At 38.6% G+C, this 72,089-nt stretch overlaps 1 long non-coding RNA gene and 1 pseudogene across 1 annotated transcript; both read left to right on the forward strand.

Annotated features, from left to right (window-relative positions):
• The first annotated feature begins 32,731 nt into the window (after positions 1-32,731).
• LOC149204425 (uncharacterized) lies at positions 32,732-33,964 on the forward strand. Its single transcript, XR_016252370.1, has 2 exons — positions 32,732-33,349; positions 33,488-33,964. It is a non-coding gene; the product is annotated as an uncharacterized LOC149204425 (long non-coding RNA).
• Positions 33,965-66,413: 32,449 nt separating this feature from the next.
• Positions 66,414-72,089, forward strand: part of LOC149204426 (SUMO-activating enzyme subunit 2 pseudogene) — a 9,071-nt pseudogene continuing 3,395 nt past the window's right edge.

Consider the following 72,089-nt stretch of genomic DNA (forward strand, 5'->3'; position numbering starts at 1 on the left):
CATTCTGGTGTAATAATACTTGTACATACCATAGAGTACATAACTCCATATCAATAACTAACCTTGTGTATCTATGTGGATGATATTTTGGTTATGGATGACATAGTATCTTGGTGGAAATATGTTTGGATCCATATGACCATGGTGATAATATTTAAAAAAATCCTCATGTATATTCATCAATTTCATGTGTGATTAGTTGGGACCCAACATGCACACTTGTACCTAGGATATAAGATTATGTAATCCTTTCTTGGATGACTTCATTATCAACATTGAAGGAAACATTTATACCCCGAGCGACGAACAGGGTGCATGGATGGCTTTTGCAGATCCACTAGAATGAACAAAAGACCACCCTCCTGATACTTCTCGAACTTCCCGCACAGAAGGAGACACCACCAGCCCCGGCTGAACCTCCATTCCCCACGGTGCCGAGTACATGCAATACAGAAAAACAACCACCTACCATGAGCTAGAAATATGCACCTCACCTAAAGTGGCCACTCGCGAGCCGCATTAACCAGAGCTTGAGATTTTCACTCCAATGACTCCACCCAGAAACAAAGAAGCCTATAAATGGACTAAAGAGGACCACTAATACTCATTTTTTCTAGAAAAAACTAGTTCCCACCCGACCCAGACTGAAACTACACAACATGAAATAGAAATGGCATAATACCACCCCAAATATACAACCATACCCTGCTTTCCTTGCATAATCACAGTGGTGAAGCCCAATTAAGAAATTAACAACAACACACACCTGAAAGAAGGGGAGGAAATAGTGATGTCGATGTTGTCCCCTCACTCAGACAGGGGAACCTCTGCAAATCCTGCTTTTTCGCACAATTTCCACACCATAGACACCAGTACTCACGCATACGCAAAATGCCCCACAAACACCCCTGCCACCCTCCATAATATTCAGACACTCTCGAGCACCCTCGAGACCCAAGGTGACATGAAACCTCACATTCCATAATTTACTCTCGCCCATACTCAAGGTGTTATGGGAGGGAAGGGAGGCTAGCCCATCCACTTGAGGCCACGTGCCTAAAATGAATGTCGAGTTGTTCCCTCGGAAACTCCATCCTCTTCGCCTTTCACCCCCATCGGGGAGGTTTATTCGAAGGCCACAATCCTACTGAGATCCTAAACAGTTTAGTCATGCAAGGGTGGTGCCAATCCCTAATGAGTTCGTGGTCCTAATGATTACTACCCCAGTTTTCTAACTTTTCTATCACTTTGTTTCCCTCCTAGTCAACATGCTCGGTGATTAAATATTCAAAATAATATAGCCTCAAGAGAATATGTTTACCGATAAGTTCCAACCTCCAACTCTTAATCACCCGATTTTTGGGGGACCCATTTATCAATTTTTGCAGCATGATGATCGTTATTTGAGAATCTCCCATGACCTACAACTTGTAACCCTTTTTCCAACATCAGAAACTCGACCACGTTGTTCATGGTGCTACGCCATGAGGCTGCATAAACTTTCATCGCTTTCCCCTTGTCATTCTGGAGTAATCCCCTGAGGACAGTCAGACCCGAGTTCCCCTTGGAGGATCCCTCGAAGTTTAATTTGAGGAAGCCCCATGGCAGGCAACTGAAAGAATTGGGAGAGAAGAATTTCATTGAACTTGGGCCTGTAGGCCCAGAGGTGGAAGAGTTTGAGTTAAGATCTAGTACAAGCAATATTTCCCTTTCCCTGTCCATCACCTTCCAATCCTCATCCGACCAACGGGAGATTAAAATAGTTTCCTTGACATTGCTCATCAACATTTTCCAGACCTGGTCAGTCTAGATGCTCTCTGAGTGGAATACTTCTCTATTTCTAGTTTTTGAAATATTCCAGAGGAAAAATCCCTATGAGATGCACCATGCTATATTAACAATGGGGTTCCTAAAGAGTGTCCATTGTCATTGTTCTAATGATTCCTTCAAACTATTGTCCGACTGGTCACTTACCCTTAACAGTTAAACAGGTCGGTCCGAAATCTCACGAGATTTGGAATAAATGTTCAGTAAGTGGTCAGTCAATTCCTCCTCTCTTGTGCACAAGAGGCTCCAAGAGGGGCCGCAAAATCCCTTTTTCCTAATTTTATCCCACGTAAGGATCTTTCCATGCTCGATGAGACAAAGAAAAGATGAAATCTTGGGCCACAACTTTGAGTACTAGATTTGTTTCCATAATGGATCAAGAACTTGGTTATATGAGGTAGAAAGTGTTGAATAAGATTCTTTAAGAGAGAACATACGTTTTGAAAGGTGCCCCAATTGAAGCTTTTCTGGTTTTCCTTTTTTCGGAATAGGACGCTTACGCAGAATCAGGGTGAGGTCTTCCCAATCTAGGGGTGTGTCCCACACTAGCCAATGATTCAGAGACATCCAAAATCTCCACTTTGTCAATGCATTGGAGTCTTACCAAAAGTATATAACTTTCCTTACACCTAGATGGGTGGTAAAGGTTTGAATATCGCATAGAATTTCCTCTAGATTAAGTCTGGGGTGTTGCATCGAGGCCTCCTCCCAAAATCTAGGTTTACTATCATTTCTGATCTCCCAAAAACCATGGTCCTCATTTAGTGCCCAGTTGTCTTTAGCCCTATTCCAGATGGAGGATCCACTCGGCATGTTGATATGAGCTTTTAGGGGGTCTCTCCAAGCATCTATGCCATATTTAAAGGACCACACTGCCTTCAATATCTCCTATCCTCCTTGCAACCACCGCCACCAAAATTTCCAGATCCTTTAGTCCAAGGACACCATAGACCTTCAGTTTGCCTAATTTGTCCCATGCTACAAGGATCCATTTTATACTGATCTGTGGACCAGACCACAAGAAATTCCAAAATTTTGCTGAGATCTCTGTATATACTATGGGGAGATGGAAGGGCTAACAGCTGATAAATTGGGATAGCTTGGAGAACAACTTTCAGAAGAACTAATTGCCATAGAGAATTTAAGACTCGAAAGGTCCACCTAGATAGATTCTATTTGTTATGGCTTAATAGTCCTTCCAATGTGAGACTTTCAAGGAGTTAGCCACCAAAGGGACACTGAGATAAGTGCTTGGAAGAGGGCCAATTCTAAAACCAAGAGATCAAGTGAGGTGACTCTGCACACAAGGGTGAGTTTTGAAAAATAAAATATCAGATTTGTCACCATTGATCAATGTTTGAGATGCTTGTTGGAAGTCCTCAAGAATAGATCCAAATTTTCTTGCTTCCCTTAGGGCTTCCTTCCCTTAGGGTTGGATTTTCAAACATCATGTTGTCATCAAAAAATTGTTGGTGAGTGATTGGAGGTGCTGCCCGGGAAAGTTTTAGCCCTTGAAGGGATTGAGACTCCACCGCTTCCTTTATAGTATTTCTTAAACCTTCTTCTACGATGATGAAAAGGAAAGGGGAGATAGGGACCCCCTATCTTAGACCACGAGATCCTCTAAATGGGCATGAAGGAGCCCCGTTGACGATAATGGAGTAGAAAGGGGTTTCAATCATGGACTTAACCTAGTTAATATATGAGGAGGAGAATCCAAAAGCTTCCAGGATTGACAAAATATAGCTCCAATTCAGGCAATCATAAGCTTCTGATATATCTAATTTAATCAACATGCTTAGGGATTTTGAGGTGGATAAGGAGTGAACAGCTTTGTGTGTGACTAGGATGTCATCCATTATCTGATGACCCTCCACAAAACCTAATTTCTCTAGCCCAATGATCTATTTCAAGAGAGGATTTAGCCACCAGACCTAAATACCTCAAATACTTTTTTATATCACATTGCATAGGGCGATAGGATGGAACCTGCTGGGATCCAGGGTCATGCCTTTCTTTGGGATCAGTGTGAGAAATGTAGCATTCAACCCCGACTAGAGCTCTTGAGAGCGGCACAAGTCATCTACCAATGCATGGATTTCCGGACCAAGGATGTGCCAACCTGCTTTGAAGAACTCAAAAGTGAACCCATCTAGGCCTGGAGCCTTATTTGAGGGGACAAATCGAACTACTTCCTCCACTTCAGCATAGGAAACCTCTCACATTAGGGTGTCATTTTGATCATCCAAGATTAATTTTTGGATGTATTGCTTGATGCGATCAATGGAATTTCTTTTGTCTATGACCGACTCCATAAAAAAGTTTTGAAAATACCCAATCAACTCATCCGTCATCTCTTCATGTTGCACAAGTCTCCTTCCATCAGATCCATTTAGAGAAAAGATCTTGTTGAAATGTCTATGTTTTATCATAGTTCTAAGAATTATAATTTTGTATTGCGCTCCCCCACCTTGAGGCATTGAAACGTGGATTTTTTCCTCCACAGGATTTTCTTTTTCTTTCATCATTGTTCAAGGTCATTTACAACCTCCCCCTCTTGTGTAACTAGGTCCTCCAAGCACCCTTCCTGAATGATTCATTGTTCTATTTACTGCATGGAATTTTTTAACCTTGTTTTTTCCTAATGTATATTACCAGAATACAAGTGATTCCATTCCTTGATTTTCCCTTTTAGTTCCTTCAATTTGAGCTGGAAAGTTTCCATTAAATTCCTACCCCTCACTCTAATTTATTTCCACCATGCTTTCATTTTAGCCATGAAATCCAGCCTATCCAACCAAAAGCACTCAAATCAGAAAGGACGATTATGAGGGGCCATTCGTAAATTGATCTCCAGACAAATAGGCCAGTGATCCGATCTAATATAGGGGAGGATCGAGGCTTGGAAAAAGAGATCCTATTGAAGAATATCATCATAAATGAGAAAACGATCGAGTCGCGAAGCAATCTACTGCTTACCTCCCCGCTGACTGTTCCATGTGTAGGTTCAATTCACAAACTATGTGTCCTCAACGCCCAGATCATGAATTGTCTCTTGGAAAGATAAGGAGATTTGGTCCAACCTTTTTTCTCGTCTCTTCTTTTCTCCCAGGTCCCTGATCACAATTTGCATACCTCAAGTTTCTTAAGAAACCCATGTTTTCCCCTAGCAACAAGGGGCCATAAACACGAGTAAGCCATATTTTTTCAGCAGAGTCGATGCATTCAAACTAACCCGAAAGGGCGTCGTGGGAGACCATAGAGTTATGGAAGGATATAAATATGGAATCCTAGAGGATTCCCAACCCACTGGCATAGCCCCTGGCATCTAATGCCATACATTCCACCGTGGGTCAGCTTTTTCTTGTGATTTCGCTAAGCTTTTCCCATGTTACTTTCATTTCATGAAGTATGATGATATATGATTTCTCTTTCTCGATCCGATCTTCCAAGTACCTCAACTTACCCTTGGAGTTGAGGACTCTTATGTTCCAAGAGACTAGATTCTTTTAGGAAGAGATGGGATAGAGCACTGGTAGTACTTTGTGAGGACGTTCACCTATCTTGAGTTGACAAGATCGCTCCTGCTTTCCGGATCACCTCGCTAGTGGGTCGCCTCCCTTTCTTCCTAGTGTTAGAGTTAGTATTTGCATACTGCCATCAGTGATCAAAACTCCTCTTTTATATCATATTAGGGTCCCATTTTTAAACTTTTTTCATTCCAGCTATGTCCTCATTTAAAAATTTACTCACTAATGGTATCCGTATGTCAAAATCCCTTCTCTCTCTCAAAAATCAATACCTTTTAGCCCACCTTCATGTGTCTTATTGAGCATACATTGACTATAAAGGGTCATTTCATCATGTTTTGTGTCATTCACGTCCACCTGGAGTCTGCTCATTCAAGGTCCCATTAGGTTGTCATTGTAGTATAGTGGTGAGTATTCCCGCCTGTCATGCGGGTGACCCGAGTTTGATCCCTAGAAACGATGCCATTTAGGTTTTATTTTTTTCAAGGTCCAATAAAACATAATTTCACCGCATAAGGTCAGAAAAAAGTATGAGAGTGAACAAAATATAATCCCTTTTTAGTTAAAAAGGACTTGCAAGCATGTAACCATGGTTGCCAAAGCTCTAATCTTGATTTCAAGTAAGAATTTCATTTCAGTTTGTAATTTTATTTCAAAAGAAGAGATGTAATCCTATTCTTTATTTTTATGTAATTTTATGTCATTATATGTAATAAGTAACTTTTCCCAAGCTTTCAACTCAGTTCCAAACTGCCAAAGGACCAAGAGTCAAAGGTCAAAGTATTCCCAATGTATATCAAGTGATCAATTTGTCAAAGAAAAGTCAAGTGTAAAGGTATAGGTTCCAAGAGTAAAGTGAATGATAAAAGGAAGAAAGTGGGTCCCAAGGCCCAAAACATCAATTTCATGAAGTATAAAAGCCACCAGGACATCAAAAGCAAATCCATTTTCACTCTCAAAGGTCGAGCTCACACTCTCTTGGCTCAAAAAGTCAATTTTGCAGGTTCAAAGGCAAAAAATTTCTTGGCGCTACACTTAGGAAGAAGGCGTTGCACTTAGAGATTTTGGCGTTGCGTTCTGTAACACGAGAGTTGCGCTTCTGGGTAAGGCATTGCGCGTTTGCCCAGTGCATTGCGCTTTTTCCCAGTGAAGCCTTCAAAGCACCAAAACACCTCCAAATCCTCTCAAAAGCTTAACAAGGCTTTATTTCCTACTCTAAAAAGTATGTAACCCTATTTTCCACCCATTTGCACTTCCAAACAACATTTCTTTATAGTGTAACAATGTAAACTTTGAAACGGGAACTATAAACTCAAAACGGGAACTCTGGCCCAAAAACCCCAAAAAAACCACAAAAACAGTGCTCAAAACGAAAAGTGTGTATACTGGAACGATGTTTTTTTTTTTTAGGTGTCAATTTTGCGGCTGTTTTAAAAATGGCAGTGACTACGAAATTTTCTACGAAATTTTCTTGCAAAATATAGCTTCAGAACGAAAGTGTTGATACTGGAATAATGATTTATTTTTATAGGTGTCAATTTTGTGGCTGTTTTAAAAATGGCAGTGACTACGAAATTTTCCTGCAAAATATAGCTTCAGAACGAAAGTGTTGATACTGGAATCGACCCGCCGCTAGTCCGGCGGGGCGGGGCGGCCCGGGGATGCCGCTGCGTGGAATTGGTAATGTGGATCGTCATTTGATGCGTGGAATTGGTAAAACCCAAGCTGCCCATCAATGGAGAATGTCTGCGTCTTTTCACTTTGCCGAGTCTCTCTGTCGCGTACTGTCTCTCTGTCCGTTGTATCGCACATACAAGCTGACGTCCACCCTCGAAGCCTGTAGTCGGGGATGCGAAGGCAACCTAACGTCACCTTAAAATTTTCATCAAAACTATAATGCTAACTATATATAATTGGAGTACAGACAAAATAATAGAGCTCGACCAAATATAGATATCGTTGCTCAAACATTCACATAATAAATAACAAATTTAATATATACAATTAATTTTTCAAAAACATGCTACTTGGACCATTGCTGACCTAAGGGGCATCCTTCACAGTATCATATAATAAAATACAATATATTACAATAGTCTTTAAGAGTCCATGAAGTGTAATATGGTCTTGAAATACACTATAAATGTGAGGACTTCCAACCAAAGGGCGTATGCATCACTAAAGAACTTATCCAATCCTAATATTTGTATTGTTCCAAAGCATAAGGGTTCAATGAATATGCACGGTTGTTTTTTAACTAAGCGCAATCATATCTATGAGAATCCTCCTATTTGAATTCTCTCATGCATCCCCCTAGCAACTTCCCCTGAATCCTTCTTATTATTCCAAGAATGGAGGTGAGACACCTCTTTAGTCTTCCTAGTCAGAATTTGCCTCCAAAATTTCTTAGGAGCTAGCTTAGAGAGGTGTAAGAGATTCCCTTGTCTTTGACGAATGTATTGCCTCTTTTTCCTTTTAGTTAGGGCTTTATATATTTTTATCTTGTCCATTTTAAGAGATTCATCAACAGCTTCCTTAATTGCTCTCCTCGCACTTTTACACTCTTTGTCATACCATGGATTGGTTTTGCTATTTCTTTTATTATTTGATATAGGAAAAATAATTTGCAAAATTTGATAACTAATTCTCTAAATCCCTTTCCAAGACTAACACTTGAAAAATCAATTAGGTAACAAACATGCTATTAGATAGAACTATTTGTTTCTTTATTTCACCAAACCAAATTGAAAAAATAATTTTATAAATTAAAAATCAATAATACAATCTTAGAAACAGTTTAAACCTATTATTATAATCATTATGTGAAATTGAATAGCTAGATTCTTAGCACATCTAATATTCTCTTTTATTCTGCTATCAATGATATCATATTTTCCAACGTATTTCCAACGTTTGATACATTGTGCAAGGCCTATCATATTCATATTAATACTAATAAAATTATTATTCACTAATATTAATAATATAAACACTAATAATATTAATATTAAATCCTATTATTAATATTAAACCAACCTAATATTAATATTAACAAATTCAAAAAAACATATGCAAGGTTTAAATTGATGCGAATGATAAAATGTTTGAATTATCCAATTAAATTCCTGATCCAATTTCCTTTGGTAAAGGTCAAATCTTCTGTCCCCATTATGGGAATGATAAAATATCTGAAGTCATATATTTCCGTAACGGTGTCTGAACTCATGCTAGAAGGACAGTCAATCGGGTAGGGGAAAGCCTGTAGCGTGATTTTAATTCAGAAGAAAATACCTATTCTCTGAGTATGTTTCTTGGCCAAGTGATTTCTGTGCGTTCGATTCATTGATTGATTCTTTGAAAGCTAAATGGATAAAAGCCGGCAAAAAATCATTGGCTAGCTCATTTATTTACTAATAGTTGACTTCGATAATGTGTTCTAAATTCTTACTAGTTGAATTCGTAAACCTTGTGATTGATTTATGCCGACGACATTTCAGAGAAGACTGTGAAAATCTTTTCGATAGATCTTCTGTTATTCATCCATTCCAGTAGAAGTGACGAATTTAGAATTCACAACAGGTTCTAAAAATTTTCTGAGGATTGACAACTTGATATCGTCAAATCTTCTCTGTAGTTCTCATGTAGTAAATTGCCCATACAAACAGCGCAATCAATGTTGAAACCCTAACCAGATTCATATATCATTTCGTTCCCTGCAATCAAATTCAAAAGTCGAATTAAAGAGCTAAGAAGATTTACACACCATGATCATAACCTGACCGTTAATGCGGTGGTGGCGCCTGCGAGTACTATGGCAAAGCAAACAAACACGGCCAGTGCTCACTGGGTATCCTTGGGCGTACCCTGCAATGGCTAGATATATCTTAGTTCTGCTTCATATCAAAACATAAAAATTTTATTTACTGCACTAAAATGTGGGATGAACTAGAGCTCACAAGCTCCGAAGCCGGTACGGGTCGATTCTGGGAATCGACCCGCAGCCGGTCGGGCAGGGCGGAGCGGCGCCATGCGCCACCCCCGCGCCGCTTCGCCCCGCCCGACCGGCGGCGGGTCGATTCCGGAATCGACCCGTACAGGCTTCGGAGCTTGTGAGCTCTAGTTCATCCCACATTTTATATTAATTGGTTGGTACAAGGTCACCGGCGGTTGGATTCGTAGCTTCATCACAAGAAACATTCATAAATAACACTGGGATTCGAAGTTTAGGAACAACCGCAAGTGCTTTGGAAGAACCTATAGCACCACCTGTCCAAGTAAAGTATACACACCTTATTATCGATGGAAAATTTGTTAATGCGACTTCTTATTGATTGGATCCCAGAACAGGGGATTTGATTGTCAATGTGGATAGGACTGTAAAGGCTGCACGAAAAGCCTTTGACGAGGGCCCATGGCCGAAAATGAGAGATCGTTGACGTGCAGCCTTGGAAACACATGGTCAAGCAAGAAACCTTGGTTGAAGTGCCAATGACAGTGCGGCTATTTCGTTATTATGCAGCGTGGGCAGATAAAATACATGGGAACCAAGGTTTATCAAAACCAAGGTTTTTGATATCCCATCCACTAGTTATGGATTCATAATTTCAATATCCTTTTACTTTATTACTTGTGACTTTTCTTAAGAATTAACTGAATCTAATTTAGTTTGGTAACCCGCTAATGACTGCCATTTAAGATAACAAACAAACGTGAACAAGATTTACCGAGATGAAGGAGATGACTTATGGTAGTGGGAAGTTTAATGTATAGGTTGCGTCGCTACCATTGACTGTTATTTTTTTATTTAAGGAAAACGAGGGAAAAGTGGATTCAATCCTCGAGGAAAGCAAAGCAAAAAAAAAAAAAAAACCAAAGTATGGGTGCTTTGTAAAATAAATAATACCAATCTTAATAGGCATCAAGTAATTCCTACTCAAAATTTAAAAGGAAACGATAGGGTATATCAAGGGACTATATCTTTGTAGATATGTTAGTAACAATGTTATAAAATCATGCACTCAGAAGAGATATATCAATGAAATGATGTAGATAACTTATTATCGGGATAGAGAATATAACCTCCTCGTAACTATTAATCAAATATAACCAATTGATGTGAATATCCTAATCCATGATATCTGAATAAAAATCTACATTATAAAATAATAAACATCTTGTCTTCTGAGTTATGTTACATTAAACGACCTATAATTTTTTGTGAGTATTCATTTTTTTAGCATCATCAAATGATTAAACGTTTCATTATCCATATGCAAAAAATCTAAATGTAACCTCCCAATTAAACCAATAATATAACTAAGATTGGTGGCTTCTCATATATGGAATCATTCATGAGTTTAAAAGGGTTAAATAGGAGACGGTGGTTATTTCGTTTATCTGCCCACGCTGCATAATAACGAAATAGCCGCTCTGTCATTGGCACTTCAACCAAGGTTTCTTGCTTGACCATGTGTTTCCAAGGCTGCAAGTCAATGATCTCTCATTTTCGGCCATGGGCCCTCGTCAAAGGCTTTTCGTGCAGCCTTTACAGTCCTATCCACATTGACAATCAAATCCCCTGTTCTGGGATCCAATCAATAAGAAGTCGCATTAACAAATTTTCCATCGATAATAAGGTGTGTATACTTTACTTGGACAGGTGGTGCTATAGGTTCTTCCAAAGCACTTGCGGTTGTTCCTAAACTTCGAATCCCAGTATTATTTATGAATGTTTCTTGTGATGAAGCTACGAATCCAACCGCGGGTGACCTTGTACCAACCAATTAATATAAAATGTGGGATGAACTAGAGCTCACAAGCTCCGAAGCCTGTACGGGTCGATTCCCGGAATCGACCCGCCGCCGGTCGGGCGGGGCGGAGCGGCGCGGGGTGGCGCATGGCGCCGCTCCGCCCCGCCCGACCTGCGGCGGGTCGATTCCCGGAATCGACCCATACCGGCTTCGGAGCTTGTGAGCTCTAGTTCATCCCACATAAATAAAATTTTTATGTTTTGATATGAAGCAGAACTAAGATATATCTGGCCATTGCAGGGTACGCCCAAGGATACCAGTGAGCACTGGCCGTGTTTGTTTGCTTTGCCATAGTACTCGCAGGCGCCACCACCGCATTAACGGTCAGGTTATGATCATGGTGTGTAAATCTTCTTAGCTCTTTAATTCGCCTTTTGAATTTGATTGCAGGGAACGAAATGATATATGAATCTGGTTAGGGTTTCAACATTGATTGGGCTGTTTGTATGGGCAATTTACTACATGAGAACTACAGAGAAGATTTGACGATATCAAGTTGTCAATCCTCAGAAAATTTTTAGAACCTGTTGTGAATTCTAAATTCGTCACTTCTACTGGAATGGATGAATAACGGAAGATCTATCGAAAAGATTTTCACAATCTTCTCCGAAATGTCGTCGGCATAAATCAATCACAAGGTTTACGAATTCAACTAGTAGAAATTTAGAACACATTATCGAAGTCAACTATTAGTAAATAAATGAGCTAGCCAATGATTTTTTGCCGGCTTTTATCCATTTAGCTTTCAAAGAATCAATCAATGAATCGAACGCACAGAAATCACTTGGCCAAGAAACATACTCGGAGAATAGGTATTTTCTTCTGAATTAAAATCACGCTACAGGCTTTCCCCTACCCGATTGACTGTCCTTCTAGCATGAGTTCAGACACCGTTACGGAAATATATGACTTCAGATATTTTATCATTCCCATAATGGGGACAGAAGATTTGACCTTTACCAAAGGAAATTGGATCAGGAATTTAATTGGATAATTCAAACATTTTATCATTCGCATCAATTTAAACCTTGCATATGTTTTTTGAATTTGTTAATATTAATATTAGGTTGGTTTAATATTAATAATAGGATTTAATATTAATATTATTAGTGTTTATATTATTAATATTAATATTAGTGAATAATAATTTTATTAGTATTAATATGAATATGATAGGCCTTGCACAAGAATTTAATTGGATAATTCAAACATTTTATCATTCGCATCAATTTAAACCTTGCATATGTTTTTTGAATTTGTTAATATTAATATTAGGTTGGTTTAATATTAATAATAGGATTTAATATTAATATTATTAGTGTTTATATTATTAATATTAGTGAATAATAATTTTATTAGTATTAATATGAATATGATAGGCCTTGCACAATGTATCAAACGTTGGAAATACGTTGGAAAATATGATATCATTGATAGCAGAATAAAAGAGAATATTAGATGTGCTAAGAATCTAGCTATTCAATTTCACATCATGATTATAATAATAGGTTTAAACTGTTTCTAAGATTGTATTATTGATTTTTAATTTATAAAATTATTTTTTCAATTTGGTTTGGTGAAATAAAGAAACAAATAGTTCTATCTAATAGCATGTTTGTTACCTAATTGATTTTTCAAGTGTTAGTCTTGGAAAGGGATTTAGAAAATTAGTTATCAAATTTTGCAAATTATTTTTCCTATATCAAATAATAAAAGAAATAGCAAAACCAATCCATGGTATGACAAAGAGTGTAAAAGTGCGAGGAGAGCAATTAAGGAAGCTGTTGATGAATCTCTTAAAATGGACAAGATAAAAATATATAAAGCCCTAACTAAAAGGAAAAAGAGGCAATACATTCGTCAAAGACAAGGGAATCTCTTACACCTCTCTAAGCTAGCTCCTAAGAAATTTTGGAGGCAAATTCTGACTAGGAAGACTAAAGAGGTGTCTCACCTCCATTCTTGGAATAATAAGAAGGATTCAGGGGAAGTTGCTAGGGGGATGCATGAGAGAATTCAAATAGGAGGAAACAAACTAGAAAAAAAGGAATGAAAAGAGAAGTTTAAGAGAAGAAAATGGGATAAAATGAAGTGCGACGAGTATATAGACTAGATCAGCTCTTAAAAAAGGTGGATCCATTTTCAACATTGTCCCTCCTAACGTGCGTCTAGAAATAAAACAATTGCATGTGAAGGTGGGAGAATAAAGTATTCATTGTTTGATTCGAAATTACTTGAAGATTTGGGTAGATGTGTTCTAGATCCGCGCAGCGCCACCCTCGGGCCGCCCTACCGGCGGCGGGTCGATTCCCGGAATCGACCCGCCATCGGTCGGGCGGGGCGAGGCGGCCCGGGGGTGCCGCTGCCGCGGAGGGGGCGGGGGAGGGGGACGAGGAGGGGTGGCCGGAGAGGGGGTGGTGGCGGTGGAGGGGTGGGCAGGGGGGCTGGGAGGGGGCGGTGGTGGGGGATGGGTGGGCGGGGGGGCCGGGGAGGGGGCGGTGGCGGGGGATGGGTGGGCGGGGTGGGCGGGCAGGGGGCGGTGGCGGTGGGCGGGGAGGGGGCGGTGTGGGTGGAGGGGTGGGCGAGGGGACCGGGGAGGGGGCGGTGGCGGGGGAGGGGTGGGCGGGGTGGCGGTGGAGGGGGGGCGAGGAGGGTGTGGGCAGGGTGGGCGGGGGGGCAGTGGCGGTGGCGGGGGATGGGTGGGCGGGGTCGGCGGGGAGGGGGCGGTGGCGGTGGAGGGGTGGGCGGGGGCGGTGGCGGTGGAGGGGTGGGCGGGGGAGAGCACAACTGTGATTTTCGCATTGATTTTTTAGTTAATTATTATTTTTTGAAAAAGAAAAGTTGTTATTATTATTTTTTTGACATGAAATTCATAAAAAAAACTATTATTTGACCATTTTTAGTTAATATTTTTGTATAAAAATTGTGATTTTGACATGTTAATTCTAGCAAAAAATTATCAAAACGTTTAGTTTTTTTGTTATATTTATGTTAAAAATGGTTATTTTTATGTCCATTGTTAAAAAATGTTGTTTTTTAGAAACAATTATTTCATGTGGATTGAAAAATTAATTAAGGATGTATAAATATGTAGATTATCTAAAATTCAAACTATCGACTTTCTAATTTAAAAACGCAAAACAATAAAAACCCCACTAAAAAAAAAAAAAATTAAGATAGAGAACAAGAAAATATGAATAAAATGACCACTTCAAAAACTATCAAATTTAGAAAATAATTTTTTACATTTGACACACCAGAAAATTTAAAGTCAAAAAATAGGTCTTTTAAAAAAAGGGTGTGATGCAGAATACTCACTTTTTAAAATCAGGGTGAAAATCACTACCATTCACTACCATTCTAAAACTTAATGCACATGAAAAAATTAAAGTTTCAAAAACCATGTTCTAAAAAAAACATGTGTATTCTGCATCACCACTTTTGAAAATCGGGTCATTTGTTTGCCACCTCTACAAAACGGGTAACAGTATCAGTTCCCGTTTCAAAGTTTACATTGTTGTGTTTTGATTCCTAAGAAAAATTGGCCCTTGGGCAAGGGACAAAACCCTAAATTCATCCCTATCCTAAAATTTGTTGCCCATAGACCCTACAATACCTCCCTACATCACTATTAAACCCATCCCTACTCTTACATTATCATTTCCTAGTCCCTAAACACTTTTCCCATAAAACCCTAAGACCTAGGTTTCTAAAATCCCTAGGCAGCATCTACCATAAACCTGTAAATTAATTTTCATTCCCAACTCCCTTCACATTTTCACCTCCTATCACCTCCCACAATTCCATAATCCACCACCTCATCTCCCTAAAATTTTGTAGCCCTAACCCTATTCCCTAGACCTATTTCCACCTCCCATTCCCACCTACCTTATCACTAGGATCTCTTGAACAAACACTATGGAGGAAGACAGAGACTATATGGAAGAGGAGGATACATAAGAAGAAGAGGGTAGATAATAGAGGAGGCCACACAAAGGATGCAGAATCCTAAGGCTGGAGCCCACTAACACAAATGAACTCATGGCTTCACCAATCGCAGTCTCATGTTTTCAATATGTGGGTTGCTTTGATTTTTGGAAAATGATTGAAAGAGTTCATCATCACCTTCTGTTGACCAGAATCTTTGCATCAAACTTGAAAGATAATCAAGTAATCCTAGCAGGAGTGACCTTCAATTTGTCTACTTTTATCATTTCTTCTACCACAGGGATTCGAAACATGGGTGAGAGGTGGTTTAAATCAAAGGATTTGGAGGATCAATGTTATGAACCATTCATCAAACCACTGTACAAAAATGAGAGGAGGGTGTTCCCTTTTAGCTACCTTCTTAATAGGTATGCCCTCATGATGAAAATCATCATGAAGTACTTCTCTTGTGAAGGTAGGTTCTCTAGGCTCTACACCTACCGTATCAGATTGCTTATGAATTTCACAAGGGTCGAATTCCTCAATATTCCACACCATCTGTTTAGAAGTATAGAAAAATGGCCTCCATTGTGCATAAGAGAGATTATGACCAGCAGATGAATAGCCTTTTCCATCACTCATTGACCAAGATCATTGTCCTTCATCACCTTGATCAGCTGCATATTTCATGGGACAATTTCATTTCCAATGACATTTTCACTACTCCACAAGCTCCACATGCTAAAGGTATGCCTTCTTCATCTCATCGCCATACCTCCTCCATCTTAGCCCACTACTTCTATTCTGCCATCTAATTAGCACCCTTAGTATCATCGCCATCATCACCATTTCATGATCATGCAGGGTCACCTAGTAGAGTTGAGGTCATCAGGCCTAAGAGCATAGATGTCAGCACATTGGCACATACTTATCATAGAGGCCACAGGCAGGTGTTTTCCCCACAAATTGTGGGAGGAGCCTTGCCTTCTTCATCAACAAAGTAGGTACACAAAGGTAAAGAAAAGATGACAGAGGTAGAGATGCAGTAGCAGGAGGAGGACCTCCATGAAACAGAACATGATTTCGACTTGGTTGACCTAGGTGAACATGATGACAGTGAGAGCACAAGAATTGTCATCAAAGAAAAATATGCACTCATCAGGGAGCTCCAGATCAACTTGGAGAGGGAAAAATACATCATGTCATATTATGAGCAGGAAAATAAGCATCTTGAGGCCAAACATGAGGTCGTGGAAATCAAGCTCATCAAAGCAAAGAGGGAAGCAATGAAAGTCAAGGATTTGCTAGAAGAGGCCTATGACAGGTATGGTGAGCCTGAAGAAGAGCAAGAAACTAGAAAAAGACCTAGAACTAGAGGGCTGAAAAGAGCTCTAGAACTAGAGAAGAAAAAGGAAGTTGAGCTTGCTAATGAGCTCACATTGAATGAGCAATTTGCCATCTTGGTCAATGAAAACCGGGAGCATTGGCTTGATAAGGTCAATAAGAATATAGAGAAGCTCCTAAACAAATCTAACTAGCAAAATGAAATTCAGAAGAAGATGGAAAAACACTATGCCAACAGAGAAAGGATTGATAGGGCAAAACTCAAAGCTGCAAAGGAAAAAATTGAAGCCCTAACCAAGCAAAAGGAGGAAGATAAACTTGAAATCCTTGCTGAGGCATCACTCATGGCCTAACACACCTCATCAGCATTCCTCAGGCTAAAGTTTGAATAATTTTGAGAAATTTTGGAAAATTTTGGAGTTTTGTGCATTTTTGGCAATTTGTGCACGAGTCACACTGTTGAAAGCGTTGTGCCCTAGGTGTTGTGCTTTTCCTAGGGACCTCCAAATGAAAAATGTCCACCAACATTGGATTTACAAGGCCAAATATAGCTAGGAAAACCACTTTGCTAAGCGTTTTGGGGTAAACTGGGTAGTCAAAATGTCAAAAACCACCCAAAAAATCACGTTTCTGCCTTGTTTTGGAGGCTGGCGATGCGCTTCTGATTAGTCTTGAGAGAATAAACTTTTCGAGGGTCAAAACTTGACCATTTTTGAAACTAAGTGTATATCCGGAAACTCAACAGGCGAATATTTTCAATGATCTATCCTATGCTCAATTTGGACACTAGGAACCCCCTCAAAAGTCTATCTAAAGTTTTCCCTACGCTTACAACAGTGGCGCTACGCTTTTGACACAAATTTTCTGAGTTTCTTCATTTTGTAAATTTTCTCAGCTTTGACAATTTCACCTTGACAAATCATATTTTTACCCATGTAATTGATGGATGTAAATGTAATAATGATGTTTTTACTATTACCTAGGGTAAATACATTAGGTGAAAACTCTTTTGGTGATGTAATGAATTAGTTTCCAAAAAGTGAGGGATGAGTCACTTTGACCACCCTACACTCTAGATATTAGTTTAGTTTTAGGTGGAACCACTCCTCCTCTCATGGATTTGACCGCTGAGGTTGGGAGGAGTTTGTTTGAGCCCTATATCATGTACTTTTTAGTCATTCTACAAGTTGGACTCCATTGGATATTGTACTAGTGTTTTAGACTTTGACATGGAATATGTTCGATGAGTTGCAACTATTTTGGTGGGATTCCTGTGGCATGGTATTTTGATATTGTTTCTTATTTAGTTACATGTGTGTGAATGTTTTGTATCTTCCATGATCCATTTCACTTCTAAATATGTTTTATTTTCAAGGTGTGATAAGCAGAATACATCTTCTATGCTCTGTTTTTGGAAATCATCATAATTTGTTTCATATCTTCAGTTTAAGAAGAATTTGTAATTTTCATGCTCTTTTTAGCACCTCATCAGTCTAAACCATTTCATCAATATACTACAAAGTGTTAAAGTACTTTCCTACCTTGCCCCATTAGATGACTGCAATTTTGATTTTCTTTTGCCCTAACCTAGTTCACTCTCTGACCTAATTCACTCATCCAGTGACTACCCCAATCAAATCAAATCAAAGCCCTGAGCTACTATATCTAACCTAAAACCCTAATCCATCCAGCCCTTTTGGCTATGATGCTTTGGAGAGATCCCTCTCCAGCTTGGTAGGGCTCGCTACCAACTCAAAATATTGATCTGTGGTTACCTCAGCTAGACTCTTCCTCAGTCTTAGAGATCTGGAGGAGTGATAACATACTGGCACCATTGTCGAGGAAAAAAATGTTCATTTTCCTTGGGTGTACAACTAGTTTTCATCGGAATTTGGTCCTTTGGATGATGGGACTAAGTTTCATAAAGGCTGATTCCATAATTGCAGTGTCAAGAGTGTAGAGTTGGCTTCTAGGAGACAAACAAGACAAAATTCCACATCCTGATCCAGTTGATTCAGTCGAAGATATTCACAGCTTGTTCAAAAAGAGAGGAAGTTTGGAAATCACAAGTTCAATCAAATTTCATTCCATTGGTAAGCTTTTGATCATTACCAATTTAAATTTCTCTATTGGAGACTTTCCTTCGCTGTGAAATTTGAAGATATCTTTGTTCCTCTCAAAGTCTCAGGTTTTTTACTTCACATAGACTTTGACCCTATTAAGATACTGTCTCCGAAAAGATATACCAAGTCAAACCCTAACCCAAATCCTACTTCTCCGGTTGATGATACTAAAATATTGTTAATAAAGCCTAAAGTCCCTTTCCCCGAGACTAAAAGCACAAAATTGGAAAGGACCACTTCCTTGCCAGATCAGATACTTAGTATTGAGGATATTCCTTTTGACATTAAATTTGAGCTATCCCTATTTCGTTCGAAGTCTGAGTCTTGTCTTACAAAGGAAGTATTTGATCCCATAAAGTTTGATTCATACCTACCCACCTCAAAGTCTTTGTTTAATCAACCTTCTGCTACTTCTCAGTCTTCAAAACTTGAGCACGAGGTTTGGTCTAATTTTGAGAAACTTCAAAGCCTAGCCAATCAATTACAAATTACAATGGAAAAATCCTATATTCAGTATCAGCTTGAAATCTTATCTTCTGCCATACCCCCTACTGCACCTCCAAAAACATCCGTATCGCCACCTCCATCTTCATCCCAACCAAAACAACCCATTGTAGTTCCCATTCACCATCCCCCAGCAGTCATGGCAAGATTTGCACCCTTATTATTACCTGGTCAGTTGGCAGCTTTACCTCAGACCTATGGCCATAGACTTCCTCTTTTTGATGGCAGCCCGAGAGTCACAACACAGCAACATATTGACAAAATGGTTGATTTCATTGACTTAGAGGAGGTTGATGATGACGATGCCAAAATGAGACTAATGGCTCAAAGTTTTTCTGGAGATGTGAAAAAATGGTTCCATGGTTTGGCAGCGGGCTCCATTGATACCCCTCAGAGGTTAAATGAGTTTTTCCTAGCCAGGTGGCGGGAAAAGAAAAATCCATTGCAGATCTTGGAGGAATGCAACACATTGAAAAGGAATCCTAATGAGATGGTTCATGAGTTCACTATAAGGTTTAATCAGATCTATAATATCATTCCAGATAACATGAAACCAACACCTGATTTGGCGCTTCAACATTACTCGGATGCCTTTCATCCGAAGATGGCTTATCAACTAAGGGAAAGAGATCCTACAACTATGGAAGAAATGCAGAATAACACAGTAATTGTGGAAGCGAACTTGATGGTTAAAAAGTCTCAATTAAAACATGAGAAGCCGAAAAAGAAAGTAACCATAAAAAAAGAACCTTCTTCTTCCACCAATCTTAAACTAGATGCACTGATCAGAACCATGGAGAGGATGGTCAACCGGATGATAAATTCAGATATACGTTAGGAGCCACAAGTTAGAAATCCAAATTCAGACACCCTTACAGCAGAATTATGCTCAAGGAGAGTTTGATGATGAAACAACCCTAATTGTCGAGGAAAATCACTTCTTCAGGGAAGATTAGCATCCCATTTTCTTGACTGAAAATGAGAAGTATGTCGAGGAGACGGAGGATCCTAAGGATGAAGACTACATACTGGCGAATGACAATGCATTGGAAACTCAATCCGATGATTATCAAAGAGGATACTTAAATGCACTCAGCTCTCAGCAGAAGAAATATTCCTTGAGGAATAGATATGTCCCAATCACTCCCATTCAGAAAAGGACATCGCAGCATAAAGATACCCAACAAAAAACAAATCCTCAAGGTAATCAAAGCAAAGGTAAAGAGCTGGTAGCAGCTAACCAAAGCAAAGTTAATCAGCCATCTACAAGCAATCCAAACAAGGACCATGACAGTCAGAAGAAGGATCAGACACCAAGAGATCTGCCCGAGAAAAGAGACATCATCCAAAAAGAGGTAGACAAATCCAGCTCATTCAATTTAGAAACTGAAATTTCAAAGTTTAAAGTGTCAATCCCTCTTACTGAACTTTTCAAAAATAGCCATTACAAGTCTGATATAGTTAAAATGATGAAAGTTGACCCTATGTTCGACATGGTTAATGTTGAAGATGACCATCCTGAATTGGTTTTTCGTCCAGCCATAGATGGTCAGTCAGAAGATAGTGAGGTTCCTCGATTTTACCTGAGTCTAAGAATCCATGAGTACATTCCTCATAACTCCATGCTTGAAACTGGAGCCTCCCATAATTTAATGCCCAAGGTCATCATGGAAAGGATGGGTCTAGATATCACTCGTGAATACCATGACTTGTACTCTTTTGATTCTGGTAAGGTTCGTTATCTTGGTCTAATCAAAGATTTGGTAGTATCCCTGGACCAAATCCCAACAAAGAATGTTTTAATGGATGTGGTGGTAGCTGATATACCACCATGGTTTGGTATATTATTGTCAAGATCTTGGGGAGTGAAACTAAGAGGCACACTACAATTAGACTTCTACTATGCCACCATCCCGGTTTTCGGACAATTGAGGAAATTGTACCGAGAAACCAAAATGAAATTCATGATAAATAGCAAGTATAAGCCCAGTAATCATCCTATAAATGTTGTACATACAGATTTAGAGTCATTTATTTTATATAATGATAGTGGACTGAATTATGTAGATAGTTAACTTGTGGAAATTAAAGATGTACCAAAGATTTCCAATTGTATAAGGACATTTTCAGATTAGGAAAAAGAAAAGATGCCAAGTTCATCTGAACAACCATTGGACAAGAAAGTGAAAGGCTCAGAAAGGCTATCAGAGAAGGTAATGGAAAATTCAAAACAACTTGAAGAGAAAGTTCAGAAAATTGACCCAAAGCAGAGACCAGATTTACAGCCCTTAGAAGTGGAGCACGGTCTTTGGACCATGGACTTTGATCGTGCTCTCAGGAAATATGGGGCAGGCATGGGCATTTGGATTCGAAGTCCACATCATCAACAAGGTGAGCTCCTTCATAATGTTATATTATGCTCATACAAGTTAGCTTTTGATTTCACGAACAATGAGGTAGAGTACGAAGCACTGATCACGGGTTTAAAGATCTTGAAAAGATTGGGTGCACGAAGAATTTCAGTGTATGGTGATTCAAAACTTGTGATCAAGCAAGTTAAAGGAGAGTATCAAGCTCACCATCTGTGGATGAGAAAATATAGAAATTTTGTTTTAGATATTTTGAGAATGTTTCCGGAATATACACTTTCGGTTGTACCAAAGAGTCAGAATCTTATGGCATATTCTTTGGCTACAGCTACAAGCAATTTCAAAATCCCCATTTTTCAAACAAGAAATTTGAGATTCATGTCAAGCATCGGCCCTCTGTTCCTGACAACTTGTGATATTCGCAAGTATTCTGGGATGACAAGTAGGTAAATAACTTTCTCCAGAGTGAAGGAGAGTTTGAGAATTGTTCCATGGATGAAGTTTACAACAAGGATGATCAAGTCATCGAGGCAACCCAAGTTGATATATTACAGCTAAAGGACAACAATATTCTGAAAGGTCTTGTACCTTTGGAAGACTTGTTTGATCAAGATGATGTAGCAAGGAAGCCTACATTAGTACCTACTGAGAAAGGTGTGGAAGACGTGAACATTGGAACAACAGATAAACAAAAAATGATCAAGCTATCCAAAACATTATCTCTCGAGGTAAAAGAAAAATATAATCATTTATTTTCTCAATTTTCTGATATTTTTTCATGGGATTATGTAGACTTAAAGGAGTATGACAAGAAAATAATTTAGCATACCATCCCGATTAAGCCTGATCAAAAGCCCTTTAGACAAAATTTAAGAAGGATTAACCCAAGGTTGCTACCATCCATAGAGAAATAAATTAACATACTTTTCAAGGCACGCATCATTGTTCCCATCAGATTTTCGAATTGGATATCAAATCTAGTCCCGACGAGAAAAAAGACTGGAGAGATTAGGCTCTGCATAGACTTCAGAAACCTAAACAAAGTATCTCTGAAAGATAATTATCCGCTTCCCAAAATGGACCAGATCCTTCAGAGAGTTGTCGACGCTTCCTGACTGTCACTTTTGGATGGCCACTCTAGTTACAATCAATTTTTAGTGCATGAAGATGATTAGGACAAGACAACATTCACCACACCTTGGGGAACATTCAAATATGCAAAAATGTCATTCGGTCTAAAAAATGCAGGGGCCACTTTTCAGCGTGCCATGGACATAACTTTTTCCAATGAAAAAGATGTTTTCTTGGTTGTATACTTAGATGATGTAACAGTGTCTTCACATTCAGATGATGAACATTTGCATCATTTAAGAGTCATTTTTCAAAAATGTAGAAAGTTCGGGATCTCTCTCAATCCGAAGAAAAGTTTGTTTGTTATGGAGGAAGGCAAACTTCTCGGCCACATCATTTCGAAGGAAGGCATCCGGATTGACCCTTCATAGCTAGAAGCTATTCAGCAAATTGATTTTCCCCACAATAAGAAATAAATCCAAGCATTCAATGGTAAGATGAATTTCTTACGCCGATTTATTCCTAATTTGGTTGAACATCTTAGAGAAATGACCAATATGTTGAAAAAGTATAGTGATGTGAAGTGGTCCGAAGAAGCCTGGAAGTCCTTTCATGCAGTAAAGCTTGCCTTAACCACTGCCCCTATTTTAATCACTCCTAATTACTTTGATGATTTTATTATATTTTCTTTTGCTTCTGAGCATACCATGGCAGCAGTATTAATGCAGAAAAGGGATAAAATCGAGCTTCCAATATCATTTTTTAGTCGCAACATCAAGGATGCAACCCTTAAGTACAACATCATTGAGAAATAAGCCTTGGATTTGGTAAAGGTGGTGAAAGATTTAAGAGTTTACATTTTACATTCGCATACTCTTGCTTATGTGCCTAATGCAGCGGTAAAGGAAGTTCTTGTGCAGAATGACCCGGAAGGTAGAAGAGGTAGATGGATAGCAACCTTATTAGAATATGACCTTGAGATCAAGCCTACCAATCTGATCAAGGGTCAAGGCTTAGCCAAAATCATGGATGAGTCAAATCTCAATGCTCTAGATATCAACCTTGTAGCTGCATTATCCGACAATCAAGAAGAAGTAGATCTCATTCAGGTATCTGATATCTTTCTATCATCTCCATGACATTCTGATATTATTTATGTTTTGCAACATCTAAATCCCCCTCTAAGCATGTCTAAGGCTAAGAGCAGGTCATTGAAGTTGAAGGCTTCTAAATATTGCATTATGGACAATTCACTTTATTGGAAATATCCTGGAGGTGTGTTGTTGAACTATTTGACCGAAGATGACTCTAAAGAAATAATAAATGACTTTCACAAAGGGGATTATGGGGGCCATTTGTATTGGAAGACCACAGAAAACAAAGTACTAAGAGTGGGTTACTATTGGCCCACATTTCTTGCAGATATCTACAAGGTAGTGATGAGTTGTCACGAGTGTCAAGTTTTCCAAGGTAAAAGAAAACTTCTTCCTTTTCCTCTACAACCTATTTCAGTTCATGCACCATTTCAATAGTGAAGCCTAGATTTCATAGGCAAGATTAACCCATCATCATCCGCACAACACAAGTGGATATTGACAGCGACAGATTGCTTTACCAAGTGGATTGAAGCAATTCCTACCAAGCAAGAAACAGATTCAGTTATCATTCAGTTTTTAGAAACTAGTATCTTGTCCCATTTTGGTTGTCCCAATAAGATCATCACAGACAACACGAAAACATTCAAGTATAAAAATATGACTGATTTTTGTGACAAATACAACATTAAGTTGGGACATTCTACAGCATACTATCCACAAGGAAATGGTTTGGCCAAGTCCTGCAATAAATCCTTAATCAACATCATCATGAAAATGTTGGAGGCCAACAAAAAGAATTGGCACAAAAATCTGATCAATGCATTATGGGCAGATCGGGTGAGTAGTAAGAAATATCTTGGACTTTTCCCTTTTCAAATTGTGTATGGAGTAGATATTGCTTTCCCTTCATCATTAGCAGTCCCAGTAATGAAATTGTTACAAGAAGCGGGAAGTGAAGAGAATGATATTCAACACTGGATCAATCAAATGATTCACCTACAACAGACACGAGATGAGGTATTTTAGAACACCTCTAAGCTTCATGAGAGGATAAAGAGAATATATGACTAGAAAATAAAGAAATATGATTTCGAAATTGGAGATGTGGTGCTTCGTTGGGATGCCAGAAATGAAGACAAGGGTAAGCATGGAAAATTCAAAAATTTGTGGAAAGGCCCTTATCAGATTTCAACTTTCCGAGGACAAAATTCTTTCTTATTGGATGAGATGAATGGAGAACCATGATTAGGAGGACTAGTCGATGGTATGCTCGTTAATAACTATATTTTTTGAGATAGGCCAGTTTCATTGTACATAACAATTTAATTTTCTACAAAGCGTGAAGTAGAAAATCATTGGAGTTCGAAGCCCGAAGTGAAGGCCATGGAGCTTCATTGATTTTCTTCCATTTTCAAAGTTCAGTCTTCAGATAAGTAACTCAGTTTTGAGCCAGTCATGCATTTCAGTTTGATTTTTTGACCGTATTGGCCCACATGGTTAGGCACTTGGTCTACGATGTTCTTGACACCTCCAAGGAGCTTCCATCCCCAAAAGGCCGATGTTAGAGTCTGTATATGCATACTACCATCAGTGATTAAAAATCCTCTTATATATCATATTAGGGTCCCATTTTGAAATTTTTGTCATTCCACCTAGGTCCTCATTTAAAAATTTACTCACTCATGGTAGCCCTATGTCAAAATCTCTTCTCTCTCTCAAAAATCAATATTGGCCCACCTTCATGTGTCTTACTGATCATACATTGACTATAAAGGCTCATTTCATAATGTTTTGTGTCAGTCAAGTCCACATGGAGTCTATTCATTCAAGGTCCCATTACACTGTCGTCGTAGTATAGTGGTGAGTATTCCCGCCTGTCACGCGGGTGACCCGGGTTCGATCCCCGACAATGGAGCCATTTAGGTTTTATTTTTTTCAAGGTCCAATAAAACATCATTTCACTGCTTAAGGTCAACAAAACTATGAGAGTGAACAACATAATATCCCTTTTCAGTTAAAAAGTACTTGCAAGCATGTAACCGTGGTTGCCAAAGCTCTAATTTTGATTTCAAGTAATAATTTCGTTTCAGTTTGTAATTTTATTTCAAAAGCATAGATGTAATCATATTTTTTATATTTATGTAATTTTATGTCATTATATGTAATAAGTAACTTTTCCCAAGCTATGAACTCAATTCCAAAATTCCAAAGGACCAAAATTCAAAGGTCAAAGTATTCCCAATGTATATCAAGTGATCAATTTGATAAAGAAAAGTCAAAGTGTAAAGGTATAGGTTCCAAGAGTAAATTGAATGATAAAAGGAAGAAAGTGGGTCCCAAGGCCCAAAACATCAATTTCATGAAGTATAAAAGCCACCAAGACATCAAAAGAAAATCCATTTTCACTCTCAAAGGTCGAGCTCACACTCCCTTGGCTCAAAAAGTTGATTTTATAGGCTCAAAGGCGGAAATTTTCTTGGCGTTGCACTTAGGAAGAATGTGCTGCACTTAGAAGGGATGCGTTGCGCTTTTGCCCAGTGAAGCCTCGAAAGTGCTAAAACACCTCGAAGTCCTCTCAAAATCTCAACAAGGCTTTGTTTACTCCTCTACCAAGTAAGTAACCCTATTTTCCACCCATTTTCACTTGCAAACAACATTTCTTTTTAGTGTTTTGATTCCTAAGCGAAATTGGCCCTTGGGCAAGGGACAAAACCCTAAATTCACCCCTATCCTAAAATTTGTTGCCCATAAACCCTACAATACCTCCCTTCATCACTATTAAATTCATCCCTACCCTTACATTATCATTTCCTAGTCCCTAAACACTTTTCCCATAAAACCCTAAGACCTAGGTTTCTAAAATCCCTAGGAAGCCTCTACCATAAACCTATAAATTAATTTTCATTCCCAACTCCCTTCACATTTTCACCTCCTATCACCTCCCATAGTTCCGTAATCCACCACCTCATCTCCTTAAATTTTTATAGCCCTATCCCTATTCCCTAGACCTATTTCCACTTCCCATTCCCACCTACCTTGTCACTAGGGTATCTTGAACAAACACTATGGAGGAAGACAAAGACTATATGGAAGAGGAGGATACACAAGAAGAAGAGAACATAGGAGGCCACACAAAGGAGGTAGAATCCTAAGGCTGGAGCCCACTAACACAAATGAACTCATGGCTGCACCAATGGCCGTCTCATGTTTTCAGTATGTGGGTTGCTTTGATTTTTGCAAAATGATTGAAAGAGTTCAACATCACCCTGTTTTGACCAGACTCTTTGCATCAAACCTTAAAGATAATCAAGTAACCCTAGCAGGAGTGACCTTCACTTTGTATACTTCTATCATTGTTGCTGCCATAGGGATTCCAAACATGGGTGAGAGGTGGTTTAAATCAAAGGATTTGGAGGATTAGTATTATGAACCATTCATCAAACCACTGTACAGAAATGAGAGGAGGAGGTTGTTCCCTTTCAGCTACCTTCTTAATAAGCATTCTCCCATGATGAAAATCATCATGAAGTACTTCTCTTGTGAAGGTAGGCTCTCTAGGCTCTACAACTACCATATAAAACTGCTTATGAATTTCACAAGGGTCAAATTCCTCAATATCCCATACTATCTATTTAGAAGTATAGAAAAAATGGCCTCCATTGTGCAGAAGAGAGATTATGACCAACAAATGAATAACCTTTTCCATCACTCATTGATCAAGATCATTGTCCTTCATCACCTTGATCAGTTGCATATTTCATGGGACAATTTCATTGCCAATGACATTTTCACTACTCCACAAGCTCCACATACTAAAGGTATGCCTTCTTCATCTCATCCCACTGATCATCATGTTGAAGCCATACCTCCTCCATCTCAGCCCACTACTTCTATTCCTCCATCTGATCAGCCACCCTCAGTATCACCACCATCATCACCATTTCATGATCATGCAGGGTCACCTAGTAGAGCTGAGGTCATCAGGCCTAAGAGCACAAATGTGAGAACATTCGCAGCTACTTATCGAAGAGGCCACAGGGAGGTGTTTTCCCCACAAATTGTGGGAGGGGCCTTGCCTTCTTTATCAAAAAGAAGGTACACAAATCTAAAGAAAAGATGATAGAGGTAGAGATCCAGCAATAGCAGGAGGACCTCCATGAAACAGAATAGGATTTTGACTTGGTTGACCTAGGTGAACATGATGACAGTGAGAGTACAAGCATTGTCATCAAAGAAAAAGATGCACTCATCAGGGAGCTCCAGATCAACTTGCAGAGGGAAAAATACATCATCTCATATTATGAGCAGGAAAATAAGCAGCTTGAGGCCAAACATGAGGTCATGGAGATTAAGCTCATCAAGGCAGAGAGGGAAGCAATGAAAGTCAAGGCATTTCTAGAAGAGGCCTATGACAGGTATGGTGAGCCTGAAGAAGAGCAAGAAACTAGAAAAAGACCTAGAACTAGAGGGCTGAAAAGAGCTCTAGAACTAGAGAAGAAAAAGGAAGTTGAGCTTGCTAATGAGCTCACATTGAATGAGCAATTTTCCATCTTGGTCAATGAAAACTGGGAGCATTGGCTTGATAAGGTCAATCAACATCTAGAGAATCTCCTAAAAAAAGCTAACCAGCAAAATGAAATTCAGAAGAAGATGGCAAAACACTATGCCAACAGAGAAAGGATTGCTAGGGCAAAACTCAAAGCTGCAAAGGAAAAAATTGAAGCCCTAACCAAGCAAAAGGAGGAAGATAAACTTGAAATCCTTTTTGAGGCATCAACCATCACCTATCATACCTCATGAGTATTCTTCAGGCTAAATTTTGAAGAATTTTGAGCAATTTTGGAAAATTTTGGAGTTTTGTGCATTTTTGGCAATTTGTGCACGAGTCACACTGCCAAAAGCGCAGCGCCCTAGGCTCTGCGCTTTTCTTAGGGACATCCAAATGCAAAATGTCCAACAACGTTGGATTATAAGGCCAAATATAGCCAGGAAAACCACTTTTCTAAGCTTTTTTGGGTCAACTGGGTAGTCAAAAGGCCAAAAAACACCCAAAAATCATGTTTCTGCCCTATTTTGGAGGTTGGCGCTGCGATTTTGATCAGTCTTGGGAGAATCAAATTTTGGAGGGAAATAACTTCACCATTTTTTAAAGTAATCATATATCTGGAAACTCAACAGGTCAATCTTTCCAATGAGCTATCCTACGCTCAATTTGGGCACCGGGAACCCCTTCAAAAGTGGAGATGAAGTTGGCACTGCGCTTAGGATAGTGGCGCTGCGCTTTTGACACAAATTTTCTGAGTTTCTTCATTTTGTAAATTTTCTCAGTTTTGACAGTTTCAACTTGATAAATCATATTTTTACCCATGTACTTGATGGATGTAAATGTAATAATGATGTTTTTATTGTTACCTAGGGTAAATACATTAGGTGAAAACTCTTTTGGTGATGTAATGAATCAGTTTCCAAAAAGTGAGGGATGAGTCACTTTGACCACCCTACACTCTAGCTATCAGTTTAGTTTTTGGTGGAACTGCTCCTCCTCTCATGGATTCGACCCTTGAGGCTGGGAGGAGTTTTTTTGAGGCCTATATCATGTACTTTTTCAGTCATTCTATAGGTTGGACTCCATTGGATGTTGTACTAGTGTTTCAGACTTTGGCATGGAATATATTGGATGAGTTGCAGCTATTTTGGTGGGATTCCTGTGGCATGGTATTTTGATATTGTTTCTTCTTCAGTTACATGTGTGTGAATGTTTTGTATCTTCCATGATCCATTTCACTTCTAAATATGTTTGATTTTCAAGGTGTAATCAACAGAATACATCTTCTATGCTCTACTTTGGGAAAATCATCATAATTTGTTTCATTTCTTCAGTTTAAAAAGAATTCATGGTTTTCATGCTCTTTCTAGCGCCTCATCAATCTAAACCATTTCATCAATATACTACAAAGTGTTAAAGTACTTGCTTACCTTTCCCCATCAGATGTCTACAATTCTAATTTTCTTTTTCCCTCACCTAGTTCACTCTCTGACCTAATTCACTCATTGAGTGACTACCCCAATAAAATCAAATTAAAACACTGAGCTACTATATCTAACCTAAAACCCTTATCCATTCAGCCCTTTTGGGATGTGATCCTTTGGAGAGAGCCCTCTCTAGCTTGGTAGGTCTAGCTACCAAGTCAAAAGATTGGTCTATGGTTACCTCAGCTAGACTCTTCCTCAGCCTTAAAGATTTGGAGGAGTGATAACAACTGGAATTCGATTCAGATTCCACCCTTTTGCTACACCCATTACCTTCCGAGATGGCAAGGGTCGTATGAGGGGGACGATCTTGTTGAGATTGGCACTAATCCGAGTCCTTGTATGTTTGGTTGAATTGGTCAAGATTGTCTTGGGGAATTTCTGCCATTCCATCATTGACCTAGCTGCGAAGATAGGAAACCATTACCCGTTCATTAGAGTCGAGTTGGTACAATTTTACATCATGCTCCAAGTCATGGAGAATTTAGGCGAGGACCTGTTGTATTTCTTTTCTTTTTGGTTGCCCGTCCGGGGACTTACGTTTACTTGGCTACTTCTGCTTAGGGTTTTTTGGATCGACCACAACCTCCATGGCCGCTTGGGGTGGAGGTGCCTCTACAAGTGCTACTCATTTCTCTTTCATGCTCAAATAGGCTAATATGGAAAAGTGGTTACTGGGGGGATATTAGGGGTCAACGGAGAAGGGCCCGGTGCATTCTAAGCTAGGCATCATGGCGCTTGGGAAGGAGGGACTTTAACGAGTGGAGGACGTTGCTTAGGAACTTCTTGGAAGCCCTCAAGGGAGGTAGTCAGGAGAGGGGAGCAGGAGGAGTGGCCTGGTGAGGGAAATCCCGAAACTAGTGTCCATACTCATGACAGAGTCTGCATTTGAAAGGAACGTGCTCATATTCTAGAGGTTGAGACTAGATTTCATCCTGTTAATCTATTTCTACATATTCTGACACGGGTTGGGATATATTCATGTACATGCAGATGCGGGCGTAAGAAGAGAACCTCTGATGCCGAGTGATCTCTGAGACTTGAACAAAATCATCGATTGAGTTGCCGATCGATTCCAGAATGTCCATTTCCCAAAAGTCCTCTGGCAGAGAATATAGTCGCACCCAAATGGGAGCTGCAAGGAACTATTCATTTTCTTGGTTATAACAAGGTTCCCAAGGGAGCATAAAGAGGCCAACACTATTCATATAAAAGGGCCCATTGTTGAGAACGTTCTTGCGTTCCTCTAAGTATTCAAATATGGCTATGAAGAATCCCTTGGGTCGGAGGCGGAGGTCAAATGGGGCTTTCAACTGCCATTTGAGTAGGATCCAACGGAGTATGTCTGCCTCTCAGGGCCAAATGCCCATGAATTTGCAAATGATGGCATGATCTTGCATGAACTGCCTAGATTGTTCTAGGCGATGATTCAAGATCACTACTCAGAGATTTCTTGTGGCCTTAGGGAGGTATCGACCTTTCAAGCGCGTTTTCCATTGGGCTCCCAGCATTGGCAATTCAGGTTTTTTTCCTTGAGCGTTTCCTGTGCTTGTTGAGGAACGTGCATTCGAGTGATGGACGTCGGTTAAAATGGATTTGAAGGAGGGGGCCAACCTGCTTCCCTAGGGAGAGCGTGACATGGGACCGTGAGTCAGAAGGCAACATGAGGGACAGCGGCAGAGATGTGTGTGAGCAAGAAACTCGGCACTGCAAAATGTGGGCAGCGGGTCCGAACCCTTGCACACTGTAACCCTAGCACAGTGAAACCCTAGCAAAGCTCATAGCCCAACCTCTTTAAAGTAGAAAACATATATCCATTAAACTCTTTATATATTTATTTTTATTATATATATAGATAGATTAGACTAAGGTAAATTTAAGAGAATATATATATATATATATATATAATCATAATTTTTTATATTAGTATTTAAAATGTTATATGTCAATTCAATATTAAATAATGATGAATTACAGATATCCCTAATTATTTATGATTCACATTCTATATATTAATATATTAATACATAGCTGAATCACTTAAAAGTAGAAAACATATATCCATTAAAATCTTTATATAATTATTTTTATTATATATAGAGAGAGATTAGACTAGGGTAAATTTGATAGAATATTATGTTTAACAATATATATATATATATATATATATATTATTTGAAATGATAATTATAACCAGCCTAGATCCATCTTAACCTCGATCTATCAAGCACTGAGAGGGATCCAATCTCTTGAGGTGAAAACCTATTTTTTGAGTGTAAAACTTGAGGAAATGTTTGCACCTTAAGAGATTTGATCCCTCTAGGTGCTTGATAGATCCAGGTTAAGATGGATCTAGGCTAGTGGCTCTCATATATATATATATATATATATATATCATTTGGTTAAGTGTTTTTATTTAGATTCAGTACTTATATGCAAGGTATGGAGTGGTAAGAATGTCAAGGTGATATTAAAAAGAGGTATAAATTAGTGTTGTATAACTCAAAACTTTTCTCATTTTATTAATAGAAGCAACCTTTTTTTCTTCTGGAAAAGAAACTTTATCTCATTTTAAGAAAAATGGTATTACTTTTGATTTATAATTCTTTAATTTTCTGAGTTTTTTAGTACATATGTTAATTGTTTTAAGAATTAGTATACATTTATTTTAATTTTGGATTTATCAAATGTTAAAAAAACACAAAATTTGTTTATAATGTAAAATAAAAAAATGATGTGCACATATAGAGATTTGATTCATTTTTATATATTATCATTATATATATATATATATATATATATATATATATATATATAATCAAATCCATGTTTAACCTATACACCTCATGTAAAATGACAGATTTTCATTTGAATAATACACTACTAAAATATTTTTAAAATATATATATATATTTTAAGTAGTTTATCTGTGTAACACACACTACCAAAACCATATAAAAAATTACGTAAGGACTGTAATTAATTTAATCATTTATCATATTTAATGTTGTCATTATAAGATAACTAAATGTACTCTCAGTTAATGCACAATACATACATATCTTATCTGGCTACAATTTAACTCTCTTAAACTTTATATTGAAGTTACACCAGCTGGACTAAAGTCCCGAGCCAAATATTTAATACATACTTCCATTTCCTGTCAATTTGAGAAAGGACTAAGCTAATAGATAAATTTGGAATTTCCTGGTGGCTCTCATATCCCGAGAGACCCTCTAGGTGTACACACGCTCATTGCACCACTCGGCGATGATCAGACGGTTGGATGGCCGAGGTTTGATCCAACGGATATGGTCTTCTGACAAAGGTTTAGGGTAACGGTGAGCAGGGTTTGCTGCAGGCAGAGTTCATTTCCTTCCTACCAGAGTTTGGACACCGCTCTGCAATCCTTTCCCCAGATATGGTTGTTCCGTCATGCTATGGCTCTCCTTCAACTTGTAATTCTTCTACTTGTTATAGTTCTAGCTTCTCTTTTGTGGTTGCTTGCAAAAAGCTTCCGAGGACATTTTATCTTTTTCCAAACCCCTTACTACCCTCGGCTTTGTCCTTACTGTGCATGGCTTTTCCATGGTTTCTTGTTTCTTCCTCCGACAATTTGGGGTTCTTCAAACTTCTTTGCCAGACTACCACGTCCGTGCCCGGGTGAATTGACCCCAATCATGATTCGACCATGTCATTGAGTTCCCAGAAAATCAGGTAAGAACCATTTGCTTGGCTTGTTCATCTCACAATACAGTTATTTAAATTTATAATCATATGCAATGTTATCTGAAGGCATCTTCTTTTTGCAAGTTGAGAAGTTTATGGCGATTCCTGTGCCACTTCTGTTTGCAGGTTGAGCAGTTTATGGCAGTTTCCTGTGCCGTTGGAGCAGTAGAGCTAGCCCACAAGCACTACCCTTCAACACCAGTTTTGCACATATATTTTTTCCTCTCTGGTCCTTGTTGTAAATGTCTATTTAACGATTCAGACTGTTGATGGCTAGAGCCCAAGGGTTTAAGGCCACGGTCTCCTTGTACTTCAGTTTTCTTTACTGAGACAAGTATATTGTCACTCAGACGACAAGGGTTTTCCATTATGTTTTCTTTTTGTGAACAATTATGAAGGAACTCCTCCATTATCAATTCCCCTGTAAAGAAAATTCATTCAGGGTATAGAAATGAACATGTTTAAGTTCATTACAGTTATATAAATTCTTATTGTTCTTTATTTTCTGTAGCTTGTAATTACTGAAAGGTTTGTCTCAGATCTTTGTTTTCTAAATCTACATTTGTGTATATTGAGGGTTTCATCACCCAAATGTCTTAATTACAGAGGTATGTTTGCGGTTATTATAGTGCTCTGTTTTTACTTTCCTTATTGGCTTTTACATTTAAGTGATTCATTACCATTTGGTTCAACAACGGCCTAAACCCTACTGTTTATTACTCAGTATTAGGACTGTTTAATGGATTTGCTGTCATTTAAAGAAATTTTGCTTTCTTACTAATTAACACGATGCTGCCAAGATCTTAGGCTTAACACTCTTCTGGAAATTAAATTTGATATTGTTTATTCAAGTTAATGCATGTTTATTGCTTTTGAATCTTGTAGTTGTATGTTAAAATACCGTATCATTACTTGTATGTTGGTGAATGCATTTACTTTCTTTCTTTTATTTTTAACAAAACTTGGCGAGAAATAAACTACTGGATATCGGGCTCTTACTTACCTTAAGGTCATTTCAATTAAAGGCTACAGGTCCAAGACCAATCCAGTTACAAGAGCAGTTGGCAGATTACCAACTCCCTACCCCCTCATTACTCATTTTTCAGAGTTGCTCAGTTCCCACTAAACCATTGGGTTCTGACATAAATATATGTAACAACAATATGATTTCTTCCCTTATACTTGCAACCTTAACATAGTTTTCTTTCTATGTAAAGATTGTTCACAAATTTATAACAAAAAGGTTGAACCCAACAAGCATAATTTTCACTAGCTATATTTTATTCCTTAACTAATAACAGAGATATTAGAATTTATTGTAATTATATTTTCTAGTGACACTTTTTAATAATAAACCAACAACAAAGGATCAAGACTTATCTGATTTGTGCACAACCAAACCAGGAAAATGGAATGTGAATGGGATTGTTCCTCCCTACCACTGGAATCGACAATTTCATCTGGATTCCCCCCTTGCTTCTTTCCCAGTGCAGTTGGTAATTTTATAGCCTTCTCCAGCTAATTCATTCACAGACCTCTAAACCTCCCTCGTCCAGTCTGGAATTTCAACAAATCTTTTAGATATGACCAGAAAGTCTACACTAGTTCCAACCAGCTCAGGATGACCCTCCTAGCAGTATTATTCTATTATTTCTCTCTTAGGTGGTACTCCCTCTTCCCCGTTCTCGTGGCTAACCCCCGGTTGTTCACCTCTCATATCTTTATCTCTAGGTTTCATGAAAAAAAATCCATAACTGCTCAAGTCCCCATTCCATCCCTTATTTTCCACGAATTAATTTTATTAGAAAATCAACTACTCATTAACAACAGTTTCTTTAAACACGTCCTTACATAACATTTGTTACCTAAATTTAAAGTCAAAATTAAATGACAATAGTAATTAAAATATTTCCCCCGGCCAGGACCGAGGGTGTTACAATCTCATCAGTTGCTTTTTTTCTTTCCGGTCTTTTTTCGGTCAGTAGATATCTCATATGTTTTTTTGTCCGTTAAAATCACTGGTGGCTCTCTGTTTGGCAATACCACTTAATCACTTGTAGCTCTTTTGTTTTTCTGAACCAAAAAAATTGTCTGAACAAATCCAGTTACAGTACTAACAATAAATTTAATTGTAAAAATCGTTTAATATGTTGCGACACTGGGTCAGTGTGCATATGTGGCTACTTGATAACAGCGAAGACGTTGCAGCCATGAATGTAGATAAAGATACACTCCATTGTTAAATGTTGCAGGACCTTAATTTTCACATGCGTGGATCACTTTGATATCAATGTTTCAATGTTTATTTTTTAAGCAACTTTTAATATTTCATTTTGTTTATGAGGATTAATAGTAAGAATGCTAAGTGAAATTAAGAAATGGTATAAATTCTTTATATATAATTTAAATATATATATATATATATATATATATATAAATAATAGATAGATATTGAAATATCGTTATATTTTTAATATTGTTATATTTATTATATATTTGACAGTAAAATATTTTATTGTGCCCAATACACGAGGGAGGAGATAGATGTGACCTAAAGTTACATAAAAAAATCCATGTTGAAAACTTATTTTCAGGGCATTCAAGAGCCAGTGTTAAGAATCTATTTTTCTTTTATAACAATGGGGATTTGGTTAGCTGGTGAAGTCAATGGAGTGTCAAGCTTCCCACCAGACTCCCATTCTTAGCACATGGCATGAGTTTCAAAGGGATGAGATCTGTTGCAAGTCCAAGGCTATGTTGGCAGAATATATATCCCTTAGACCTAGCACTTAAGCAAAAGGAAGTCTGCCCTTTGTGAGGCAGCCCCTCAGGATATGACTCTCAAAGCAACTCCAATGAAAGGAAATATATTTTCCATACACAAGGATTGCTTGATAAGCCACAACACAGAGTAGTCTTCCAGTGCACAAAGCATTCTTCAATACCCATTTTTAATTGAATTTTATCTGAAGGCACTAAGGGGGCCCAAGAAACCCTTACTCTTATCTTAAATATTTCTCCAATGCACAATGAAAGCACAAGCATCTAACCAATCAATCTCATATAACTTATTTCTCAATATGTTTTAAGCATTACAATCATATTGAAAATATTTACAATAAATTCCAAAAATGTGACTACTGGAGCAAAGAAAACCAACCTATCAGCCTGTGTATGTTTTATATTCCATTTAAGAGTGATTCCTAACACTCAAACTTCATTGGTTGCAATTTGACTTGTTTATAGTTTTTTTTCTTAATAGAAAAGGTTTTCTGCCTTATACATTTTCCATTTAGAATAAGTTTACAATTTGCCAAATTAATCCCGAATATAAAAATGGGTCATTTGTAGCCATATTATAGTTCTCTTGTAATATGCTTTTGGAAACTTGAGGTTTATGTTTTTGGAAAATTTATTGCATTCTAGCTCAATAAATTTGTTGGTTTTGTTTATGCTATATTTTTTGAGCATATGCACCTTTAGTTTTGAATAGATTAAACAAATTGTGACACAATTTTTGTTTTGTTTCTTTTAAAAGTTTTTAAAAAGTTGCAGATTATTGTCTGAAGGCAGGGACTAGCTGCAAATTCTCCTTGTTATTCCTTGAACCATATTTCTGTATGGATTTTTTTTCCCCTTGGAAAAATTTTCATTTTCATTGATAAAGGAAAATTACATATTGTAGATGCATTTTGCATATGTTGTATGTGAGGCTATTGCCTATCAAGAAAGAGAGTATCAAAAATAGATCTATGTTCTCCATGCAGGGAGGATATATCTTCTGTATTGTTCATAATAGAGATCAAAAAAGAATCCACACGGGGAGTACTTATGTCTGTCATGTATGTACCACTGATAACTTAAAGAAAAAACTATAAAAATGTAAAAAAATAGGCTCTTGTTGAGCCAATTATGCTATATAATCCATGTATTATGATGGACGATGATAGTACTGGTAATGTACACTGTCCCTCTGTTCTAGGATCAACCATGTACCACGAGGCCAGATAACAGCTTCCTTGGAAAGTTGATTGGTAGTTTGGTTGTGTTCCCTGTAGATATGGCGACAAACAAAGTGGTCAAATTGTGCAATGAGTCTATGTGCCTCTTCCAGAATAGGTATCAGAGAGTAAGCAAAGCGATTAGTTGTATTGTTTATCCAGTTGCATACAATTTTTCAATCCCCAAAAATTTGAATGTTCCTTTAATGTTTTTCCAAAGAAAAATGTATGAGATGTTTTAGAGTGATCAGCTCTGCATAATTGTTGGTACCCCTTCCCAGGCCCATTTGTATTTTATAATAATGAGAGTCTGTAAGGTAAATTATTGCACCCCCCCCACACCCAGCTTCTTGTGTTGAGTCATCGAAGTATGCCCAAGGTTGTTCTCGGTTAATGTCCTCGGGGAAAATGTTCCTAGGGGGTGGAATATTATCTTCTTCAAGGATGGAGTTATAGTCAACCAAAATGCGGGCAGTAATGGATGGCCAGTAGGGAATGATTTCCTGAAATATGTAGCGGTTACGAGCGATCCAGATCGCCCAACAAATGAGAAGGGGAAGGTTCCTAGCTTTGATCGCGGTCGTTGTGGTCCACCATGCGATCCAAGTATCTAGCACAGTCCTGCCCTACCATATGCAGTGGGAGTTGATGGCCAAAAGGGTGGTGTTCCATAGGTCCATAATGATCAGGCAATTAAGGAATAGATGATCTATAGTTTCGGAACTGTTTTTGCAAATGCAGCACCAAGATGGTCCATGCAGGGCTCTCTTGTTCATATTTTCTCCCGTGGGTGCCTTATTTCTCAGAACTGTCCACATGAATAATCTAGTTCTGGGAGGCACCTTTAATTTCCACAGGTGTTTCCACCATTGTTCAACATCCAGGGGTTGATGGGCAACAATAATACATAGGTATCCCTCCTTAGGGGAGTATAAGCCATTTTTTCATGTGCCTAGATAATCTCGTCTTCCCCCTCAGTAATTCTGGTGTGTGATTCTATCAGAGCAGCTATATACTCCTCCCATTGTTGGTGCCAAATCTGAGGGATATGCAAGCTCTGAGCAGATTTCCATGCCTGATGGAATATAGTGGTGTGCTCCGGGTTTGCTATGTGACTGATATGAGAGATGCTTGTATTGGTGAGATGTAGAAAAAGGTCCTGTGGAAGTCTATGAGTGTTACCACAACCAATCCAGGGATCTAATCCAATGCAGACTGATGTACCTGATTGGATTTTCCACGTGATCCCATCGTGGATAATTGGCATGGAGTTTATCACTGCTTTCCATATGATCAAGATCCCAGTCTTATTCCAACTTGGTCGGCGGATCCAATCCATCAAATTGAGGGGATATATATATTTCGAATAAGTCACTCTTGTCCATAAGTTGTTGGTGGCAATCAGTTGCCATCCTAATTTGGTTGCCAGAGCAACTGAGAAATCATCCAGCCTTTTGATTCCCCATCCTCCCCATTAGGTAGAGTGAACGATTCCCATTTGGCCCAGGTGAAGATTCTCCCGCCCTGTTTGCCTTTCCAAAGGAATCTGTAGCAGAGATTTTGTATTCTTGACATTATACCCCGGGGGGTCCATGACAGTGACATCCAGTATACAGGGGTAACTTCAAGTACAACTTTTATGAGAACTAGTCGACCTGCTCTAGGGAGGTACTTGTCGTGCATGATATTGAGTCTTCTCTCTAGCTTGGAGATTAACCATGTCCAATCTGCTATCTTGTATCCAAGTGGTTTCAGTCTGTACCCCAGGTACCTGAGACCATCCTCCATTTGAAAAAGGGTGAATGGGAATGTATGGAGTGCAAACTGTATCTCATGTGGTGTGCACCCTGAAGCTGTTAGTGTGGATTTTGTGTTATTGATTTCCATACCCGTAGCAGTTCGAAATAATTCCATGGTGTTTTGTAGGTTGGTCAAATCCCCAATTCCACCGTTGAGAAAAATCAACACATCATCTACAAAGAGTAAATGTGTCAGAATGCATATGTCAGTGATCCTGATTCCCTGTAGCCTGCCCAAACTGTGTTCTTCCCTTATAAGTCTACTGAGCCCCTCCATAATAAGAAATAATAATAAGGGAGATAGAGGGCATCCGTGCCTGAGGCCTCTTTCTGAGTGAAAGAAGGGTGATGTTGATCCATTAATAAGTAAATTGAAAGATATGTTTGTTATGCATCACATGATCCATTGTATAAACTCTATGGGAAAGACTAGGTGTGTTAAGATAATTTTGATGTATAACCAACTTGCACGATCAAAAGCTCTGGAGAGATATACCTTGAGGATCATACCTTTGAATTTCTCTGTCTGTATAGAGTGCATCACTTCTTGTGCATTTCTAGTAGCTTCATATATCTATCAGTCCTGGAGGAATGTGAACTGTTCTGAGGATATGTGGGAGGATAAGATGGGGCGAAGATGATTAGCTATGATCTTGGCAATGATTTTATATATGCAGTTGCAGAGGGATATGGGGCAAAAGTCATCATATGAGGCAAGATTATCAGATTTAGGGATAAGTGCAATGAATGTGGAGTTAAAGGCCTCATACATCCTCCTAGTGATTCAACAATCTTCAATGACCTTAAGCAGATCAGCCCCCAAAAGTTCAAAGAAGGCAATATAGAATTCCACCGACCATCCATCTGGTCCTGGGCTCTTGTCTCGCTTGAACCATTTCAAAGTAGCCTCGAGCTTGCCCATAGTGACCTCCTTGTTGAGATCCATTACATCCTCCTGATCCACGAACCGAGGAAATAGTTGTGCCACTCTGATGATTTCAGCCAACGTAGCATTGGGAGGAGCTTTGTATAGCTGCTTGTAGTGAGATGTGGCCAGGGTGGCTAATTGCTGGAAAGTATTTACTCTAATCCCCTGCTCATTTGTCAGATGCCAAATGGTGTTGATGGATTTTTGCCCATTTGCATATTTGTGGAAGAATTTTGTGTTATCATCTCCCTCGAGCAGCCAAATGGCTCTGCTTCTCAGCCTCCAAGTTTCTTCCCTGTCCTTTAAAATTTTGCTTCTCTGTGCTACTAAGGATGTGAGCTTCTCCTTCTGATCAGGAGTTGTGTGTCCCCACCCTTGCTCATCTTCCATTGCAGCTATCTCAACTTCAGTGTCCCTTAGGGTTTGTTCATCCAACAGTCTCTTGTTATGTGCCCAAATTTTTGATAATCTTTTCAGCTCCCTTAGATTATGAGCAAAACCTTCAGCTATATTCCCACTGGCAGCAAGAGGGTGTGTCTTCCAATAATATGTTACCATATTTATGTAGGCTACATCTTTCAACCATGTTGAGTTGAACTTGAATGGAGCTTTGGGCTTGTTCAGACCTCCTTTGATTTCAAGGTATATCGGCGAGTGGTCAGATATACCCCCTCATCCAACCCACTGTCTATAGTTATAGCCCGTGCTCAACAGTCTCTCTTTGATGAGAAAGCGATCTAGTCTTCTAGCAAGCCTATCCTCCCTAGTTCTTTTGTTCCTCCAAGTAGGTTGTATTCTCGCAGATGGAATATCAATGAGACTGTGGTCCTCCAAGATGTTCTCAAAGAAAGCAGATAGAGAGTCAATCTGGGCATGATGACCCCAAGATTTGGAGTATCCAATTGAGAAATTTAGATCTCCTCCAAGGATTAGATTTTCCACTTGCAATAGATTAGAATTCAGTAAATGCTCCCAGAAATCTCCACGATTTTGACATGGCCCATAAACATTGAGGAGTCTGATGTCAGAGCCAAGTTCAGATGAGTAGATGTCTGCCTTGATGTGTCCAATACCTCCCCAAATATTACAAATTTTGATAGTCCTAGAATTGAACCCCAATGCAATACCACCAGAGCATCGATTAACATCAAGGGCATGGAACATCCAACCAGGTAACATGGATTCTAGTAGGTGTGTGATAACCTCTACTAGACCCAGGGTTCCTGAAGGAGTATGACATCTACTAGCTCAGTACTTAGAAGCCTACGAAAACCTAGTTTTTACTCACGGCTAGCTAACACTCGACAATTAAAGGAGAGAAGCTTCATGGAGGAGATGGTTCCAGGATGTTCTGTGCTCTAATAACCTTCTCAATAGAAAGCTGTCAACCCGAGACAACCTCCTCCAGTACCTGTTGCTTGGCTTTGGATAGGGAGGAGGGTCTGCCTCTAGGAGGTTTCAGAGGGATGGAGGGGGTTATCATACCAATGCCAATAGAATCGAGGGGCTGAGATCGTGAGAGTTAGCGTAGCGGATAGTTATGAGTGAGAGACCCTTGATTAGAGTATGTGGATTGGGCAAAAGGGGTCGATTCTAGGAAGGATTTGGGAGTGCAAGAGAAAGTGGGAGGGGGGGGTTGAAGGGAGCAGGTCAGTGATTTAGGGAGAGGGGATGAAAATGAAATGCCCCGATGATCAATAGTGGATGATGCAATAAGACATGTAGAAGTAGAGAAATTCAAAGTACAAGGATTAGAAATGGGCATACCCGAAGTAAGCGCAACCGCAACAGCCGCCCTTGCCCTGGTCAATGGAGGAGAAGGAGGCCAATAGGGAGCTTTGCCGCGCTTCTTTGGTGTTTCCTTGACTGTTGCTGCCGCTGCTACTTCAGAGGAGGTATGGTGCTCAGAATCCATGGTAACCTTGGTAGGGATCATTTTTCCCTTGTCCTCTGCCCTTGCTTTTCCATTCAGGGGACAGTCCTTGAATAAGTGACCCACCTTGTGGCATCGCTTGCATCTAAAAGGGACCCCCCATAATCGAGGATTTGAACCCGTGAGAAATGTCTCCATAGCAGAGTGATTTGCTCCTGCAACCCATCCCTGGTATCAAGATGGACTAGTATCCTTGCATATGCCATGATGCCTGTGGTTAGATATGATTTATCGTGCTCCAGATAGGTTCCCAGGGCGTTTCCGATGCGCCTGAAGATATCCTCAGACCAAAAATGGAGGGGCAGGCCCGGTAATCTAACCCACAATGGTCCAGCGCCCAGTTTTTCTCGCTCGGGGTCAGAAATAGGGTTCCATCGATGGAGTAGAACGGGGGCTTGTTCAATGTGCCAGAAGGAAGATAGGACCCAATTGGTGTGTTCGGCTCTGGCAAAGGGTAGAGAAAACTATCATCGGATGAAGGTTTGTACGAAGGGTAGTTCTACCATATGATGCCCCCAGATTTTAGCTATCCATTGTTTAAGCCTTGCCACGGTATAGCTCCTCCCACGAACCCTACCTACCAAGACTCTGTCGGCAGTATCCATGGTTTGTCCCCACTGGATATCTTCGCCCAGTCGAAGAGCAATGTCCTGAGATCTGGGCTTAACACACTTTTGCTTCTTCCCTGGCCTGTGGCCCTTGCTGTTGATGTCTGCCTGTGTGCCGCTATGGTGAGGGTTCTGATGAGGGTTTGGTGGATTCAATCTAGACCCAGAAGGGTTTTCTCCCAGATTTGAGGGGATGCCTGTATAGCAGCCAGAGAGGGGAGTTGAATGAAATGCAGTGAGGGGAGTGTCATGAGGAAGAACCGAGGGTTCACTAGAAGGGGAAGATGTAGGGAAGTGTGAATCGGTGGATGGAGGATGTGGTGGGTAACCCAAGGAGCCCGAGGTGAGGTTAGGGCCTATGCAACGAGCCAGAAACTGTAGGGATGTCGGTGAAGGGGAGGGGTGGCGGTAACCGGCCAGGAGGGGGGGTCCTCAGGTAGGGTAATGACTGGGAAAAAGGGACCCGAAATCAATGGAAGAGGTGCAATGACATCCGAAAATTCGCTGCTGAGAGGGAACATTCCGTCTGAGATCGAGGGGTGGGTTGTCCAGATGGAGACATCAGTGATAGGGTCATCTGTGTAGTCAACCGCATCCATCTCCATCACCATCTACTGAAAACGACGCGCCAGCTACCATCGGGAGTAGTAGACCTTTGTTGTTGATACAGAACTGAGTTGTGGAGTAAGGAAATGGGCAGAGTCACGACGAGATTACGGGATAGAATATGAGGGCTGCAACAGAGGGAGAACGGAATCTAGTGACGAGCATCAGGAGAAAAACGGCAGCAGGGTCCATCTAAGGTGGTACAGGAAAAATAGACAAACTCCATCAGTGCAAGTTCTATAGGCAACCCTAGCCTGTATCAGGCGCCATCCATAGAGGGTTTCATATCTCCATCCTCTCTCCTCACTCTAATACGATGGAGTCATATTTCTGTATGGATTAGAATAGAAACAACTGGATTTTCACTAGTATTCATGACATTTTTGGGCTTTGAAAATCCCCATTAGTTTCCTACTTGCAAGCCAAACTCAAGATACAACTTCATAGAAAAAAACATCCAGCTTTTTTTTGCACCTATCAGGCTGAAGTTCAGGGAATCTGTATGTTGATTGACTGAAGGTTGAAGCTGAAGCAGAGGGCTTTAGAGCCTGAGCTGAAGTTTGAACAACAACAACTCAACCCCTGAACGTTTGAACACTGGACCCAACAGCTTGAGGTTTGAACTATATGAACTTGGTGTTTAACTTGTTACTAATTAGAAACATATAGTCTTATTGCTTTATTGGCCCATTAGGGAGTAATCATGGTATCTAGATTGTGTGTGTGGCACTCAGTAATGATGAGGAGTACACTAAAGAAGTTTTTATTTCTATTTTTAAATTGTTTTGTCTTTGCATATTTATGTTATCTAGTTTTCAATTATGTCGTCATTAAGAAATGTTGTAAAGTGATGGGCTCACAAGGAACACGCCCAACCATATGTATTTCTTCTTCCTTATAATTTTCAGTCAGTGATTTATTTTGTAAAATTAATACAATAATATGATTTTTGGCATATTTGTTTGTAAACTTTGGAAGCCTAGAAATATAAATTATGAAGAAAATATTAGACTACTAGCATTTTTTCCATGCAGGGCTGAAAGGAATAAATTTGGATTACTAGAGAAACACAAGGACTATGTACTTAGGGCCCGTGATTATCACAAGAAGCAGGAAAACATCTAGGTATGCCTTGCAAAATTTCTATATATATTATTTTTTCGATAAATTATTTCTAGGTTGAAATTGTTTCTCATAATGTTTGCAAACAGGAAAAGCTGCATATAATCACCCATAATCTTCTTTTTGTGAAATGGCATGGATCCATAGTGGCATCTCTCATTTATGATATAGTTGTCTGTGTAATTTATATATATCGGCGTGCATTTTCTTATGCATGTTCATATGTTACTTTGTTTGTATGATTTTCTTCATTGTCTTTCCTTCTAATGGTTTAGAATGTTATTGATAATGTAGAGGCTTCGAGAGAAAGCAGCATCTATAAACCCCGATGAATTTTATTTTAAGATGATCAACTTAAGAACGAATATGGAAAACCTGAAATACTAACATAAGACTCTTCTCTTCATTTCATAACAACATTTGAAGTCGTGGGGGCCCATGTATGGAGATGTAGGACTAGGGCCCTTGGTTTTTCTGGGTCCTCAAGGTCTGTCAAATTTATTTTTGTTGTGGACATACATGTCAGGATCGATCCCCAGCTGCCATCTTCGTATTATGGAAATTCTTTCACAGATGCATGTGCAGCTTCAAGAGCTAGGGATCTTGTGGAATACCCACTTTGTTACGTTGCAAGGTTGATAAGGGATGTCAGAACTCAATCACTGATAAGTTTGTGAGATCTTCCATTGATTATTTGGAAGTGAAGAAGCCTCCGAGATCAGAGAATGAAGGAGTTGACGTGCTCAATGCTTCGTCGTGGTGTCGCTTTCCTCTGAACGATGCAGATTTTGGATGGGGAAAGTCATTCCATGTTGGTCCAGTCAGAGTAGAAGACATACGGGAAATTATTTTCCTGCCTTCTCACCCATATCATGATGATGGTGTTAATGGAGGAGGGTTGGTTCTGCTTCTTTCACTCCCCATGTCTGTAATGCGAAGATTTGAAGAGTTGATCATCCATGAAAGTGATACCACTAACTCAAAATGAAGAGACGCTCTGGAATGCTACCTCCAATGGATAGTTGCACAACATGATTAGGTTTAGGTTCAAGATATTCTATGCTACTTATTTCTATATTTTCTTGGCAACGCATGGGAGTTGACCCAATTTTTTTTTTAGGTTTAGTGATAATATAACAGATGAGCTTAACGACTCCATAGAAATTGTTCTCCTAACTTGTGCCTTTGATCATGTTGTTTGTCCTTGCAAATTTATAAGCTCTAGAACATAAACACAACTCATACAAAAATATGACACTCGTGACTTTAATAACATAAACAAGAATGTTATAAAAACTTAGTAAAATCACATTAAACAAAAATGTTATAAAAACTCAGAAGCACATTAAAAGTGATGTTTCATTTTAGATATTGAATCTGAGAGTGACGTTTCATTTTAGAGATTGTATCTGAGGGAAGTTATTTGCATCGGGTATTTATTATAATTCTTAAAATAACGAGTTAAATATTTTTCTAAAGAAATGATTTCAAGTGAATGGGAACAAACAATGCTACCAACCAAAAATAGAGATGGTATCATCATTAAAAATTATGTTTATATTAAAGAGTAGATTAATTTTGTTTCCAACCAAAAATAGAGATGGTACCGTCATTAAAAATTATGTTTATATTAAAGAGTAGATTGATTTTCTTTCCAACCAAAAATAGAGATGGTATCATCATTAAAAATTATGTTTATATTAAAGAGTAGATTGATTTTGTTTTTGAGCCATTTTTATATTGAGTTTAATAAGTTTGCAAAATTTTAATTTAATTTTAATAATTAATTATTATGAAGATGGTAGGGGTTTTTATTATAAATAAAGTAAAATGACTCTACTATTGCATTTGCATGTGCTCTGGGGAATCAAGCAAGGCAAGGCAAGTGATAATGAAGAAATACTAAGAGTGCACACATTTCTATTTCGGGGACGCACTACATTTATTTTATTTTATTTCAGTAAGTAGCTCTCTTGGAAATGGTTGAGCAATGGTATAAAACTTGTCTTACAGGAATTTATTATTTTATTCTTAACAGGAAGAAGGATGGGTGGTTTGGTGTGCCTCCAAGAAACGATTAACTGCCCAGAAAAAAGCTAGTGATAGAGACTTCTCTGCAACTTCGGCTTGCTACAAAGTCAATAATAATAGTTCATTACCTCAATTAGATTCATTGGATATGAGGCCTCCTCAGGAACTAGATCACCACCAATTTGGATACCAATTGCAACAATTCTCGGGCTGCAAACAGGAGATGGAGCCAACTCGAAATGTGAAAGCCAGTAGTGGAAAATATAACTTTGTAGGTCACCAATAGATTGAGAATTGGCCTATATCATGTTGCCAGGACCTATGTCAATTTTCCATCTTTTGTAAAACCTTCATGAAGATATAATTGCCAATCAATTGTAGATTCAAATGCATATACATTATTACAATTCTTTGTTATCAAGATTCATTGGATATGAAGCCTCCTCAGGAACTAGATCACCACCAATTTGGATATCAATTGCAACAATTCTCGGGTTGCAAACAGGAGATGGTGCCAACTCAAATTGTGAAAGCCAGTAGTGAAAAAGATAACTTTGTAGGTCACCAATAGATTGACAATCGGCCTATATCATCTTGCTAGGACCTGTGTCAATTTTCCATCTTTTGTAAAACCTTCATGAAGATACAATTGTCAATCAATTGTAGATTCAAATGCATATACATTATTACAATTCTTTGTTATCAAGGAAACCAATTCCAATTATACAAGGGTCTTGAAATTGTGGTTTAATAATTGGATATAAATTTAATTTCCACCATTTAATGTGATTCAAGCTTTGAATTTATATGTTAGAGAGTAAACCCTCTTGTAGGATGGAGAAATCTAGAACATTTTTCTTTTGCCTCATAATATGTCTTAAAATGAAGTTCCAACTAAGGATCCTGCATGTTCAAATGACATGAATGTATTTTGAGCAAATATAAGTGTATGACTTTGTTTTTAGCTTTTAAAATAATGGATTTATTTATTTTTGATTATGTTGATATCCATAAACAACAGAGATTTAAGGTAAAGGTAAAATGATTTTTTTTTTAATATTTTTTTATATTGTCTCTAGAGAGACAATAGTTTGAATTATGAACATATAGTCTCTATAGAGACAATATGCTTTTAATCTCAACTATTGTCTCTGAAAAGACAAAATTGTAATTGTCTCTAAATAGACAAAAATGAAAGTGTTTCTACAAAGACAAATGAAACTATCTCTAGAGAAACAAATGAAACTGCCTCTTAATAGACAATAATTCTTGTCTTTATAGAGACAATAATAATTTGTGTTCTATATTGTCTTTATAGAGACAAATTTTTAAGACAATAATTTTGAGACATTAAATTTTGAGACACCCACACAATAATTAAGACAATACACAAGTTTCTTCTTGTCTTAAGCTAAAACAATTGACTCAAATATTGTCTTAAAACCCCCCTACATGTAGTAGTGGGGATTGCCTTCAATAATAATATGTGTTCTATATTGTTTTTACAGAGACAAATTTTTAAGAGAATAATTTGAAACATTAAATTTTGAGACACCCAGACAATAATTAAGACAATACGCAAATTTCTTTATGTCCTAAGTTAAAACAATTGACTCAAATATTATCTTAAATATTGTCTTAAAACCCCTACATATAATAGTGGCGATTACCTTATTCTTGACATTCATATAAATTTGTATGAATTCCAAAACAAATACCGCAAATACAGCTCCTCCGGATAATCCTTTGATTCGATATCACTTTTTCCATTTCTGAATCCTAAATCCTACGGACTCTGCATCGTTTCCCATCGTCATTATTTGATATGAAACCACCCAGAATCGATTGCCGTAGTCTTTAACGCGACTTTTTGAAAGCCTTTCCGGCGATTTTTTCCGGTGAAAATCCGGCAGTAATTTATCGGAATCCAAGTTTGATAACTAGTTTCTGCACAATGAAAGCGTCCCAGGGGTTTTTCAGGGTGCTGAATCCGAATATGCAGTTAAAAAACCATTTTAACTGCAACAAATCATGATTTCATCTCAATTTCTTCCGCCGGATTCCGTCACCGGAATCTCAAAAAGTCGCATTATAAACAACTCCGAATCGATTGTTCATCACTTCCCACTCTCGGCACATTATCTTAATTAGTTCGATCAATCCAACCAACCAATTATTAATACGTGAAAGCGAAGGTATTTATGACGTACGAGTCAAGATGCGATTCAATTCAAGTGGGATCAGCATATACCTTTTATTGCTCCTTGAGAATCGTGTTCCTCGGTGACTGTATAATATATGGTGGTACTGGTTTATTAAGCCTATTGCAGGTTAAGAAATTCACTGTTCTTGGGATCTCAAAATTAAAAAAAAAAAAAAAAAAACTAGAGATAAAAGTAAAATTTGTCAGGATACTAAATTTTAAGATAACCATAAAAAAATTATCTGAATGATAAATAAATATTATTTATTAAAAAAAATATTTTAATTTCATAAATAAAAAATAGTGAACCGAAACAAATTTGAAATTTAATAATTTAAAACGATAAAAATATATTTTTGATTTAAATATATTTTTTTGGTCTTAACTTTTTGGAAAAATACAAAAAAATATAACATAAAAATTAATATTTGATATTTTATAATAAATAATTAACATTAAATTAAGAAAATATTTTATTTTATCTTACAAGTAAAAAATAATCAACCCAAACAAATTTAAAAATTCAGTTTAAAAAGCTAGTCCTAAATTTTAGGAATACTGTTAAAAATTTAAACATAAAATTAATGGTTTCATAATAGTAATCAACAAATTAAATATTAAATTAAAAATAATTTTAAAAACTTTTATAATTGAAATTATTTTATCTAAACAAAGTTTTAAAATTTTAAAATGAAAAAGTATTTTAAGATAGTAAAATTAAACGATTTAATAATAAAAAAATATATTCTTTTAGAAAATATAACCTAATTCTTAAACACTCAACATTTTCGATCAAAAACATGCAGTTGCAATTCCACTCAATAATTTTAATCAATAGAAAACATTGCAATTCTTTAAACAGTGAATAGTTAAGCACTCAATAATTTTAATCAATAATATACACTGCAATTCTTTAAACAGTGAATAGTTTCTATCAAGAATTAGTGCATCGCTTCTTAGTAATAGATATTTTCTATAAATAAAATGCTTTGCAATTCTTTTAGCGCTTGATAATTCCCATCCAGAAAAAAGTGCATAGCTTCTTAGTAATAGATATTTTCTATAAATAAAATGCTTTGCAATTCTTTTAGCGCTTGATAATTCCCATCCAGAAAATCCACTGAAATTCTTTTAGCACTCAATAATTTCTATAAAGAAAATGCACTGCAATACTTTTAAGTTCTCAAAATCTTTATCAACAAAATGACTGCAATCATATCAACATTCAATACATTGGATAAGAAAGCACCGCAAATGTTTAACAACTTCTATCAAGAAAATGCAATTCAAAATTTTTTATCAAGATTTGCAGAATGAGGAAGAGACAAACCTCGGGCTGCCTGAGCGAAGAGGAGGATGGATACGGGAAACCATAGCTTGCAACACAATTCTGAGATTCCCAAAATTAACAAGCTGCAAAAGATAATGACATCTTCTGTGCTTATCGAAAGTCGAGCCACTATAGAGCCATTGTATGGCCAGACTCCAGCTTCATAAAGACAATTCTTTGGATGAGAAGGCACAGCAAATCATTAACAATTTCTCTCAAGAAAATGCAATTCAAAGTATGGCCAGACTCCAGCTTCATAAAAACAATACTTTGGATAAAAAGGTAACGCAAATCTTTAACAATTTCTATCAAGAAAATGCAATTCAAAACCTTTTATTAAGATTTGCAGAAAAGACAAATGAGGAAGAGACAAACCTCAGGCTGCCTGAGCGAAGAGGATGGATCCAGGAATATCGAAAGTCGATTGTAGGGCTAGACTCCACCTTCGTAAAGACCATTTCGGATCAGATTCAAATTCCCTGCATTCATTTTTATCACTGAAAATGAACATTAAAAACTTCATAGAAAGTTTTTCTTCTCAAAATGCTAACATTCCGTTGTTCATATGGGTTTAAAAAAATAGTTAATAGTTAATTATTATTAATTATTAATTGATATTTTACTTTAAATTATTATTAATTATTAATTTGCTGGTCTACTATTGTTCAATTTTCTAACATTAAATCTGAAGATGCAAAGTCATGCAAATAATATTTACGAGAGTTTTTCTAAAGGGAATGTCTTATCACTTAATTAAAAAAAACATATGTATAAAATATTTTGATTGTGAAATGAGAATGGATTTTGGGCATGTAGTATTGATGAGCCATGGTATTGGCCCATGGTGTGATATAGTTAATAATATCTATGGTTAAAAGTATTTTTATTGTGAAATGATGGATGGTTTTTGGACATGTGGTATTGATGAGCCATCCATTTGCACCATGATATGGTATGGTTAATAACATCTATAGTAAAATATTGAATATCGTTACAAAATTGTTATTTTAATTTATATGGTGAAATAGATCTTAATTTATAGCCACTATATCATATATATCTTCATGTGATAGAGATGTAGATATATCTTAAAAGTAATTATAATATTTTTTCTTTTAAATTTAATAAAAAATATTATAAAATTAAATTCAAATAAAATATTTATAAAATATTTTGAGTGTGAAATGAGATAATTTTTGGGCATATTGTATTGATGAGCCATGGTATTGGCTCATGGTATTGTAACAAAGCATATTTACAAGTTAATAATATCTAGGCCAAAGTGGACGTGAATATGTGCGGTTAAACATATTATTATATTGTAAGTTTATGTGTTTACTAATTAAATTAAATATGATTACATAATTATTATTCTATTTTATAAAATAAAATATATTTTTAATTTATGGTGCTACTTATATATTTTGATGTAATATATATATATTATGATGTTTTTTTTAATCCAAAAAATTATTAGTAATTTTATTAATAAAAGCAAAAAAAAATCACACCAGATCAAATATCAGTGCTCGAGCAGTACTCCCCGACTATACATATATACTAAATTTAAATTTTATTATTTTAATTACTTTTACATTTTACATACATTACAACATTTCTCTTGAACCCCAACATGTAAATGTTTATCAATTTATATTTTATAGATTATAAATTGATATTACAATTTTCCTTACATTATTGTGTTATCTACACAAAAATAATAGTTCAAAACCCGTATCTCTCAACAAAAAAAATGAAAAGAATGGACGAAGGAATGGCTAATGACGCACCCGATCTCGATGCAGGTGACATCGGGGAGAACTGGAATGCAGTATCTTTCACCCACCACATGCAGGCGGTGGTGGTAGAGGAGGAGGTCGTGGTAGAGGAGGAGGTCGTATTTGGGGTGTGGTGTCATTTGTCATTCTCTCTACCGAAAGGATCCCATAATCAGCCTCATGCTACCAAACAAACAAAAAAGCAGTCTCCTAATTCAGGCAGGGAAAGGCTTGGCATCCTGGGTAGGTGGGCGGCCATGTCTGCCTCTTTGTTGTACGTGCCAGGGATTTCTTCTACCAAACAAACAAAAATGCAGTCTCATAATTCAGGCAGGGAGAGGCTTGGCATCCTGGATGGGTGGGCCGCCATGGCTGCCTCTTTGTTGTACGTGCCAGGGATTTCCTGGTAAGGCACTCGTAACAATCCTTTATGACTATTTACTTTCCATTGTGTTCATCTTATTAGTTTTAGCGTTTTCTCCAACATCGAGTGTCAATCATTCTTGAAGGGGCCTGGGCAACCGTTGAACATGAATTTGGCATCGATAGAGAAGTCGTTTCCATTTGTGCACACGAGGTCGTGAGGTCGAATCTCCCTGAGCAACCTCTTTCTTATTTTACCTCGTGGAGGTCGAATATCCTTGAGCAATCTGTTTCTTATTTTTACCTCGTCGATAAACAAAAAAGGGATGGAATTGTTGGTTAGTCTTATGGTGTGTGGTCTGCTTAATGTTAAAATTAGGGAAGCAATGGGTCAATAATATTTGGAGCAGGGCGAAGGAAACACATTTGGATATTATGAATTAGTTTTTTTATAATTATTTAGGAGAGGCGTATGATATATACAATTTATCATCTTTATCTATTTAGATGATCTACATCCATGTCTAATATCTATGGCAATCCATTTCTAATATCCATTATAAGTTGTTCAAGGAAAAAAACATGGAAGTCATATCTATTTTTTTAATATGGTTTATTGTCTAGTTATTCCAAGGAAAAGGAATTAAGGTAGATAATTATATTACAGGGTTAAAAACTTTGAGAATCAAACCCAAGTGGGGAGGAATACAACAATTCATCCCTATCACTCAACCTACCATTGTATGAACGAACATGGGCCTTTATTAGCATATATGGAAGTCTTATATGCTAATAAAAGACCATGTTTATTCATACAACAATGGTATAAAATAATGAAAGATCATAACAAGGACTCGGATACACAATGCAAAGGGGCTCATAAACATTGCGCATGCTATAGGGGGTTGAGAATTAACTAAACATCAAAGGTGCCATGACTTATACATCAATAAATGAGACGTTGGAATATCTTGTGTTTTGATTCACAATAAAAATCTAATAATCACAATTTATATTTATAATAGAGATTACAAATATTTGTGTGAGTGTTATACTTTGGTGGGAACATGAGTATGCAACAAGGTGACCTATTGTAGAAAACCATAAGTTTACTATGTAATATATCACCTTTGAGTGTGTTTTTTAACGTCATATCAACAAGTTTTTATATAGTAGGTGTTTTCATTCCTTGTATAAGTACATTTTAACTTCTTAGACTTGTATAAGTAAGATTTTGCATTGTGAATTGTAATGTTTTTGGTATAAAAAGTTTGTGTCTGTATCTTTATTACTAAAGTGTTATATAAGACATAATTTATCTTACATATCATTATAACACATAATAACTAGTGAAACTGAAGTGCTTATGTCTAACTAATGTCTGGCATGTAATGATATCTAACTAATGTTTGACATGTAATGATATATTTTTCCATCTGCATGGTATTGATGGATGTATTTTAAACTTTGGATCTTATAATTATTTGTTGATTTTGGACTATTACAATATATGATGTATTCATATTCCATGAATTAATAGTCACTTTTCATTTGATCATAATGAGTAATGATGATAAACAACTATGCCTTTAATTTTGATTTTCTTTAATGCAATTTGAATACCCTGAATAATCTATTGATATAAAATTTGGTGTCACTTATTTGAACCAGCATTATTGGTCTAAATCGAAAGATATTATACTTGAACACATTAATTTGATGAACTATTATTTTTATAGGTTGAAATATCTCATGTTTGAACCTCACATGTATAAATACTTTATTCTAGAACCTTCTTCATTTTAGAGTGGATTTCAAGTGCATAGATCAAGAAAATTTCACTCTCATCAACAAAAAAATAAAAATAAAAAAATAAGAATAAAGTGAAAAAATAGGATAAAAAGATAAATGCCAATTTCAATAGTGGGAAGAATAATTATGAATATTTAAGCTTAGAATTTTCTATGGTGTTAGAAAAACGTGAGGTTTTAGTGCATTGCGTCCATTTCCATCACTTCAGGTTAGCCTAACATTTTCTAAAACTAGGTATCCGTTTACTTTTTTACTCTTTTAATTTCCAGCATGAAAGACTACTTACCAAGTTCGGGTGAATTGGCTCGTTGGCTTGGTTCTGTTAATTTGTAAAATCTAATAAGGTTAGGTTTTGGTTTATAACAAATTCTATATTTAAAATATGTTTAAATTTTATATTTAAAACATGGTAAAAAATGCAAATTTCTATATTACAAAATTTGAAACTAAACTAAATTCTATATTTAAAAACAAGTCAAAAAAATCTAAGACACACTTTTAACATATTAAACAGATCTTGAAAAATAAGATGAATAGTGTTTTTAACAAAAAAAAAATTTCTATATTACAAAATTTGAAACAAAAATAAATTCTATATTTAAAAACATGTAAAAAGACTAAAAAGACTAAAGTGATAGCATTGGGACCAAATAGCCATCATTTAAAAAGACTAAAGTGATAGCATTGGGACCAAATAGCCATCATTTAAGTCTTAATCTTACATTAAGAATAAATTTAACCAGAAATACTTAAAATGACGGCTAAAATGATCTGGTAATCTCTCTTCCTTAAGTTGACTCACCCTCACGTTATTGGATGCAAAGCCCATAACATAACAGCTTCCCTTAAATTCTCTATTTTTGTTATAATCATAGACGCTGCATCCAAGCTCTTAACGGTGGGAATGGAATCGAAGCTCTTAACCTCCTGTCATACTCAGCTAAGCCTCCGTTGGTTCGCTGCCACTCCCAATAGCACAACAACTAAGTCGTTTCCCTTGTTTTTACAAAGCCAAGGGCTTTGGGGAATGGCTTATAAATTATAACATCTATATATATCTATATATATATATAATTTCTTTGATGATGATGATGTCTATTGATACCAAATTTTGGTCTATCGGACCGAAAGAAAGAATTATTTAGATTGATTTAAGATTTTATTCTTATGCTCAAAAAGCTTGGAGAGAAGCTTCCCGAGCTCAAAATGATTTTGACAACGTAAAAGGCTAGGAGCTCAAAATGATTTTGACAACGTAAAAGGCTAGGAAGGTAAGTATTGCAACAAAAATTTTGAAACTGAGATCTAATGTGGTTGTACGCAGGGCACTCTAAGAGCAAGTGATTTTCATCCTCGATGTTTGTATTCTCACAGAGATGGCAGAACCTTTTCATCCATGGTGCTTTAGGAACTGGCCAACGACTCGTTTCACTATGGAGCTCATGAGAGTTTGTTCTAATCTTGACTATATTAATTTTCTTCTTTGAACTAGTTAAAACAAAGAGATACTTTTGATCTTCTAGGGTGGGGTTGATGATCTCCTTATAGTATCTTAATTTTCTTTTAGCTACTAAATCTTTCTCACACCACTTTTTTTCTTTGAACTTAGAAGTAACAATATTTTTAATTTTATTAATGTTTTGCAATGCAACATTCTTGTCGATCTCCCAATGGTTTAACCAGGCCCTGGTGTCTTTATACCAACCTCGTTTGAGCTTTAGGTGGTTTTGGCTGGAATTTAACGTTAGCTTAGGAAGTCTATGGTCTCCTATGTTATTGAGTTTGTGCTTGTACAACAGAAGCCTAGTCATAGCTAGGCTCTCGATAGGGGAAAGACCCACTTCTATAAGGAGAATATGATAGGGTGTGTTGTTTTTAATTTTGGGGTTGTACATTATAAAACGCTTGTGGATTTGCTTAATATTTCTCCAAGATTCTCTAGAGATGCTACAACCCCAAACCTCGCATCCATATAAGATAACCAGAGTGACTAAAGTTTCAAAGAGGAACTTCTTTCTATCCCACATTACGAGGTTTTCCATTTTACAATTATTTTCAAGACCAAAATAAGCTTTCCATCCCCCATTAATCCTTTTCTCAATGCTATAGTTCCAGTTGAGCTTGTGATGAATATCAATTCCTAGGTACTTGTAGGAAGACACTTCCTCCAAGTTACTATTGTCATACATAAAATTAGCGTAAGTGTCCTTCTTGGATTTGATAATCATAACTTTTGTTTTGTCAGTGTTAACAATCATACCCATGGTAGAGCAGAAATCCTTAAGAAGTATAAGTTGCTTATCAAGATCAGATGGGTACCTTGCGAGAAGAACAATATCATCAGCGTAGAGAAGAAGGATGATGACTATCCCAGCTAAGATCATGCCAGCACATCTTGCTTCCTCTAAACAACCTTCTAGCTTGTCGATGTAAATGCCAAATAGGGTAGGGGAGAGGGGGCAACCTTGTTTAACTCCGATATTACACTTAATATCTTTCGACCACCCCTCATTGCTCTTTAACTTGGCAATTACATTCTCGTATAACCTTATAGTGGCAACTCTCAACTCAAAAGGAACCTTTAGCTCTTCTAATCTGTTCCAAAGGTTGTTTCTAGGAACTGTATCGAAAGCCTTTCTAAAGTCCACAAAGCAACAAAAGGGATTGGATTTATCATTGCAGCATTCCTCCACAATGATCCTAAGTGTAACGAGGTGGTCTGTTGTTGAGTGCTGCTTTCTAAAACCCACTTGGCCTTTAGCCCGCTTACCTTCACTTTCAAGCCATATGCTCAACTTCCTTTCCAAAATAATACCATATAACTTGGCTAGGAGAGGGTTGATCATAATTGTCCGATAATTAGAGGGGTTATTTGTATCCCCACTTTTAAAAATAGGGATAATGAGGCTTTGAGTCCATGGTTTAGGGAACCCTTGCTTGACCACTTGATTGAAAAGCTTGTGAATGTGGGGGATGAGGACAGGACCTCCAATTTTTAAGATTTCCACCTGGTAACCTTCAATGTTCTTAGATTTCCCATTAGCCAAGCGATTAACGCCAAAATCAATGTCTTCTAATGAGAAAACTTCTTTTGTTGTGAGTATGGTTTCAAAGTTATCCATGACATTTGGAGATTCATAAGACTTTTTAAGATAGGAATTCCAGTCATGTAAAGCAATTTTATTGTTATCTTTAGTTTTCCTAGTTAGAATTTGGCTCGAGAATATCTTAGGAGCTACCTTAGAGAGGTGTAAGAGATTCTCTTGTCTTTTATGAATATACTACCTTTTTTTCCTTTTAGTTAGGGCTTTGTATATTTTTATCTTGCCAATTTTAAGAGATTCATCAACAACTTCCTTAATTTCTCTCCTCGCACTTTTACAATCTTTGTCATACCATGGGTTGGTTTTGCTATTTCTTTTATTACTTGAAACTTCAATTGAGAACTTGTTAATAGAATATGAGAGGGCTATAGTAAAATTATAATAGAGATCTTCTATGTTGTCTATACTAGATAAAGGAAGCAAATTAGTTTTTAATTCATTTAGAAAGAGATTTTTTTTATTTCTATCAAAGATTAACTTCTTTTGACTATAAGGATTATCTTCTATGGGATCTCTATGCATGACAAAATTGAGAGTTATAAGTAAAGGCCTATGATCAGAGTCAGGCTCGTGGTTGTTTAAGATGTCAAAATTTGTTATTTCGTTGTATAGAGGGAGATTAGAGATAACATAGTCTACCACGCTGCTACCAAGCCCATGGATGCAGGTCATCTGGCTAGAATTGGGCCACTTCTTTAGACCGCTGCAAATTATGAGATCGTGAGCACTACAGAGCTTGACCAGCTTCGACCCAAACAAATTATCCCCGAGGTCTTCAGAGCTCCTTTTGTACCGGCTAGCCAGAGGAAGGTCTTCATCTAACCAAAGAGGATTAGGGTTGGAATGATTTCTTAGAAGAATAGCTTGGTTGCTTGAAGTTCGAGCATTAAAGTCACCCATTAAAAGGATATTGCCTTCATTCCTTAGGCTAGAAATATCATTCTCTAAACCATTGTAAGGACTATTTTTATCTAGACTCTTTTTCTTATAGAAGTTAGAATTGATGGGGGGGAATAACAAATTGCTATGTAGGTCTTTTCATCATAAATGTCAGTAATTTCTATCCAATTATATTGGTTGTAAGGGTCATTTTTATAAATCCTAGCATGGGGGGAGATGTTCTTCTTAATGTAACAAGCTATACCCCAAATGCCTCTATGGGAGGATCGCTTATTCTAGGTAGACCATAATGTAAAGCCATCTATGTTAGGGACCTTAGATGCTTCGTGCTCCCAAGTTTCAACAAGCAAAATAATATCAACATCATTCGAGATCCAACTTAGCTTGGGGCCTTTGTAACATGGAAAGCCCCGACAGTTCCAAGAAAGAATCCGGAGCATGTTGAATTTCTATTTATTATTATCTTTTTTGTTTCTATCTCGAATAACGGCTTTTCTATTTCTGATTATTGCCCATTTTCCTTCCTTCCTAGCTTCCTTTACCTTTTGAACCTCCTTTCTCAATTCTGCTTGATCTTCTGGAATGAGATCTTCATTTATAAATATTCTCGTTCCTTTTAGACTTGAGGTTTTACTAAGTATGTCATACTTATGGTCAGTAGAGCTCACCTTTATTTGGATCAGCTTTCCTTTATTCTCAGTTAGTTTCCCCAACCTTGTTGCTTCTGTGAGACATGTTGTTTCAATTTGTAATCTGTTATGTAATTCTGTCTAGGCTATGGCTAAAGTATCCTCGTCTACCTCCTCTTTCAAACCGAAGATTATAAGGTTCAAGGCCCTTTTGTTATGCTCATGGTCTAATTCTATCAATTTTTTCATTTCATCTTTAATTGGTTTGATATCTAATTTACCTGCCACACTATTTACGGTGAGGCGGATATTAACTTTTCTTCTAGCCCTTTAATCATGTCCTTCATTTTAAGACTCTCTAAAGTATCAAAATCTACTTGCTGGGATGTTTGGTTCATATCTTGGTTTTGTTTTTCTATAACCTGCAACCTAGTCCCCATTGCCTCCATCTTATTCTCCAATAGTTCTATTTTATTTTCTATTTGTTTTTGGATCTTGTCTTCAAGAGATATGAACTCATTTTCCAGCATGGCTGCTAACTCTGTTTGTATCTTGGTTTATCTTTCTTCTCTACGTTTCTCTAAAGACTCTATATACTCATAGAGGCTCTATAGAGTAACTGTGCTAGGTCTACCTTTGGTAATCTTTGGTAATTGTAGTGAATTATTCATACTTGAAAATATATGAGCATATATGTATTAGAAAAATATAAGGAATGTGTGCACCTGATATCAGCAAGTCAGACCCCAGACGCACATGCCCCAGATTGTTTTTCTATTACCACAGAGAGATCGTGAATTATTACCATAGAGAGATCATAAATTATGACCGCAAAGATCGTAAATTATTACCGCAAAGAGATCGTAAATTATTACCTCCGTAAATACATCGCCCTAAATTATTACCGGAGAGAGATGGTAAATTATTACATATATATAAAATACTTTAAAGAGCATTGAATTATTAGTATATTATATCTCCCATATGGATTATTTTGATTTAGTTGGGGTTTGATAAAATATTTTTATAATATTTAAATTTTAATAATATTATATTAGTTATTTAGTATTTTCTTTTAATATTTTTTATTTAATTATTATTAATTATTTAGTGGATGGTAGAGATTTAATCTCTATAGAATATTTCATAATATTGATAGTAATATTCACAAATCAAGGGTTAAGATTTATCTCCAAATTAGTTATTTTTTTAATTGATTTATGTCAATTACCAAAGTCATAAAAACTTTTACAAGAAAAGAGTTATTATTTTATTAAAATATAATGAATTCTCTTCATCTTGGAACTAAGAAAGGTACAAGGGTTTTACATAGGTTGATTATGATTCGTGTAATGTGCAGTGGAATATTTATTTATATATCATAAATAAAAACTAAACATATTCATTTTTAGGATGTGGTTATGGAACTTCATGTTCAAAATCCATGATATGTATGATGTAGTGCTTCCCTATACAGGGAACAAACACCTTAAATTAAATTTGATTTAAACAAGCCATTTTCAGCATGCCTTTTTACACTATTCTTGATGCTAGCATATTAATAAATATGATAAGATTTACATTAAATTATATATTTTTAAAGGGAGTAGGCTATAGTGCGACTTTTCGGAGATTCCAGTCATCTGAAAAGCGCACGTTCCTAGCTTTGATTCGACGTCGTCAGTCAGCGAACTGAGCTCGCTGGAACCCCTCTCTATTACTATCTAGTGTCTCGCCTGCCGCCTGCATGCATTAATTTAGAGCACTCCTTATCGCGCTCAATTTCAATTTTGAAATACCCTCCATCCCCTGCTTGCAACACCGAGCAACCTATCGAGCACCCCACCGAGCATCTTGTCCATCACCCTCTCCAGCACCGAGCACCGAACATTTCAACATCCCCTACTTCCATGTGCACACAGAACCACAAAAATCCCCAATTCACTGAGCACTGAGAATTTACGACGATCATCCCCAACTGTGCTTGAGCACCCTGTCCACCATCGACCATCGACATAGCGAACTCCACATCTTCAAACAAGGTATTTACACTCGCTTATGTAGGTCAAGCGGTATACTAAAATCTTAACGAACTTTCTTTAAGACCACTCATTCAATATAATTGCACAAGAAGTAGATCACATCTTACCAGCAACAAGAATTCATGAACCCATGATCTGCTCATTCATTTTGCAGTTTACTTTAAATTGGACCACAAACCAGCCAAACTGTATTCAGTTTTAGATTGAGTTTGCTCTGCTATCCACTTCTCTTTTTTCTTGATTTTCTTGTCAGAAATCCAAAAAGGAGTAGGTTGGGTCGATTTGATCACTTGAAAACACCTGATAATAGATCATCACCACAGTCGGGCCAATTTGATCCCTTTGATTCAGATGTTGTGACCATCCTCTTGGGAGTGGGTGCATCAGTAAAAGAAAAAAAATCAACTGAGAGAATAGAATCCATGTTAACCATGGAGGAATTCCTTAACAAACCTCTAGATTCAGGGTCATTACTACTATCAGTATTCATTCCATACTGGAATGAATCTAGTCACCTAGTTAAAGAACTTAAGAGCGATGGTAGTGTTGGATCTTACGACAATTTTTTGTTCAAGACATACAAGGCATCCCCTCGTCCCCTTGGTAATGTAGTTTCCTATGTAAATGTTGCCTTCTTGGCTCAAATTTCACCCAATAAATCTTAGGGTAAATGGATGATAGAGAGTGTTCTACTTGCTTTTGGTGCTTTCAGTGTGAGACATGCCATAAGGGCTAATAATGTGGAAGAATTCTTGGTTCGTAAAGTTATAACTTCAGTGCTTCTTTTGGAAGAAATTCAAATGCTTAAAGTGTCTATCATTCCTGTGGAAGGCACTCCAAAATCAACTTACAGGCAAAGTGTGGTTGTTGGTTTCCTTTTTGATTTCTTTCTCCCTCTAGTTAAAGATAGAGTAATTCCCTCTATTACTTTCCACCCAAATGGTATGGATGAAATAAGTAGGTTCGTTAATTTGAATGATTCTCTGGAAGAAAACAGGGGCCTGAGTAGTATCGATTCCAGTGCAAAGAAATTGTGTTGTAGACCAAAATGTCTTACACTTGGGAAATAGATGATGGAGTTCCACAAAGATTACTATCCAGTAGGCCAGCCTTCTGCAAAAGTTGGTGTTGAGCTCCAGGCATCATGTAATTTCCTATCCTCTACATTCCCGACTGTAGATGTCAACTATCTTGATTTTACATCATCATGTCTCAAGCCAAGCTATTCATGGTTTATATGAAATAATTTGATACCAACAACACATTCTCATGTTCATATGCTTGTTAACACTTGTGAAGAATCTAAAGTAAACTCTGGATGAACATTTTACATAAAATGGTACTTTTTTTTTGGAAAAATGCTTCATATATTACAAAGACAACATTATGTACACCTACAGGTTATCTATTTATAGGTTAATCATAGATAATCCCCCATTAATCCAATAATCCAACACTGATCATTTTGAATTGCGATCATTAATCCAAAAATCACAAATTTCTAATTAATCAAATCACGGTTTTAGTATCCCATGCTACCATCTCCCACTTGCCCTAATTGAGCTCTAAAGAAGAGGTCCCACAATGGTGATAACCTTATTCTCCTTGTGCTTTACTTTGCAAAATGACCTTGTACCTGGAGATTTAAGGCACCTCTTGTTGCTACAACACATGTCTTTGGTGTTCTCTTATTGTTGCTCTCAAGTTATTCATTAGGCAACAACTCTTTAAGGATAAATTCATACTGATTTGAAATCTCTTTTTGAAGGAGTCTCAATTCTTCTTTGATTTCCCTTTTCAACATCTTTGAATTCCTCTGTTCTGAAAGACAATACACCATTTCCCATGTCCATATAATGGAAAAATGCTTTCCAGTTTATGTTCCAAGTGTTGTAGCACATGACAGAGTACATACATCAATTTTCTCAGTCTATGTGAGTGGGCATCAAAGAATTCCTACCATTGTTTCATTTTTATAAAAAACAATTCCATGAAATTCCTTGCATGGCATCATATGAAAACTATGTTTCCTGCTTTCTGCATGACAAAGAAATGATAATACCATAATAATTTTCATAATAAATGTTGGCTTGTATGGGCCTGACCCATGTTCAGAGATATCCCGGTACTACTGGCCCTTTCGACAACAGTCCGCAGAGCACGAACTGAGGTCTCACCCAAAGTAGTATGGGAGGGTTCTAGAACCAGGTTTCCGCACCCTAGAGATGTTTGATGGTTTTTCGGTGGTCCGTGGTTTGACCCTGCATGCACATTGCTACATGCACCTATTAGTACCTCACAGCCTGCTATGCTGCCTTTGCGCAGCCCTGATCGAGGCGCGATCTGTGTTATTTCCCGATTTCCTTACTATTACCCTGATATTATTTGATTACTTACTTATCTGTATGAGCCCAATTATACTTAACAATGTTCAACATTCATATAAGTGAGTGCAATAAACAAAACAATATAATTGCATAAAAAATCACAAATACACAGTATTTAGAATCAAAATTCTCTTTATTATTCTTCTTCTTGGGCTACAGACTTAACTTCGCCCGGCACACTCAACTGCAAGGGTCCGCACACTCAGCTGTGGAATCTACTAGGCCTCTGTGCACTCAGCTGCAGAGCCTCTTCCTACTACTACGACCCAAGACACTTAGACTTCTTCTCTACCCGCTATTACATCAATCCATCCATTCCTATCTCTTTTTATCTTTACAACTTAGAGCCTCACTCTATTTATACAATCCCATGGTCTGCGGACCATGGGTAGGCCAACATGACATTACATTACATTACAACACTTAGGGTGGACAACCCTATGACTCAATATACATTTCACACTCCGCGCCCGCAATTCATGGAGTCTTACAACATATTTGACCAAAACTTAGGCTTTGAGCCCCAAAACATGTTGTGGGGGGATTCCATGCCCAATAGGCCCCCAATACAAACATCATGACTCGCCCTCAAGTCACTCTGTCGGCACGACGATCTTAGCGTGGAGTCCCTCCACCTGGTCCCGAACTACTCGGAGGTCCGCAGCACACTGCTCTGCGATGTGCTGGACCTACTGCATGCATTCTTCCGAAGCCTCTTTGTCAGGAGCAAATCCCTGCCTTAGCGCATACATCCCCTGCATATGTGCGAGCTTGCCTTCGATATCTACTGTGATGGTGAAGGCCTCATCAATCCATGGTTGGACGCACACTTTGAGAACTGCCTCTTTCTGTCGCGCTGCATCCACCTGCTCCTTTAGTGCCTTAGCTTGTTGCATCTTCGCAAGCCATTGAGTGAGGACTACTGTCTGCGTAGTTCCTCAGACATTGTCGTACTGCACTTGAAGTTCGCGTGCCTTTGTTTCCAGGCGCTGTATGTTGGGGTCCTCCTACAAAGATGTGAGGACCACAAATGCTTGTTCCAACATACCGGTACAGTCTTGTACTGCACGTCCAATTTCTTCCAACCATGTTTGGATAGCGCTAGTGTGTTGTTTTGTGACTTCCAGGGGAGTGGAAGGCTACGCCTTCAACCGTAGCTCAGCTATTTGTAGGTTTAGCTCCAGCTAAACCTTTGTTGTTTCTATTCTAGCTTCGCGGACACTGGTCGCCAACCTGTGGATCCACTCTGCTGCTGGTATATCTGTTGGGATGGCCAACTTCAGGATGCCTTTGCAAGCATCATCTACCACCTGTTCCAACTATTGAGTCTGTGATACCAGTTCATCACGCTGCAGGCTGAGCTATTCGATGTTTATCTTTTGCTCACTCAGAACCTGTATCGCGTGGCCCTCCCTGGCACAGAGTTCTACTGTTATTCCATCCTGCAGTTGGTACAGTGTTTCTCGCAGAAGGGCAACCAAATTGAGGCCAAGTCCTTTGATCCTACCAACTGCAGCTCTGTCGATCTCATTTTTTGCTGCAAGCACTCATTTCGATAACACTATGGTATTGGCCATCCTTGCGTGTAGCATCTATTCTGTTGTTGATGTTCCTGCTACGACGTAGGTGGACAAGGTTCCTTCTGATGGGGGCCGCACCTGTAGTTCCTGCAGCTGTGCCCTTAGGGCCCCCAACACAGTTTGCTGCTCCGTCATAACTTCTTGGAGCGCTTCCTTGGTGACATCGCGAACCGTCTCGCCAATGTCGTAGAGGTCTCCTTCAGTCAATGTGATCGGGTTGATGGCCAACTTCGAGGCCTTGACCTTTTTTCGTGGACCCGATCTTTCTGGGACACGCGGCCATTTGAGTTGGGTCGAAGTGGTTCCTAGATCCATGCCCTCTTCTGCAAGGTCTGTGTCCTCTGCCTCCTGTCCTGCAGACACTTCCTGGCCCTCCTCTGCTTGCGTTGTTGTGACCTCTGCTGTCTACGCTGTTGTTGCTACTTCGATGGCCTTCTTTTGTTCTGCGACTGCCTGTGCCACTTTGCGGGCTACCCTAACCTTAGTTGCCGCTTTTTTGGTGCGCATTTTCTCAGCTAGATGGGTGACACGTAGCTTGGCATCCTCCTTCCTTTTCTGCACTGCTATCTTCTCCAATTCTATCAAATCCAGGGCGTGCCACTCGGGAGGCCATGATTGTAACACTATGAAGATTGCATCGTAAGTGGCTATGAATGGGAGCTTTGTCCACTGCTGCATCAGATCCTTTCGCGCCCTGATGTAAATATTGTGCATGTCTGCCTTGAAGTCTATAAAACTCCGCAGACTATTGTGCACTGTGGGGGACAGGCGCAGCCTCCTATTAATCCACATCTGGATGCTCGCCTCCATGAGCACCTAGAAGATCTTTGTATCGTGAATCTGCTTCACATCCTTGGTAGCCCAGAGTGAAGCGTACTTTGCAGCCTCTGGTATGTCATGCTCAATGCTTAGGAATTGACTGTCCTCCGTCAGTTCTCCCACTACTAGCAAAATGGACAAGAGCAACCACGCGTAGTGGAAGGTCTTACCCTGCTCCTAGGCCTCCTTGCAATTGAGCAAAAATTCTTCGCAGAGGAACTCAGCCTAGTTGAATTGGACCCCCTCCGCGCATTGTTCGGCAAACACAACTACTGGAGCTGGTACTTCATTGCCGCGACATTTTCTCATACCTTACCGGCCAGGAGTTGGGTGGCTATGCGCACCCCTTTATCCTTCATATTGCTAATGGCATAACCCCTCTTTTTCCTCTCGAGCTTAGATTTTTTCTTCATGGCTTCTGTGAGAGCCAAATCTCCGCTTTTTCCTGCTATCGTCATGGGGTCCTTTCCCTTACAGGGAAGCCGAGAAATTCTGTGGATGAGATCCGTCGTGATGGGAATAGGCTCCTCCAACCATAAGTACCCATCATGCACCAGGAAAAGCAGCTTCCTAATGATGAAAATGGCGATGGGCGCGCGGTGAAAGTGTGGTATCCATAGTAGATGAAGAAACCCGACCTTTTCCACACCGCGCAACCATTTCCGCGGTTGTAATGTGATCACCGGCCCCTCCATGTTCTGTTTCATTAGGCTCTCTGTCTCTAAGTGTGGGAACTTCTTGCTGTCCATGAGGTCCCAGTATTCAAATTTTAGGGTAGGAACATGTCCTAGGAGTGGACCCTCAAAGGTAATTCCATTGGGGAGGAGCGGAGTCTGGAGTGCACTCTTCGTTGCATCCAGATCCTTTGGTACCTTAGCTTTCCCCTTTCACGGAGGGACATACTCGGGTAATTTTGCTACAGAGAGCATTGGTTGGATGTCTACCTCCATGTCTTCTTCCTCTTCTACCTTAACAATCAGAGCCTGTAAGTCCTCCTCCTCTTCATCTAACTCAATGGTGATAGCCTTGCCCTTTTTCTCCATTGATAGCTTACTGAACCACGGATTCCTTAGGGACATGCGGACTGGTCCCGTTGTCTACTTATCTTTTTTCAGTCTCGGTATCCGAGGTGATTTCGGGATTTTTGGCACGACCCCAGTGTCTTTGGGAACATCATGTATCGTATGGGTTGGTGTGGCCTCGCCGGCGATTCCTTCTTCAAAGCCCAAACCTGCCCTGGTATCCGTCATCTTATCTATACTGTATGCGGTCTTTTGCGAACTTAGGGGCTCAAATATCGCTCGATGCTCAACACCCTGTGCTCTATTCAATCACTCAAGTCTTAAGTGAACAAGTGTTGTCTCTTGACTAGCCCTTAGAGTTTTATAACACTTTTTGAATTCAAATTCGACCATTCCCCCTAATTCCAGGCCATCAATGCTTTCTTGGCGGCAGATTTTCCAAAATCTTGCCAATAACTGTTGTCTTAAATGTCCATCGCCCGCTCCATTTGGCCTCAAAGAGGACATCTCATCATGAACAGTGACACCAACGGTCACTTCCTAGCCTACTCGCGTGGCAACGCATCCCTCCATGTGCGGGCGCGAACCTTGTGACATGTTGACTCTGCGCACACCTCCCTGATCACGCAGCTCCAAACTAGACTCTTTTATAGTCCTACGCTCCCTTTCAACTGCCTGGAGCACTGAGACTGTTCTTCCGACGGCTAGTCAGGTGGTCGTACCACCTATGCGAGGCTCCATCTCGCCTTCCAGTATAGTCCGCGGAAAATCCTCAATTTCCCTCGCGATAGTCGGTGCCGCACGCTCTATTGTATGCAGTGCATTCCCCTAGTTACTGTGTTGGGTGATATGTGGTCTTAGCCATGGCAGCAGACTAATCAATTCTTGGCGATAGTCTTCTAATTCATTGGTATAATCATCCGCACCTTGCCTTGCCATCCTTGGTTTATCGACGAGACATGCTCGCTTGATCTTGTTTTCTAGCCTCTTGACCTCTGCGTCCATCAAAATTCTTTTCTTTCTTAGTCGTACCCGGTCCCTTTCAAGTTCGCAAAGTCTACGGTTCCCTTGCTGAATGGCTTCCTGAAGTCTTATGTGTCCTGCTTTGTGTAGCTGTGTGATTTCTTTGTCCTGGGCTTCGCGCACTATCACACCTACGGGTGCTTTTATGTGTGGATTCCCCTTTGCATGCCCCTTAGAAATTATGGTCCCTACCCTGTTCCTCAACCTTAGAATTGTTTCCGTGGTTAGAGTTTTGCACATTGTCCTATAGGCCCATTGAACCGCTGGTACACGCAGGTCCCAGTCAATGCGTTTCACCTGGTGAACTCTATTCAGCACCTCGAACACCCTATCGAATGCTTCTCTGTGGATAATTGGTAGTGCGCGTCACCTTTCCTGCTGCTATGTTTTGTTCTGATTCTCTATTCTGGGGGTGGTGTGCACTTGTGCGGGCTACATGTCATATGTCTGTACCCATCGGGAAAGGTGGGCGCGCAAGTTGTTCTACCCCTGGTAACCGGCTCTCATCCTTAGTTGGGGTTTTCCAAATCATAGGCGCATCATCCTCTTGCATCCGCGCCAGTCCTCAAAACTCCCCTGATGTGTACCCAACCATCATACGGGAATTGCAAGCAGTGCCCATTTCAGAGCATTGAACCACTGTTGTTCTGGTACTACACTTTTAAATTCGTTCAGGAATTCATCCACCGCTATCAACCCATCATATGTAGGCGGATCCCTTGCCTCTGTGGTCACACAATGCAGTGATCTAACCATCATGTTGTAATTAAGCATTGTTACTTCGTGTAACCGATTCTGCCAGCGCTTTACTTCTTCGTCTAAATCCGAAGTGTAGGAGCTTTCGCGCTTCCACAACATCCTTCCATCTACAGTCGAGTTCACCCAATCCTGTTCTCACACGGTTATCTTGTAGATGCAATTGAGATCATCATCACTATCATCATCGCACATCGGTTCAGTGTATCGCGCTCCTTCGGCTGGATCTAGCTGTACTACGCGCAGTGACTTTTTTTCAAAGATCATTTTGCGCTTCTTCAGATTTATGACTCCATTCATATCAGTGGCCCAGTCTATTCCTAGTAGCGCGGGATAGGGATTGTTGTCATCGACAATCTCTATCACTTCAAAATTCACCTTTGCACTCACACCCTCAATATCCATCGTTACTCCTTGCAATCTTCCCATGGGCAAGATCTTTTGTTGGTTCGTCATTCGCAACTGAATAGGACCCCATTGTAGCGCGGGTCTTCCCATGCATTCCCATGTTTGTTTTGGCAGTAAATTCACGTCCGATCCGAGATCCAGGATTATCTGATCCATTTCATACTCGCTGATTTGTGCAGTCAACCTCATTTCCCTTCCTATGTGCAATGCATGCTTTCCAAGTTTCCGGACCACATGCAGTTCTCCTAACCCTGCGTACCTAGTAATAAGTTCCTATAGTTCTTTTACTGCTTTGCTGTCACTTAGCAGTTTCATGCATGTCTCCAGAAAGGTAGTGAGCATTGAAGGATCCATCCTTGGTTCTAGTTGATCCTTACTACCTAAAGTGGAGGCCTCCGTGAAGCTCTTCTTAGCTTCCATGAATGTCTCCTTCACGTGTTCTAAATCAAATTTAGGTTCCTTTGTAGGAGCCTTGCGAACCCACGCACTTTCTTCTGACTACTTACCTTTATCATCGCCAGTGGTCATACCACTCCTGAGCATCATGTTTACATTCGGGTCTTATTCGCACGGCTCAGACCTCATCATCTGTAAATTCTGAGTCGGAGGAGGCTAGAGAACCCCCTTTTCGCGCAGCCTTGCTATCAATGTAGGGCAGTCTTCTGCCTCATGATCAAACTGAGTACAATACAAACATGATGTCCTTGTCGAATTTGTACAATTGGGGGCGTAGTGCCCCGGCCCTCCGCAATTGTAAGAAATTAGTTGTCCGTGACCCCTTTCTGGTCCCATTCCACCTTGACCCCGTTCGCGCCCCTGGAATCTAGCGCACGCCATTCTTGTATTTGGGTCGAGGGCTCGTGTTTTGGTCTACACCCTGTAGGTAGTAGTTTGATCCATCATTAGTTCATAGCTTCTACAGGTGCATTCCTCATGGCCTATCGACCTGCAGAAATTACAAAACAATTGTTGGGTCGTCTGCGTATACTTATGCAATAGATGACAATTATCCGTAGTGTGTTTTCCTCCTATCTGACAGACTGCACACCATAATGTAGGCGCTGCGCTCGGTCCTACTTATGCCTCAATTCTTAATGGCATCGACCCTCCTCCTGCCATGTAATTCGCAAACATTGGACAATGGTCCTTGTCATGCCCCTGGCCTTTGCATTTTATGCACCATACCTCTTCGCGTACCTCTGGCAGCGGTGTCCTGTCTTGTTTCAAACTCTTCATCTCTAGACATAGATTTTGTAGTTGCATGTGGATTTTTTGGACTCCCATACCAGGGTCTTGTATAGGGGTCTCATGCAATCTCATTGCCATCTCCAAAGCTTCGGCCTGGGTGGAAATTTTTTGTTGTGACAACGTCGTCCTTAAATGCAGTGTTAGTGACGCTACAAACCATGCATGGTGTTGTCCATCTGCCAAAGTCATATTGGCTTATTGAATCATACACTTCAGTATTTGGTCCAGATCCCAGGGGGTCTCGCCTGGGAACATTGTGATCTCCTTAAACCCAATAATTGATTGTGTCTCCGATTTTGGCCTGCTAAATTCCCTGTTTAGCGCGGTCTGAATTTCTGCGATTCCTGCGTTTGGATGGTCATTAGAATTCTTGATGTACCATGTTAGTGCGAAATCCTGCAATGTGCTTACCAGCATAGCCTTCTTGATATTGTCATCCATGACACCTTGTGCTTCCCATACCACCCTTACCACGAACCAGAATTGGTCTGGATCTTCATTCCCTACTCCTCTGAATACCGGTAGTTTAATCACACTTGCCATATAGTACGACGGTGGTGGCAGAGGTGGTGTGGGTGGAGATGGAGGTGTGGGGGGTGAGATAGGTGGTGGTGTAGGTGGAGGTGGTAAGTGCGGAATCTTCTACCTTATCAGACTGACTGTGCTTCTCGGAGAAACCTTCGCGAGCCCTTCCTCACTTTCCCGCAAGGGTCAAATTAAGGGACTGGTTTCTAATTCTTCACTACCTCCGCTTCTGTAGGTATTTCCACTCCGCGTAGTCCCAAACATTAACTTATTTGCATAACCTGCTTTTCACACAATAGCATCTTAATCCACGTGTTCAAAGATTTAATATACTTACCTCGCGGTCCTTTGAGGAAGTGTCACTTTGCCTTACTATAGCTGACGGTCGTATCTGCCGTGAACTCAGTGATAAATCCTCCTATAATTTAGTTGAGCCAATGGTCCACAACTCGCGCGATCTTATCTCCTGATGCTTCTAGCCTGCGCACTAATTCTGAAGTCCACACGATTGGTTTGTCGACCCTACACCTTCCCTGACTGTCTTCTAGCTTCGCGATCCACTCATACAGCTCAGAAGGAAAGGATGCAAAGAAAATTTCATGGATTTCTGTATGCAAGTAGCGCTCCAACCACTATTCCTTAGATACTCACGGATTTCTGTTTTCCTGCACCGCGAACTCGTGAATTTTCTTGTCCAACCACCCTTCAATTTCTTTCTTTGTTGGATTCCTGTGGCACGACATCAGACATCCCTTATGCAGATCCCGGTCCCGGCAACAGAATGATTTGTTGGCTTGTATGGGCCTGACCGAGGTTCAGAAATAATTTAGCTAAACAAATCCCAGTACTACTAGCCCTTTCGGCAACAGTCTGCGGAGTGCGAACTGAGGTCTCACCTAAAGTAGTATGGGAGGGTGCTAGAACCAGGTTTCCACACCCTAGATATGTCTAGTGGATTTTTGGTGGTCCGCAGTTTGACCCTACGCGCACGTTGCTACGCGCACCTATCAGTACCTTGCAACCTTCTATGCTGCCTTCGTGCAGCCTTGATCGAGGCGTGATCCATGCTATTTCCTAATTTCCTTACTATTACCCCGATATTATCCGATTACTTACTTATCTGTATGTGCCCAATTATACTTAACAATGTTCAACATTCATGTAAGTGCACACGATAAACAAAATAGTATAATTGCATAAAAAATCATAGATACACATTATTTAGAATCGAACTTCTCTTTATTATTCTTCTTCTTAGGTTATAGACTTAACTTCGCCCTGCGCACTCATCTACAGGGGTCCGTGCACTCAGCTGTGGACTCTACTAGGCCTCTGCGCACTCAGCTATAGAGCCTCTTCCTACTACTACGACCCAGGACACTTAGACTTCTTCTCTACTCTCTATTACATCAATCCATCCATTCCTATCTCTTTTTATCTTTACAACTTAGAGCCTCACTCTATTTATACAATCCCATGGTCCGTGAACCATGGGTAGGCCGACATGACATTACATTACATTACAACACTTAGGGCGGACAACCCTATGACTCAATATACATTTCGTGCTCCATGACCGCAATTCGTGGAGTCTTACAACATATTGGACCAAAACTTGGGCTTTGAGCCCCAAAACATGTTTTGGGGGGATTCCATGCCCAACAATAAAACTTAGCACACTCCATGCTTAAAATGATGGAAACGGTTGGCATCCCTAACAACAATTTCTCGTTCTATAATTCTTGAAATGAACTTAATGGTGGTGTTGCAG

The sequence above is a fragment of the Pinus tabuliformis genome, chromosome 1_2 (genome assembly GCF_031772625.1).
Source record: "Pinus tabuliformis cultivar Carrire ecotype Pingquan chromosome 1_2, CPIR1, whole genome shotgun sequence".
Lineage (NCBI taxonomy): Eukaryota > Viridiplantae > Streptophyta > Pinopsida > Pinales > Pinaceae > Pinus > Pinus tabuliformis.